At 37.4% G+C, this 72,089-nt stretch overlaps 1 protein-coding gene and 1 long non-coding RNA gene across 2 annotated transcripts; both read left to right on the top strand.

The window, feature by feature from the left end:
* Positions 1 to 23,969: 23,969 nt before the first annotated feature.
* On the top strand, positions 23,970 to 61,303 carry LOC121406291 (P-selectin-like). Its single transcript, XM_041597306.1, has 10 exons — positions 23,970 to 24,300; positions 42,234 to 42,416; positions 43,985 to 44,167; positions 45,735 to 45,917; positions 51,082 to 51,264; positions 52,822 to 53,004; positions 54,677 to 54,757; positions 58,723 to 58,905; positions 60,533 to 60,715; positions 61,236 to 61,303. Exons 1-10 carry the CDS (start codon positions 23,970 to 23,972, stop codon positions 61,301 to 61,303), a joined length of 1,761 nt encoding a protein of 586 aa, XP_041453240.1.
* A 355-nt stretch (positions 61,304 to 61,658) lies between these two features.
* On the top strand, positions 61,659 to 63,607 carry LOC121405723. The gene is made up of 3 exons (XR_005968685.1): positions 61,659 to 61,822; positions 62,321 to 62,503; positions 63,434 to 63,607. It is a non-coding gene; the product is annotated as an uncharacterized LOC121405723 (long non-coding RNA).
* The last annotated feature ends 8,482 nt before the right edge of the window (positions 63,608 to 72,089 follow it).

Raw genomic sequence — 72,089 nt, 5'->3', positions numbered from 1 at the left:
AAATAGGTTCTGCCGCCCCTGTCCCAGGGAGTGAAGAAAAAGAAATGTTGAGAATGCCAGCATCAGATGATCGTGAAAAAAATAATGTATCTAATGTACAAAGGTAACTATATTATTATGTCTAAGTCTATCGTGAAATTATTTTTGATTTACTTGTACAAAGGTAAAAATTATTGCCATTGACATAGCCCACTTGGATATGACAAAATCGAAGATTGTGTTCAAGTTTACCAAATCTTTTCATAAGATAATTTAGACTTAAAACATTCTTGTTAGCCAAAGAAAATAATACAAGGAAAATCCTAACAGAATAGAATTCAACCTTGTTATCATTCTTTAGAGTTAGCTATCTTTTTTAAGTATGAAAATTGTTGTCAAAATCCGCAGTCCGATCTGTCAGAATTAATCCTGTCATCAAAACTATAATATTTATCATAATCCTCATTATGATTATTATTAATATTGCCATTATCATCATGAGTCATGATTACAACACATTGCCAATACATATTGTTATTTTTTATCACTGTTGATGTGATGATAATTCTTGATAATTGTGAAAGTTACAATAGATGGCACTGCTAGTATACTTACTACTGCTACTGCTGACTGGACCATTAGTGTCATTAAATATACAGAAAAATTGAAACATTAAAATTACTGATATAAAAACAAATGAAAGTACAATAAACAAAATGCCTTGAAAATGCCTTGAAATTTCAAGGTTCAAAATCCTTCAAAATCCCTCTCAAGGCCAAGGCTTGAATGTTCAAGGCCAAGGCTTTGAAAACATGGGTTTTCGATCGGTATTCTTAGTTGGGGGAATGATTGACACAAATGTTCTTGTGGATGGGGATCTTTCAACATTACCCCCACTAAAATCACAAGTTAGGACATTTGGGAGTGGTTGATGCATGGTGTTCTTGGAAATTCCTTCATTGTTGTATAGTGTACTGTACTTTTATAATGTTTTAGATATATCCCCCTCCCATCCCCCATGATCGACACCCATTTTGAAAAGGTAGGCCTAAAGGGCAAGGCCGAGCATCAAGGCACTACAACACTGGTACCCGATCAGCTGAATAAACTCCCTGAGCCCCCGGACTAATTTTTATTGGCGACACTACAATCTGACAATAGTGGTACATTCTCTATGTCAGTGCACAGTGCTGAATTTCTATTCATAAAACTGCCCCCCCAAATTCCTGGTTCCAAATCATCGGGCGATCCACTCATTCAGATTATGGGCCCTTGATTCTGAATATGTAAGGTATGTGGTATGAATAATCATCCTATAGCTAGCTCGGAAAAAAATACATTCCTCTCTTTGCCAATTGTATTTGTGTACTCATGAATAGATTGGCGTTAACTTGGTTAAAATTCATAAACATAACTCATAAATGGATACAGGGTCGGTGTACTGACACACCCAAAAGAAGTGAAAACGTGTGTTAAAAATTTGGCGCTGCTGTGAAATAGTGTTTATGTAAACGGCAGAGTGGCTGGACAATTATTGATACCTTTTAATTTCTGTAAAATGAGAAAGAGATGCGTCGTTAATTGGAACAAGCTGTTTCACGGATATTGATGGAAATAATATAGAGGTTATAGTAGCCAACATAAATTTTATAGTAAATAGTAAATCTCCCCATCTCCATCCGTAATGCATCCACTGTCGAATCTTTCAAAACACTCCTCAAATCTTACCCCATTAAGCAGTCCTCTTAATTCCATAACCTATTCTCTATCACTGTATTTGCTACTTTTTTTTCTCTTTCCAATGCGCTTAGAAACTGTTGTATTAAGCGCTATATAAATGTTAATTATTATTATTAATAATAGATAAAAACGAAGAAGAAGACGTGGAACGAAGATTAAGAAGAAGAAGATGAAGGAGAAGAGAAAAATGAGAAAGACTTCTTTGTTTATTTGTTTAACAAATTTTCGGCATTACTCCTATTGTTTAAGATCAGTATGCTCGATCCGTAATGAAAATCATAAGATCAGTATGCTTGATCTGTATGAAATTCATAAATCATAAGTCAGAAAAAATTGGAAGCAGTGGGATTCGAACCTGCCATCTACTGCCCGGAACTCTACTGAGTCGCTGCCCGGAAAGCAGTAGATGGCAGGTTCGAATCCCACTGGTTCCATTTTTTTCTGACTTATGATTTATGATTTTCATACAGATCGAGCATACTGATCTTATGATTTTCATTACAGATCGAGCATACTGATCTTAAACAATAGGAGTAATGCCGAAAATGTGTTAAACAAATTATAATTTCCTCCTATAAAAGCCTCTTAATTTACTAACTTCTTTGTTTGTTGCTGAAATTCTGAACTCAAATGAGAGGATATCTTGTCTTTTCTCAAAAACAAGAGAACAATTAAGATGACTGAAAGTTTTCGAAATAGTTCTTGATCTCTACTACTGTATTTTGAATATACAATGGCGTACAAGTGGGGGGAGGGGGGATGGCAAGCGCCCCTCAGATTTTTCAAGACCAAAAAAAAGGAAAAGGAGAAGGAAAATACAAAAGGAAAGAATAAAGAGAAAGTTGAAACGTGATATAGTTTTCGGTATATTATGTCAAAAGCTTTCACAAAATTAACTAGTTTATTGCAATAGTGGTGCGTCTCTGGCAATCTCGCCTGAATTACGCGATTCAATAGCAGCAGTGCCGACTTTGAAGAATATGAAATAATTATTGACCAAAACACCATTAATATGATAATGAATTACTAAATTCATTGACCCAGAATGACATTTGACCTCGACCATGAGACCTTAGACTTGTGCAAGATGATCAGTGATTACCCCTATGTCCACATTTCATGAACTATATCCATATACTTTCAAATTATGATGGCCAAAGTTCATTGACCTTGAATGACCGTTCAACTTGGTCATGTGACCTGAGGCTCATGCAGGGTACTTACTGATACTTGATTATTCTTATATCCAAGTTTCATGAACTAGATCCATAAACTTTTAAAGTTTTGATGGCAATTCAACAATACCTCTAAGATGGCAAAAGTATATTTACCCTAAATGACCTTTTACCTTGGTCATGTGACCAGAAACTTAGACAAGATGTTTAACAATACTTCATCATATTAAGTTAAGACCTATAATGCATATCACATGGATATAATTGTTTTCGATCTACTTTTGTAATGAGCCAATCAGATACAAGGATTGAAGATTGAAAATAATTCACAAAGGCAATATTAAGAATTATCACCCGTATCAGACATCTGAGCTGGTCATTTACAAAACCGTATTGCCCTACATTTTCTGAATATCGGGAAGGGTAGGTATATTGTTTGTATTTTCCTCGGTCTCAGTGCGCGTATTTACTTTGCATGCAGAGACGAAGCAAAATATACCTTTGTATTTTCCCTGGTCTCACATCCGGGAATTTGTGGATGCGTATAAAGAGATACGCTTCATAAGGATCCGCCCACCAACAATATACGTCATAATAAAGACAACGCTGAATCCGAGCGCTTGCAAGTACGTCATAATGGTAAAGTGCAGAGCCTAGACCGATATTAACATGACACAACAGAACTCTATTTTTTAAAAGAAATATCCCCATTATCATGATTTTTGCTCTAGATATCTGATTTGGATGATAATAAAAATATTGACTGGCTCTTCTTTCGGGGAACATCAAATATATTGCCCTTAAATGACCCATATTGCCCTCGTCTAAAGACTCGGGCCAATATGATTCATTTGCTGGCAATATATTTGATGTTCCCCTCAAGGCCAGTCAATATTATATAAATATTTGCATTAACATGACTAGTGCAGATTTTCGACTGCATTTACAACTCTACTACGACAATAATACTCATAAAGATAGTTATTCGCGTTGTCGTTCCTCTTCCTTTCCTTATCGCGACTCTAAGGGCCGCCCCAGACCATATTGGACAATGCAACTGAACGCCAATGTCATTTTCGGGGGGGGGGGGGGGGGGGGGGGGAGGGTGTTACATTTATCGGCAATGTACCTTTATTTATTCATTTTGATTCCAGTCGAGATGATAACGTAAACAAAAATGAAGCACACGCATGACATGGTTGTTACAAAAATGAATGAAATGATCACTCGTGAATGCAGGTTCTCAGCATCTCCATAATAGAAATGATGTGTTCATATTTCATTACTTCTAATTTTCCCAGATTCAGTTTGATAGCGTATTAACCTTCATGTCATTAGGTATGATGTGGAATCGTTTTTTTTTTCAAAGCAGCCAACAATTTTTCTCCTTTTCTTTTACTTTTTCTGCAATAGATTAAAGAAATGAAGAATCACTGGGCCCTTATTGGTTTTATAACCATGATCACGGCAGTTACCTCTCAGAGCTGTAAGTGACACAATAACATGGGCGGAAATCCCAGGGGGACGCGTCCCCCTACCCAAAATAGGTGGGGGACACATTCATGATAAAATACATCAATTAAAAAAACGTGTATTTTGGACGAGATGACCTTACTTTTGGGGTGATTACCCACTTGTTTTTGCTTGTCAAACTTTCCAGCCCCGGGTCCCCCAAATTTTGGGGACAGATTTCCGCCCTTGAGCAATGATACCCACACCCACAATCTACCCACACACGCATTTAAATATTAAAACAATGGAAAATTTTGACAATATATATGTGCTATATATTATTATTTTGAGAGAGCCTATTTCATTATCTTGTGCTATAAGGTACTAAGTTCCATCTAATAAACTAAGAATTGAATACAATGAAATTGAACTTTCATATATATATATATATATAGGCGAAAAAGTTACAAGACGATTTGACGTTGTTAATAGACCACAATTTTAATCCCCAAACGATGATATATGTGTGTGTTGTGGCCAAAACATTTATTGATTTAAGAATAGGCGCCCGGATCAAACATTTGCTTAATTTCGATTTTATTTGAGCAAATGCTGCCAAAGCAAATGGTTTAAAGTTGCAGCTAGGAGATTAAGTGTTTTGGTCGTTTGCAAGTAACCTCTCACATCAGTAGACTACTTCTTGTCAGCAAATTTGAAAAGAATTTACCAAACAATTTTGAGGGACAAACCCTTAAAAGGGCTCATCGACATCTTTTTGAATGAAATTTTAATAATATTGTATATTATGACTTAATAAGTGACAGCCAGGATCGGACCCATTATCTTTTTGACCTCCTCCTTCTCCTGTCCTCGTATTCAACTTAAACTGATGTTGTTGTACGATGCTGAGATATATAAGCTCAACTAAATTCAGGACATCCATCTTGATCGAAGGTTGGCAATCGACTAAAGAATGTCTCATGTGCCGCGATTAATATGCCGATCGCTTAAAATCGATTCAAGAGCCCATCACGAACGTAACACAATCGCTCCATTCATAGCACCACCGTACCGAGGTCCTAGTTAGCGCATGAGCCTCGTTGTACGGTCGCTTTGATCGCAGAAGCAGCGCATCACATCTGCCTCGAATCGTGGCAAGAGAGTGGCATCGTCGTACTATCAGCGTATTACTATTGCCTTCAGCGCAGGTCAGTCGCAGAGACCCAGTTAATTAAAACTGGTGGAGTTGATGTGTTTGTTACTATATGGGCTAAGAGTAAATTGAGAATCAAGCATAGTCTTTTCTCCAGACCCGGTTACAAAAATTTAAAAACCTTAAAGATCAAGTCCACCTCAGAAAAATGTTGATTTGGATCAATAGAGAAAAATCAGACAAGCACAATGCTGAAGATTTCATCAAAATCGGATGTAAAATAAGAAAGTTAGGACATTTCAAAGTTTCGCTTATTTTTAACAAAATAGTTATATGAACGTGCCAGTTACATCCAAATGAGAGAGTTGATGATGTCACTCACACACTATTTCTTTTGTTTTTTATTGTTTGAATTATTCAATATTTCAATTTTTACGAATTTGATGATTAGGACCTCCTTGCCTGAAGCACAAAATATTAAAATAAGGGAATTCCACGTGTTCACGGAGGAATGAAACTTCATTTCACATGACAATGATGAGAAAATCAAAATATTTCATATTTCAAACAATAAAAAACAAAAGAAATAGTGAGTGAATGACATCATCGACTCTCTGATTTGGATGAAGGTAGGCTCGTTCATATAACTGTTTTTGTGAAATGAAGCGAAATTTTGAAATGTCATAACTTTCTTATTTTACATCCGATTTTGATGAAATTTTCAGTGTTATGCTTGTTGAATTTTTCTCTTTTTATTCAAATCAAGTTTTTGTTGGGGTGGACTTGTCCTTTAAATGCGTTCATACAGCAAAAAAGTGCAAAGTCTTTTTTCCAGACCCGGTTAATTGAAAAATTATGATATAACTCCAAAGTCTTTTTCCAGACCCGGTTATTTCCAAAATTATAATATGAGTCTAAACTACGATACGATAATGATATTCCAGTGGAATAAAAATAAGAATCGAGCTTAATCTCTTCTCCAGACACAGTTAATCAAAACTGGTGGGATAAAATGTCTCTGTTGTTGTTTTGACTTATACGGCGCGTATTGTAAATATATGCATTAAGAGCAAATTGAGAATCAAGCATAGTCTTTTCTCCATACCCGGTTACTTAAAACTAAAAACTAAAACTGATAAAAAATATACATATACATCATCCATGACTAAACTGCAGTTTGGATAAAAATGCAAAAAAACATCCCTGAATATTACAAAATAAAAAGACAGGTTTTAATGCAATACGATCCAATTAAACTGACTCACGGCCCACACCTCTCAATATCTCTGTGTTAATGTTCTCTGGTAATTACAGTGTATGCAAACATCCTCTAGTAAATCATTGCATATAGGTTGAGTTGTACTTCGACTCAGACTAACACCAGGAAGACACCTTCTTCTTCAAAAGCTCAATCTCTTCTGCCCTCTTCCCGCCAAATTCGTGCTCTAGCTGGCTTGAAAAGAAAGCCTCCTATACCTATTGGGGTTACATTATTGCTACCCCCAACTGATTCTTGATTGGTCAAGAGATCGACCCAACCAAGTATATCCAGGGTTGCTCAAATGCATACCTGAATACACTTTGAACAAAAGCCATAGTTCACCAAACTACAGCAAATTTAGATAGCCTGATGCAACCCGATAGGGGTAGCCAATTTCACGTTACAACAATAATAATAATAAAAAACAAACAAAGACCCACAATCTTATTTATGTTGAATAACTGTTGTTGTTGTTGTTGTTATCTTGGGTTTTTTAGCATGTTTAGGCGCGTATCATTCAAATATGAATATTTACGCCTAACATGGAAATATAGCGTAGTCTTTCGTCCAGACTCAGTCATAAAAAATCAATAAAAAACAAACCAGCAACAACAAAACAAAGACCGTGCAAACTTATCAGCATAGAATAGCGTGTGTGTGTATATGTATTTGAGTTTTATGAGACATGTATCAATCAGATATGATTATTTACGTCTGGGACCGAACTTCAACGTCACCATCCGGAAGACGTGAGCAGGGCTCGAACCTCTGCATCAATTTTTAACTTCCCCATATAGCTTGGATTACAGGCGCACGCCGAAACGCCCTGAATAGCATGGAAATATGAGGTAGTCTCTCCTCCATGCCCAGTTAAAAAAATCATTAAAGACAATAAAACAGAGACCTTGCAATCTTATGAACATTGAATAGCATGAAAATATGGTGTAGTGTTTGCTCCAGACACAGTTATTTCAAAATAGGAAATTATAACACACAAAACAAACAAAGGATATTAACCAAGACCCTACAATATCATTGATGTAGAATAGCGTTGTTGTTGTTATCTTGGGTTTTAAGGCGGGTATCATTCAGATATGAATATTTACGCCTATGATTAATTTGTCGTTTTTGTGGTATGCGTTATCACAGGGTTTTTATAGTTTTGAAGATGCTGGGGTCTAAGTTTTAAGATTAATGTTTCGCTTAATTTGTATTTTTAAGAGAACTGGGTGTGGGGGTAAAGACAACACTCTAAACCCAAGCATTTTAACTGGGTTTAATTTTGAAGATTGGTCTTAGCTTTGATTAAAAAAAATAAATATTAACCTGGTCTAGACGAAAGACTAAGCATAATACTCGTGTTATTCCACAGAAATAAGAATATGACAAGTCTTATGTTTTTGAAGGTCAAGTCCACCTCAGAAAAATGTTGATTTGAATCAATAGAGAAAAATCAGACAAGCACAATGCTGAAAATTTCATCAAAATCGGATGTAAAATAAGAAAGTTATGACATTTCAAAGTTTCGCTTATTTTCAACAAAATAGTTATACGAACGAGCCAGTTACATCCAAATGAGAGAGTCGATGATGTCACTCACTCACTATTTCGTTTGTTTTTTAATGTTTGAATTATACAATATTTCAATTTTTACAAATTTGACGATTAGGACCTCCTTGCCTGAAGCACAAAATGTTAAAATAATGGAACTCCACGTGTTCAGGGAGGAATGAAACTTCATTTCACATGAAAATGACGAGAAAATATGAATGTTTCATATTTCATACAATAAAATAAAAAATAAATAGTGAGTGAGTGATGTCATCAACTCTCTCATTTGGATGTAACTGGCTCGTTCATACAACTATTTTGTTTAAAATAAGCAAAACTTTAAAATGCTATAACTTTCTTATTTCACATCCGATTTTGATGAAATTTTCAGTGTTATGCTTGTTGAATTTTTCTCTATTTATTCAAATAAAGTTTTTGTTGGGGTGGACTTGTCCTTTAAGATTGTTTGAATCATTTTTTAAATGACTGGGTCTGGAATAAAGACAACGCTCTAAACCTTTTTAAAATAGGTTCTTAGGTTGAAGGATTGTTAAGTCTTAGATTTTGATTTTTTTTATTATTATAATTACTATTAGCGTTATTTGGAAAACTATAACTGGGTCTGGCTGAAAGACTATGCTATATGTCCATGTTATCTAGCATTAACAAGATTATTGGGCCTTTATACTGTTTTTGTTGTTGTATTGTTATTTATAATTTTGGAATAACAGGGTTTGGAGAAAAGACTAAGCTTGATTTTCATTTTTATTCCACTGGAATATAATTATGGTATCATAGTTTGAACTTATAAATTTTGAAATAACTGGGTCTGGAAAAAATACTTTGGACCTATATTATAATTTTTTAATTAACCGGGTCTGGAAAAAAGACTCTGCACTTTTGTGTTATTTGAACACATTACTACAGGGTTTAAGTTTTTGCTTTAAGTAACCGGGTCTGGAGAAAAGACTACGCTTGATTCTCAATTTACTCTCAGAGCATTCCCAATACACGCCGTATAAATTAAAACAACAACAAAGACATTAATTCCACCAGCTGGGTCTGGAGAAAAAAACTAAGCTCGATTCTCATATTTATTCCACTGAAATATCATTATTGTATCTTAGTTTGGACTAATAATTTTTAAAATAACCGGGTCTGGAATAAAGACTTTGGACTTAGAGGTACAATTTTTGAAACAACCCGGTCTGGAAAAAAGACTTTGGACTTATATTGTATTTTTTGAAACAACTGGGTCTGGAAAAAAGACTTTGGACTTATATTGTATTTTTTTAATTAACCGGGTCTGGAAAAAAGACTTTGCACTTTTATGTTATATGAACACATTACTACAGGGTTTAAGTTTTTCGTTAGAAGTAACCGAGTCTGGAGAAAAGACTACGCTTGATTCTCAATTTACTCTTAGTGCATATATTCCCAATACGCGCCGTATAAGTTAAAACAAGAACAAAGACATTAATTCTACCAGTTTTAATAAGCTGGATCTGGAGAAAAAAAATAAGCTCGATTCTCATTTTTATTCCACTGGAATATCTTCGAAGCCCCAAACCGGACATTTTTGACAACGAAAAAAAAAATTATTACGTACGTACGCAGTATTATTACGTACGTACGTGATAATTATTACGTACGTACGTAATATTTTCATGTTTGTTGCGAGCGCGCGCCAGGCGGCGGGCGGAAGATGGCGCTTTCACGAGCTCGGAGCAGGAGGATTATTTTGTGTGATTTACAAGTTGATTTTTAAAAAGTACTCTGTAAAAATGTCACTTTTATGGTCTGAAAATTAACATTTTCTGCTCGCGCTGCGCGCCGCAAGTTTTGATTTTTCAGGTACCTATTATTTTCGTGCATTCCTAAAAGCTTTGAAAATATCCCTTTTCAGGTCTGATTGTCAATACGTATCAGCTAGCTCTGAACGCTCGCACTTTGATTGGCGAGTTATGTATGTATCAATATTAAAATCCCCTTTTCATGACAGTTTATAGAAAAAGGCTCGGAATTTGCACTCACATTAATGGTTAATAATTTATTTACTGATACATCCTAGTTATAATTACAAAAAGTGATTGAAATGTCCAGTTTTTAGGCCATCACATTATAGACATTAATGAATAAGATATTAATTCATTAATTGAATTGTCACTTTTGTTTCATCTCGAGCTTAAGAGGAATAGGAAGACAGTCTTCATTTTCGTATGATGACATGTCCTATAGGGACATTATCATTATCCAGTTTCAGATCACAATATCAGAAATGTTCTGCTCGCGCTTTGTGCTCTCATAATTAATGTAGAAAGATTCCCTATATTACTCATTCTATTCATGATTTACAAAACATAAATATAGTGTCCCGTATTTAGGTCTAAATACCGATTGTTTTTTCTGCTCGCACTTTTTTTGTTTAGTTAGTTATATAGATCACGATTATAAAAATTTAATTAAAATTTTCCATTATTTAAGTAAAATGTAAAAGAAATTTAGCTCGCACTTCGCGATCGCATGATTTGATTTGATTTTTGAGATAGTACGTAACATCTTTATGGCTATAAGGGGCAATCCTTAAGAGATCAGTTCAAAACGCTGCTTTATGAAAATTTTCTGCTCACGCTTTGCGCTCGCATTATTAATGTAAGGAAGATCCCCAATTACTCATCCTTTTCATGATTATACAAAACATGAATAGAGTAACTCGTTCAGGGGCCCGTTGCAGAAAGAGTTGCAATCAATCGCAACTCTAAAAATCATGCGCAAGTCCCGAATGCGCGTTGTTGATTGGTCGAAAATCAAATTGCGCGTGATTTTCAGAGTTGCGATTGATTGCAACTCTTTCTGCAACGGGCCCCAGTAGGTCTAAATCTTGAAATTTTCCGCTCGCGCTTCGCGCTCGCATTAATTGTTTCATTGTTTAAGCCAAAAGTGCTTAGAATTTCAATTCTTCGAGTAAAAATGTAAAAAGGATGGATCTGCCCCTGCTAGATCATTTCGCTAGATACAAATTAAATGGCGTCACCGGGGGGGGGGGGGGAGATTTGCCTCCCTCAGAAGTTTTGAACTGAACCGGAAAAATGTATAAGTCTATAATATGCTGGAAATAAAGGTAAATAAGCCCGTATATATAAGCCCCATCATATCATACTCAAGATGTGACTTCAAAGCAGTATAGGCCTAGTCACTCTTCAAAATTGTAATCCTGTCACTGTTAACACCAAACAAAAAATCTTCCAAAAGGTCATGAATTCAAATAGTTACTGAAATCTGATCACGCTAGCGCGAAACCCGCAGGCTTTATATTTTTATGTGGGCATGTGGTACATAGGGCTTCTGCTTTGATTGTTCCCGCATAGAATTTCACTTTAAATATCAGCCTCTTCAAATAGTTTCTCTTTTTTAAAACACCTATACATCTTCACTTCAATTAATACCATATTATATTAAAATTTAAGAAGAGAACGAAGTAATTTCAAAAGGGTGGTAAAATAATAGGGGCTCATTCCAGTGTTGCGTGTGGGTACATTTTTGAAAAAAAAACTGCCTGGCCAAAACACTAACATTTATAGGCAATTATGAAAATTGTCCTTTCCCCCATCTGTTTCTAGCAGTTTCTGAATAGAATGGATTAATTGAAAACACAGCCTGATGACGACAAGAAGGAAATGGTTATACGAATATCGTGGGAATATAGGCCCTATAATCGATGAAAAGTCATGATCATCACCAGCATGGCTATGGTTCAACCATGGTCCCAGCTAGCAAGCTGACGTTGATTGGGCCAATGCGGGGTGCCGATGTCGGCGAAAATCGGATTCCATAGACCAATGAAAATTAGAATACTACGTACGTACGTGATAATACTACGTACGTACGTGATAATACTGCGTACGTACGTAATAATTATCACGTACGTACGTAATAATACTGCGTACGTACGTAATAATTATCACGTACGTACGTAATAATACTGAATTAATGCATTAGGGCCAATATCTTATACATCATTAATGCCTATAATGTGATGGCCTGAAAACTGGACATTTCAATAACTTTTTGTAATTATAACTAGGATGCATCAGTAAATATATTATTAACCATTAATGCGAGTGCAAATTCCGAGCCTTTTTCTATAAACTGTCATGAAAAGGGGATTTTAATATTGATACATACATAACTCGCCAATCAAAATGCGAGCGTGCACGCAGAGCTAGCTGATAAGTATTGACAATCAGACCTGACAAGGGATATTTTCAAATCTTTTAGGAATGCACGAAAATAATAGGTACCTGATAAATCAAAACTTGCGGCGCGCAGCGCGAGCAGAAAATGTTAATCTTCAGACCATAAAACTGACATTTTTACAGAGCACTTTTTTAAAATCAACTTGTAAATCACACAAAATAATCCTCCTGCTCTGGGGGGGTATTCTGAAAAGTCTCTTAAGTTTCCACTTAAATTTCCTTTTAAGTTACCCATTTAATGGAGCGCTAATATACCTCCAAATTCGTATTCTGAAAACTCTATTAGCGCTCAATTAAGTCCCTTTAGGACACTCCCCTACTGAGCCGAATTAGCCAATCAAATGCGCTCTTACAACGTAAAATTTTCTCCTAGCGCGCAGTGTCTCTTCACTTTGCTGCCTTGCAGCGCAGCGCCCGGCTTCCGCAGGTGCACTGCACCACGATCTTGATAAAAAGAATTTTTGCTGAAATGCTAAAGCATTTGCATCTGAGATTAGAGATTCGTTATGTTGTTGAAATTAACTGTTGTCTTTTCCCTTTCTCTCTCATTTATTGTACCTTGAGTTCGTGCTTTTCTCTATTTTTCGAACGCTTTCTGATTTTCACATCCCCCTATTTGAATCCATTTGTAGCTTTCTTTCTTTGTTTTTCTTTTTTTACAATATTTTATTTGCCTCTGTCTCGGGGCCATGATTGGGGGGGGGGGGGTTCTTCTTTAACTTAATTCATACTTATTTTAAAAACTACATACTTTTCATTTATATGAGAAATCTTCTCCAACAAAATTTGAATAAACATATTCTAAAAATCAACAAGGATTATTTAATAAGAAAGGCAAAATTTTATTAAAATTTAATGTACAAACATTATGACATTTATAGATTTTTATAGATGGGGAAAACGATGGCATCACTCACTTTATTTTTCTTTTGTATTTTATTCTATATTCGTTTAAATATTAAAGGGGTCTATGCTTTTTTTTCATTATCAGAAATATGGTTTAATTCACCCCTGCACATTGCTGCATCTACTGAGATTTGACAATTTCATTATTGTCAAAACAAGTGTGCAAAAGCAAAATAGTTTATGAAGCTAGAAAATATAGAAAAATAAAAGTCATATTTTCCCTATAAGTACAAAATTTCTGTCTCCCTTTTCCTCTTTTCTCATTTCTTTATTAACAAATATAGTCCCTATTCCTTATTATACTTGTTTCTATATCCCACATTTCCCCCTTTATTCTATTCCCTTTTTAGCTCTCTCCTTTATTCTCTTCCTTCCTCCTTCCTTCCTCCTGGTATTAAACCGATTTGATGATATTTATACGAAATAAATGCCACATTTAGCAAGATATGATGAGACTTAATGGACCTCTTATCACCATTATCTTTCCCTACTGGAAAGTCCGCTAATTGAGCGCTATGAGACTTTTCAGAATACCAAAAGTCTCGTAACTCCTCAATTAAGTCTTCGCGCGGTCATAACGCGTACTATTGCAAGTGCGCGCAACGCGACCCTGCCAAATAAGAAAGGGGCACTTAAGTGACTTTTCAGAATACCAAAATGCTAATTGAGCGCTAATTGACCCCTAATTGAGCTTTCAGAATACCGCCCCTGAGCTCGAGAACGCGCCATCTTCCGCCCGCCACCTGGCGCGCGCGCGCAACAAACATGAAAATATTACGTACGTACGTAATAATTATCACGTACGTACGTAATAACTATCACGTACGTACGTAATAATACTGCGTACGTACGTAATAATACTACGTACGTACGTAATAATTTTTTTTTCCGTTGTGAAAAATATCCGGTTTGGGGCTTTGTAAATATCGCTATTATATCTCAGTTTGGACTTATATTATAATTTTTGAAATAACCGGGTCTGGAAAAAAGACTTTGGACTTATATTTTAACGCAAATGGCGCAAATATTCACTACTGAATGACACGCGCCGTATAAGCTAAAACAACAACTTTCGAATTAAGCGGGTCTGGAAGAAAGACTTTGCACTTTTGTGCTATATGAACGCAAATACTATAGGATTTTAGTTTAGAACGGATTCGCCAAAAATCCCTTCAAAATTATTACATTTGTGGGTAAAGTCATGATGACATTTGTGGACGATCAAACAATTATCAAATTTGTGGGTAAAGTGCATTATTACATTTGTGGGTGAAATTATTACACTTGTGGGCGTTATTACATTTGTGGGTAAAGTGTTATTGGCTGCATTTGTGGGCGTTATTACATTTGTGGCGTCGTGACAGGTTATCATTCGTTGCTCCCGCTTTTCGGCTCTAAATCTCCCTTTTTTTTACAATTTGTGACTTTCAATACTTGGAGATCATAATACTCTTTCTGTGCTGTTTTGTATCATTGTGGATTAATTTGTGAGACTTAACCATACTTTGGATATCATAAATTCGACATTATGTGATCATGAGAACATGTACTGGACCCCGCGTGGCCACTTACATTGACGAGTGGTTACCATACGCGACCAAAATTACACGTAAAAAGGGTGTCCTTTTCAAGATAGGGCACGTTACGTACGTAACGTGATAATGGTGTCAAAAACACACAAATAATTGAAAAGGGTATCTATTTCGCTAGGAAAACTACGTGTTTAGAGTCAAATTTGGGGGGATGATAAAACAGAATTAAAATGTTTTATAAAGAATGTCCTTTTTGCCCCAACACTACGTCCGTGTTTAGAGTCCGATTTGTGCGAGATGTGGAAGGTGGGGCCGTACTAAACCAAATGATTTCTAAAGGTAAAACCGACGACCGACGGACCCGTGACATAACAATAAAATATCGCTGTACTTGCTTAGGGGTTCATTTCAGGGAGTACTTGCCAATATTAAGAGTATCGTTCTGTTTCCAAGACTTGTTAAGGGTAGGGTTTCACACGCCAGTACTTGTTAAGGGATGCATTTTAAGAATATGGAAAATACGTGTTTAGCATGTGTAGGGTGCTTTTCGAGACCCCATGGGCGCGCATGGTATCCACTCGTCAATGGAAGTGTCCCCCCGGGTACTGGACACACCTAGTCCCATACACACTTTTGGATTCGCAAACCGAGCTAATCTTTCGTTGTTAAATTCGTCTACCCTCGTAACAACAGGAAACATATATCATCTAGTGCATGTTTGGCTACATGAATTCAACAATATCCTCTTTTTTAAATGATACTGAAGCTTCATAATGACTAAATAAAAAATTTGCACGAAGATAAAAACTAATTCCTGCCATAGAACCACTGGTTCGGACGACTTTAGATGTAAACTACCAAAGCATATATATAACAATCTCAAGAATTGATGCAGTTCTTTCACATCTACTGATTCATGATTATTACTGATGCTATTTTAGATGATGAAGATGTGGACTATCTTACATCAGAATTGGGGTCTATTTGTCCTAATTTAAACCAGGATATAGCCTGCCATTTTAGTATCATAATTCATAACTGCGCCAGTATATTGTATCGTATAATAATGATGATTCGAGGTTGCAACCGCTAAGTGTAAGCGCGCCACCTTGTGTTGGTCTCTTGGCCATGGTCATTAAAGACAGTCACACGTAACCTCAAAGTTGTCTAGTTCATTTACTTAAGTCTTACTTTATTAAACCTTGGCGTGGTGGCAGCTGTATCCTATCCACCTATCGATTTTGAATAAGCCTTCCCAAGTTAATTTAACCTTGTAAATTGGGGCTAGGCACGCCGTTTTTTTATATTATCGGTGGTAGACGAGAGGTTGGGTTTCTTCCCGCAGTCGGAAGTTAAATTCGTGTAGTCCCACATATACCATGGCCAGGGCCGCGTTGACCGCCGCGGCAGCCGTTCGCGATGCGTTGAGCTGGCGTTCTGCTAGCAGGTCGTCGCAACCATCAGGGTTGCGTCAGTTTTCTGCTACCAGGTAGATATTGCATAAACCTTGTTTTTGTGCCCGTACAATTAATAATTCGCGGATTAATGTGGAACTGAAGAGCGGATCACAGCTCAATTTAATCTCTGAATCTGTAGCAGATGATACTGGTGTCGAGATTCTTGTTGATGATTTTTGTTTTGATGATTACTTTGTTGATGATGTGTCCATTGTTAGTCTCATCGATCAGACCCGCATTGTGGGTGTGACTCAGTTCACATCATTCTATGATGGTTGTGAACTTTGGTTTGATGGTGTGGTAGTCCATGATGACTACTTGCGTGGTTCTCGCAGTATTGTTGCTGGGGCTCCATTTATGGAGCAGAACGATATTTCGGTTCGCCCCTCCAACCAGTTGATCATGTTTGGAGACAGTGCTACTTTCTGCTATGCTTCGTCATCGCAAGTGGCTCCACAATGCTTTTGTGATGTTGATCTCGCTGGCATACATTCAATTACATCGCACACTCTCATTGATCGGGAACGTGAGAAGAATGAGAGTAAAATGGATGATAGTCATGGAATTAATTATCATGTTACATTAGGGACCACGGTCACACCAGTAAACACTAACATACACATAGAATATGTTCGATATGAGACAAGTGATAGTGAGATGAATGAATCTAAAAGTAATAATTGCAAATCTAGGAGTCAAGACCGAAGAGATGAGACGAGTGATGGTGAGGCTCATGAAACTAACAAAGGTGAAATGAAACCATGCATTGTAGATGATGGTTATGAGTGTAGTGATGGTGAAGGTCATGACTCGACAATAGTTGATGTGAAACAGTGTAATGCAGATGATGGATACGTGACTAGTGATGATGAGGTGAAAATAACAAACAGTGCTGACATGAAAGGATGGAATGAAGAGGTTGAGTATGCAGCTTGTGATGGTTTGGTTTATGAAAGTGAGCAAGGTGATGTAAAACAATGTAATGAGGAAAATGGATATGAAGCCTATGTTGGTGTGGTTAATAAAGCTAATGGAAATGATGTGCCTATTGATCACATAACAGGTGCAAATGAAACAAAGAAAAATGGCATAGTGGTGAATATCAGTGAAGTAACTGGTCATGATATCAAGGCCAGTGAGCTTTCATTGTTTCAAGAGTGTAGAGTTGCAGACACTCATGAAAGCAGTTAAAGTAGAAATAATTATATTGAAAATCATAAAAATGGAGAATCATATATCACAATAAAGGAGAAAATAAGGAGAACACGATGGTGTACATCATTTATCATGAAGACCGATGAAACTCAGTTAATTGATAGTTTAAAGTTCTCTCTCTGAATGCTTCAAACACGCAGAATTACGTCCGCGAAATTGGGGATTTTTTTATGACGTCACTGTCTGTACGAGAGGCGTGATTGGCTCTCCCACGTGAAGCTCCACCTGCATGCAAAACCTGTTGCAAGGGTATACATTTTCTCCACATTGTCACTGAACACTTCGATCACGAAATGAAAGAAAACCCAGAATTTTATCTAGATTTGGATTTTCAAATTGATGATTTTGAGATGCAGAGAATGATGATGAAGTGAACAACACAGTGACGTAGTTGGAGGTAAATTGGGGGAATTACGCCGATGATGATGATGAAAATTCAACTTGCCTGAAGATCACAAGTCAGGTACATGCCGATTCGCTACCAATTCATGCTGCTAGAAGTACTAGCTATACCGCGCGGGCCAAATTGAATTCATGCTGAACATGAATAACCACATCCAGACAGAGTCTATCATAAGAAGGAAAATAATGATATAACTGTACTTACAAACAAGTGAATAATCCGAACCTGAAGGCTTATCAACTCAACGAATAGTAGCAGACGATATGGCATATGCACTGACGATAAACTTCATGTGGCTGGGATAGATTGTCACTCGTTCTGTTAGATGTAACTTTTATCTCATTAATTTGACAAAATTACGAAACTCGGGGAATTATTTATCTATATACAGTGCCGGCCGCGGGAAACGTCACAGTGCCCCCTAGGGCGGACGCGGTAGCCCGTAGCGGGCATTTGAGGGGAGCGGACGCGGGAAGACGCCCGCGTCCACTCCCCTAGAAAATTATTGCCCTAGGGAACCGCCCGCGTCTATCCCCGGGGCACTGTGACGTTTCCCGCGGCCGGCACTGTAACACTAAAACTTTTCGAAAACCATCTTTCAAATCGGAAGCAAAAGGTAATAAGAGGCTGATAAAAGAAATAGAAAACTGGGGGCCCGGACTGAGAGAAGGGGAAAGGGGAGAAAGAGAATAGGGGGGGGGGAGAAGAGAAAGAGGGAAAAGGTAAAATGGAGAAGGGATAAGGAAGGGGTAAAATTAAAACAAGAAGAAGAACCTAGAGAGAAAGAAAAAAGAGGTGATGAAAAAGAGCGAAGGTGAGATAGAAAGAAAAGAGGGAAGGTGGAAGGCAAATAAAAGAAAGAAGGATAAAGAGAAGGAATAAGGGGTGAAAAATTAAAAAGGAAGGGAAAATTGAGAAAGATGAAACAGCGGGGATAAAAGTTACTGAAGGCGAGAAAGAGAGAGGGAAAGGGACTAAGAAAAGAAACAAGGAAAGGGAAAGAAAAGGATACGACTATTCTTATCAAAATACTGGAACCCCTCTCTAATTTTCATCATTTTTTATCCCCTTCCTGATTTACCTTTATCTATCTCAACCACTAGCTCTCATCTCTTCCCGATGTTTATCTGTGGACATCATTTTCATATGCACCTCTCATCATCAAATTTATTTTCATTTATCGTTTAATTCTTTCTCAATCCCTCTCTAAAACTACTCTCTCTCTTCCCAACATATAATGCTATGTTAAATTAAGCTACTTATACATTTCTATAGAATACAAGAAACTGTTGTTTCGCAATATAACGGAGGGGGTATTACAAATGAAGGGGAAGGGAAAGCAATAGAAAATAAAGGGGAGAAACAAATCAAGGAGTGAAAGGGTGCACAGAAAAGGAAGGGGGGGAACAGAAGGGATAAAGGAAAGGGAAAAAAGAAGGAAAGGGAAAAAAATATATAGAGGGACAGCAGAAGGAGGGAAAAAGAGAAAAATATAAAGGGGAGCAAGAAGGAAAAGAGTGAATAAATGGGGGGGGGGGGGTAAAAAGGAGGTAAAAGGGAGAGAAAGAGAAAATATAGCGGGGGATATCGAGCGTGATGATTAAAGGGATTTCCGACTATATTGTATCGAGGTGAACCCGGACGGGCTTTTATTCTTCAACTTGGCTCGACTAACTCCTTTGTTCCCCGAAAAGAAGTTAGGTTTGATAGTTAGCGTTTGCGTGAGCACCCGCTAAAATTCTTAATAAAAGAAAAGAAGGGTTTGTATAGCTCCATTCTTGCTTTGTCGGCAAGTGATAATTAACTCGCTAAGTACCCATTCCATACAACACGTCATAGTAGCTTTCAAAAACATACTTTTGCTTGGGTTTAAGCATTTAAGCTAAATGCGTTAGGAAAGTTTTTCATATTTACATATATGCAAATAGTTTTGTTGTTCTGCTCTGGAGCACATTGAGCATCTAATCAAGATGGAAAGTGTGATTTACAAATCTCATGTATTATTATTTTTATCTTCCATATAACACAGAATTATGTATTGTATCAAGCTGTGGTTTGGTTTTGTGATTTCGTTTATCATTTCCAATTCATATAACAAAATATATTCGAAGGAAAATATTGTTTTACTGAAATGAAATAATTGAAACAATGTCTAGACCCTAAATGATATCCAACTAATCTATCAATATAAAACTGCAGTTCGTAAAAATAATAGGTTAATCTTTACTTCGACGATCATCATATAAGTGTATCAAGGATATTAATATTCGTTTTAAACCCATCTATAACTTTTTATAAAATTGCGCGTAATAAATGCGTTGGACAAGTAATCTTTACTTTGATTATGTTAATTATTATTATCTTCCCAATCCGAATATCTACCGATGTAACTAACACCGCAATCGAGAGCAGATAATGTAATCAGATGTTTTAGCAAAAAGACAAACTTGTTAAATCTGCAACATTGGGGTAAATTTATATTTTTTACAGGGTGGGGGTTTTAAAGACCCGATTTGAACCGAATTGAAAAGAATATCCTTATTCATTGTTGTTGATGCATCAGATAATTAATACCCCCCCCCCCATTTCTAAGAACATCCTGTCATAAATTGGGAAGCGGATGTGATCAAAGGAGAGGGGTCGGCGTGGGCGGGGAGCAAGACTCTCCCAGACTGCACAATAACAAAAGAACCAACTAAAAAAATCGATGAGCACAACCAGTTTTGCTGGGGTTCGCTTTTTGCGCGTCTACTTTTTATGATGTGAGAAAGAACAACTTTCCCCGATATGAGAGGGTTTTTTTGCTCCCCCCAGCCCCCTATATACCCCGCTTATTATGATAAAGGTTTATAAAATATCAATACCGAAATGAGATAAAATGACAATAAGTGGGGCTCTTGCCTTCCGTGCATGATGTGATGTCGAAAGAACACACCAACGTCGGATCGTAATCGACAACCCCTTAAAAGAAATCAAAGAAAGATCGTGGCACAAAAAGGAGGCGGTGAAATATCATGAGTCGACCTCGCGCATGACCGATGTCACAAACACGTCATAACGTTGTATCGTAATCAACGATCATTGTATCTATTCCAGCGAAAGGAAATGATAAATGAGCACTGAAAAAATGTCAAGACTCGGGGAAGGCCTTCGTCCGAGAGTATATGCATGTATCTATATGTCGATAAGTTTAGATTCATTGCGATAATAGCTTCGACGTTCCAGCCGGGGTGACCAGATTTCACAAAATTAAATACGGGACAATCGGCAAAGCACTACATAGGATCGACCGAGCCAGGCCCCAAAAACCAACAAAAAAAGGCCACACAATGTTAGACTTGTTAACAAAATATATCAAGAAAGGGAAGGGAGGGCTAGTGGAAGAAAGAAGGAAGCAAGAAATGAATTGAGAGGAAAGAAAGAAAAAATTAAGGAAAATTCAAAGGAAAAAGTATGATTAAAACGTTGAAAGAAAGAATAAAGGACAGATAACGGTTTCTGTCATTACTTGAAATGAATAAAGAAAGAAATAATTAAAATAAAGGAAGGGAAGATGAATGAATGTGTGAAAGAAAAAATATATATTGAGAGAAAAGAGAAAAGTAAGAAAAATGAGAAAGAAAGAAACAAGGGAAGAACGAAAGAAAAATAATTCCTTCATTATTTGAAAGAAACAAAGACAGAAGAAAAACGGAAAGGAAACAGGGAAGGAAAGAAGGGAAAGAAATAATAAGGGAAAAGAATTAAAAGGGAAACAGAAATTAAAGAATAAAAGAAAAGAAAACAAATAACATCTTAAATCAAAAATTCAACCTACAATAGATCCCGATCACGCTAGTTTAAAAACATAATGGTCTATCACAAGATAATCGAAGTACATGTACATGTAAACATAGTGCAATGTACGTACCCTCGGATTTCCGAGGGTAAGTGCGGGCACGGCCAATATTATATAGCACGCGGGAAACCGGGGGCCCGTCTAAACGCCCTAGACTGCTCCCCTTGAATACCCTCGGTTAGACGCGAAAGCCCCCTAGGCTGTTTGCGTGCTCGGGCGTGACGTTTCCCGCGGCCGGCACTGTAAAAATATATTAACATCTCTTATCATTTTTTGAATTACGATAAAACCTGTTTTGAAGGAAAACGTCGAGGTAAATTGAAATTAGATGTAAAAGATCATCCCCATCGATTATGTGATCGTAAACAAACCATCACAATAACACATGCCGTATTGTTTGCTCGCTTTGGCTAAGACTGAGAGAATAGATCTATGCACGTGTTGCACAGCTCTCGATCAGCAAGGCGAGCAAGGAAGGAATACGTGCATGTTTGAGATGGTTTGTTTGCAATGAGGGGGATGATCTTTTACATGTATTTTAGTTTAACTCAACATTTTCCTTCAAAACAGGCCGTAATACAAAAAATAATAAGAGATGTTATATTTTTATATATATAAATAATTCCCCGAGTTTCGTAATTTTGTCAAATTAATGAGTTACAAATTAATACATCTAACAGAACGAGTGACAATCCATCCCAGCCACATGAAGTTTATCGTCGGTGCATATCGCCTGCTGCTATTCGTTGAGTTGATTTGCCTTCAGGTTCGGATTATTCACTTATTTGTAAGTACAGTTATATCATTATTCTCCTTCTTATGATAGACTCGATCTGTCTGGATGTGGTTATTCATTTTCATTTAATTTGGCCCGCGCGGTGTATAGCTAGCACTTGTAGCAGCAGCTGCATGAGTTGGTAGCGAATCGGCGTGTACATGACTTGTGATCGTCATGCAAGTTGAATTTTCATCATCATCATCGGCATAGTTCCCCCAATTTACCTCCAACTACGTCACTGTGTTGTTCACTTCATCATCATTCTCTTCATCTTTAAAATCATCAATTTGAAAATCCAAATCTAGATAAAATTCTGGGTTTTCTTTCATTTCGTGATAGAAGTATTCAGTGACAGTGTGGAGAAAATGTACTCACGCAACAGGTTTTGCATGCAAGTGGAGCTTCACGTGGGAGAGCCAATCACGCCTCTCGTACAGACAGTGATGTCATCAAATTCCAGTCAATTCAGAGACCGATGCGAGGCATATTTCGGAGGGGCATTTTAGCGTTTTTTAATCGGCGATTTTAACCTTTTTGTATTATTTTTGGTATTTTTGAATGACCCACTGATGATCCCCACATCACTACCTTTCCATTGATATATAATAAGACCACATTCATAATCAATATATTTCTCCTTTAATGTTCTCATCCATTTTCGCGTTTGCGTGATTTCAGAACGTCTTCTTCACTTCATTGCATTGATTGTTAGCATGGCAAAGTTGCCTCTCCTACTCCGAGTGGATCGAGTCGCTCTCCACTTTCTGCCGATGATTTTCATTCTTTGTTACTTTGGGATTGTTGCCAATCCAACTTGATTGACAGTTTCACAGAGTCCCTTGATTTGGATCTTAGTCTGAACTGTTGTTCTCACTCTTTGTCTGATGTGACATTTTTGTCTAACTTGACTTTGCCAGATGTGACAATTTCGCCTACCTTGACTTTGTCTGATTTGACAGTTTCCCCTATCATGACTTTGTCTGATGTGACAGTTACGCCTACCTTGACTTTGCCCGATGTGACAACTTTGCCTGACGTGACGGTATTGCCTAACCTGACTTTGCCTAACATGTCGCCTAATATGCTACTGGATCGCTGCATTGGTAGCAACCGTGCGCTTGACCGTGGAGGTACCGTGCTGCCTCTTGATCAAAGGATTGACACTCCCAGTAGTGTTGATACCGTGTCCCTTACACCATCGGCATGATCGGCTAATTCGGTGTTACCCTTCGACGCAGGTAACAGCCACAGAGCAAACACCGGGGTATCCGCTATGCCTCTGTGCCCGGCTAACGTCAGCAGCAGTAGCTCTACTTCGCAAACTATCCATCTTGCATGGGTGCCATGTGTCGTGGATGTGTTGATTTTGCAGAGCTTTCAGTCGTTCACCCTGCAAGCGTCATCTTCAACTGAATGTCCGTACTCGGCTAGCATCTCAATCGCTAATAATCACGTTCATTCCATCTGGACGGATGTCGCTTGCCATACTCGCCCTCCAGATCAGCCCCTTGCTACCTTAGACCTTGGCCCTGCTGAACTGTCCACTCCTGAAGGATGTGATCATGCGCTTCGCGGTTTAGGACTCCATCACCTAACTATCGATGGTACAGAGACATTTGTTACTTGAGCCCAGTTCCGCTCGGCTAGCTTTCCCAAGAATTTACAGGGCCGTACCTCTATGTGTCGGATAGTGACCATTACAGATGTGGACAATATTTTTTTTATTTTGATTGGACTCCCAATTTTACCATGTGATCATGAGGAACGGACTAACAGGAGTTTCATCGCTTGATTCAGTTTTGTCTTTTATTTATCAACCGATGTCTCATTGATTTCATATACCAATTACCATGATGATATAATTTATGTTTATTTGCAGGTATATTTTGCTTCAATTGACATGCTTTAAAATGCCTTGTTTATATTATTGATAGTGATTTTATGTTAGGATGTTTCATTATATTCCTTTGCAGGTATTTTTATGTTACAGGATTGCATTTTGATATGTGATTTTGGTTGATCAGTTGAACGGTTTCTTGATGTTTGTCATTAATTTTTGTGATGTATTTTGGGTGAGTGATTTTGCCAGTTATGAGTGTTGTTGATTTTATGGATGTGGTATGTTTTTACGATGTCATACTGGTGATGTTTATTTAACATATACTCATCCTTCAATATATGCCTACTGTGATGTTTGGGAAATGATTTCTGTTTTGTTTTGATGTTAATTGAAATTCTTGTGTTTTGAATAATGATGTATATGCCCTTTTTTTCAATCATTGTATGTTCATGTATATCATGCATTATGCCTAGTAATGATATTGAGTTCCGTGTGTCAATTTCATGTAGTTAAACAGTTATAAGTTTTGGGTACGTGGCTGTTTTCTATATTTTATCCATTTCCCTTTTTGCAAGTATTTTGTGATTTCATTGGAATGGTATGGAACTGCTCATGATTCAGTACTTTTTGTGCCGTTCTTTTGTATGATACACAGATATTTGCTATTTAGGATGAGGCTGTCAAACTGTGTGTTTAGTCTAGTCGTTATGTGGATACTTTGCACTGAGAGATCATTGTTTTTTTTTTCGTTATTTGTACCATTTGCCCTTATGAACCCTTTTCTTTTTCATGCGGGTTTATGGTTGTTTACTTTGTGTCGGGAATTGGTTTTGAGTGCACAGCATTGATTGAGCCTTGTAATTTGGAGTAGATTGGGTCGAATTTTTGCTTTTGATAATGTGATGCCAGGATAGGGATAATGATTTGTTGTTTACACCTTTTTAAGCCCACAAATGTGGTTTTCCCATTCTTGATGATGGAGGGACATGGAAAGTGATGATTTCATTTGATGTTATTTGAATTGTGACCTTTGATCTATTAAAGGGGAAGTTCACCCTGAAGAAAACTTTGTTGTGAAAATAGCAGAAAAAATAGTAAAAAAAATTGGTGAAGGTTTGAGGAAAATCCGTTAAAGAGTAAGAAAGTTATTAGAGTTCAAAATTTTGGATTTGTGACGTCATAAACGTGTTGTGTTGTGTAATATAAAATGTATGAATTTCAAGTTTTGTATGGTTCCTGATGACTTAATTTTGTTTTCTTTTCATGATCCGGTAAGAAATGATTCGTCTATTGATATACAAAAGTTACAGTGAAGACCATTTTCAATTGTCTGAGAAAATGACATTTCATTGATATTTTACCATTCGCTATGTAGGAATGCTGCTCGCATATGACGTCACAAATCAAATAATTGAAATTCTAATAACTTTTTAATTATTTGATGAATTTTTCTCAAACCTTCGGCAATATTTTTTTAATTATTTTTTCTGCTATTTTTACAATAAACTTTTTTTCAGGGTGAACTTCCCCTTTAATGGGCCTATGTTAGTTTAGTATTCAACTCGTTATGATACATTGGTGTCTCGATCTATCAGAGTCGTACACCAACAGAGATCTAACCCTTTTTATTTAATAGTGAGCTAGTTACGAATCATCATGATTTTGCTATACAGATTATATTGTAAAAGATGAGAGAAAAGTAAAAGGCAGTCACGCCAGTATGTTGTATTTTATAATAATGATGATTCGAGGTTGCAACCGCTAAGTGTAAGCGCGCCACCTTGTGTTGGTCTTTTGGCCATGGTCATTAAAGACAGTCACACGTAACCTCAAAGTTGTCTAGTTTATTTATTTAAGTTTATTGAACATGAAGCTAAAGATCCTGAAAATCATCTCGCCACAGATGGCGTCCACTTGAACGCTGAAGGCGCTAGACTGTTTGGTTGTGCAATTTTAATTGACACTCCAAACACTCAGATTGGATCCCCGGGATAAGCCCGTCAGTCATGAGGACCATAAGTCATAATACTAACTGGTCATGAGGACCGCTAGTCATAACGTGTAAAATCCTATACCCAAAAGCTCGCTAGTCATAATAGGCAAAAGGGGTTACTAGTCATAAGGTCATAAAGACCATGGGTCATGAGGTCCGATTTTCATAATGCAAGATAAGGGTCGCTATTCATAATGGACCATAGGGGTAATTGATCATAAGGATCGCTACTCATAATGAACAATGAGGGTCGGTATTCAAAATACTAGATAAGGGTAGCTAGTCATAAAAAGGAAGAGGCTACATTAATCATAAGGGTCGCCAGTCATAATAGGGGATGAGGGTCGCTATTCATAATAGGAAAAGGGGTTCGCCAGTCATAATGGTCGATGAGGGTCGCTATTCATAATAGTAGAAAGGGTTCGCCAGTCATAATAATGGATGAGGGTCGCCAGTCATAATACTAAAAGGGGTTCGCCAGTCATAATAGTAGAAGGGGGTCGCCAGTCATAATGGTAGATGAGGGTCGCTATTCATAATAGTAGAAGGGGTTCGCGAGTCATAATGGTAGATGAAGGTCGCTATTCATAATAGTAGAAGAGGTTCGCCAGTCATAATGGTAGATGAGGGTCGCTATTCATAATAGTAGAAAGGGTTCGCCAGTCATAATGGTAGATGAGGGTCGCGAGTCATAATAGGAGAAAGGGGTCGCCAGTCATAATAATAGATGAGAGTCGCCAGTCATAATAGTAGAAGGGGTTCGCCAGTCATAATGGTAGATGAGGGTCGCTTTTCATAATAGTAGAAAGGGTTCGCCAGTCATAATGGTAGATGAGGGTCGCCAGTCATAATAATGGATGAGGGTCGCTATTCATAATAGTAGAGAGGTTCACCAGTCATAATAATGGATGAGGGTCGCCATTCATAATAATGGATGAGGGTCGCCAGTCATAATAGTAGAAGGGGTTCGCCAGTCATAATGGTAGATGAGGGTCGCTATTCATAATAGTAGAAAGGGTTCGCCAGTCATAATGGTAGATGAGGGTCGCTATTCATAATAGTAGAAAGGGTTGGCCAGTCATAATAATGGATGAGGGTCGCTAGTCATAATAGTAGAAGGGGCTCGCCAGTCATAATAATGGATGAGGGTCGCCAGTCATAATAGGAGAAAGGGTTTGCCAGGCATAATAATGGATGAGGGTCGCCAGTCACAATACTAAAAGGGGTTCGCCAGTCATAAAAGAAGAAAGGGTTCGCCAGTCATAAAGGTAGATGAGGGTCGCTATTCATAATAGTAGAAGGGGTTCGCCAGTCATAATGGTAGATGAAGTTCGCTATTCATAATAGTAGAAGGGATTCGCCAGTCATAATGGTAGATGAGGGTCGCTATTCATAATAGTAGAAAGGGTTCGCCAGTCATAATGGTAGATGAGGGTCGTCAGTCATAATGGATGAGGGTCGCTATTCATAATAGTAGAAGAGGTTCGCCAGTCATAATGGTCGATGAGGGTCGCTATTCATAATAGTAGAAAGGGTTCGGCAGTCATAATAATGGATGAGGGTCGCTATTCATAATAGTAGAAAGGGTTCGCCAGTCATAATAATGGATGAGGGTCGCCAGTCATAATATGAGAAAGGGGTCGCCAGTCATAATAATGGATGAGGGTCGCCAGTCATAATACTAAAAGGGGTTCGCCAGTCATAAAAGTAGAAAGGGTTCGCCAGTCATAATAATGGATGAGGGTCGCCAGTCATAATAATGGATGAGGGTCGCCAGTCATAATAGTAGAAGGGGTTCGCCAGTCATAATAATGGATGAGGGTCGCCAGTCATAATAGTAGAAGGGGTTCGCAAGTCATAATGGTAGATGAGGGTCGCTATTCAAAATAGTAGAAAGGGTTCGCCAGTCATAATGGTAGATGAGGGTCGCTATTCATAATAGTAGAAAGTGTTGGCCAGTCATAATAATGGATGAGGGTCGCCAGTCATAATACTAACAGGGGTTCGCCAGTCATAATAGTAGAAGGGGTTCGCCAGTCATAATGGTAGATGAGGGTCGCTATTCAAAATAGTAGAAAGGGTTCCCCAGTCATAATGGTAGATGAGGGTCGCTATTCGTAATAGTAGAAAGGGTTCGCCAGTCATAATGGTAGATGAGGGTCGCAAGTCATAATGGATGAGGGTCGCTATTCATAATAGTACAAGGGTTCGTCAGTCATAATAATGGATGAGGGTCGCCAGTCATAATAGGAGAAAGGGTTCGCCAGTCATAATAATAGATGAGGGTCGCCAGTCATAATAGTAGAAAGGGTTCGCCAGTCATAATGGTAGATCAGGGTCGCCAGTCATAATGGTAGATGAGGGTCGCTATTCATAATAGTAGAAAGGGTTCGCAAGTCATAATGGTAGATCAGGGTCGCCAGTCATAATAATGGATGAGGGTCGCTATTCATAATAGTAGAAGGGGTTCGCCAGTCATAATAATGGATGAGGGTCGCCAGTCACAATAGTGGATGAGGGTCGCCAGTCATAATAGAAGAAAGGGTTCGCCAGTCATAATAGTGGATGAGGGTCGCCAGTCATAATATGAGAAAGGGGTCGCCAGTCATAATAATGGATGAGGGTCGCTATTCATATTAGTAGAAGGGGTTCCCCAGACATAATGGTAGATGAGGGTCGCTATTCATAACAGTAGAAAGGGTTCGCCAGTCATTATAATGGATGAGGTTCGCCAGTCATAATATGAGAAAGGGGTCGCCAGTCATAATAATGGATGAGGTTCGCTATTCATAATAGTAGAAGGGGTTCGCCAGTCATAATAGTCGATGAGGGTCGCTATTCATAATAGTAGAAAGGCTTCGCCAGTCATAATAATGGATGAGGGTCGCCAGTCATAGTAGGAGAAAGGGTTCGCCAGTCATAATAATGGATGAGGGTCGCCAGTCATAATAGGAGAAAGGGTTCGCCAGTCATAATAATGGATGAGGGTCGCCAGTCATAATACTAAAAGGGGTTCGCCAGTCATAAAAGTAGAAGGGGTTCGCCAGTCATAATGGTAGATGAGGATCGCTATTCATAATAGTACAAAGGGTTCGCCAGTCATAATAATAGATGAGGGTCGCCAGTCATAATAGTAGAAGGGGTTCGCAAGTCATAATGGTAGATGAGGGTCGCTATTCATAATAGTACAAAGGGTTCGCCAGTCATAATAATGGATGAGGGTCGCCAGTCATAATAGTAGAAGGGGTTCGCCAGTCATAATGGTAGATGAGGGTCGCTATTCATTATAGTAGAAAGGGTTCGCCAGTCATAATGGTAGATCAGGGTCGCCAGTCATAATAATGGATGAGGGTCGCTATTCATAATAGTAGAAGGGGTTCGCCAGTCATAATAATGGATGAGGGTCGCCAGTCATAATAGTAGATGAGGGTCGCTGTTCATAATAGTAGAAAGGGTTCGCCAGTCATAATAGTGGATGAGGGTCGTCAGTCATAATATGAGAAAGGGGTCGCCAGTCATAATAATGGATGAGGGTCGCCAGTCATAATACTAAAAGGGGTTCGCCAGTCATAAAAGTAGAAAGGGTTCGCCAGTCATAAAGTTAGATGAGGGTCGCTATTCATAATAGTAGAAAGTGTTGGCCAGTCATAATAATGGATGAGGGTCGCCAGTCATAATACTAACAGGGGTTCGCCAGTCATAATAGTAGAAGGGGTTCGCCAGTCATAATGGAAGATGAGGGTCGCTATTCAAAATAGTAGAAAGGGTTCCCCAGTCATAATGGTAGATGAGGGTCGCTATTCATAATAGTAGAAGGGGTTCGCCAGTCATAATGGTAGATGAGGGTCGCTATTCGTAATAGTAGAAAGGGTTCGCCAGTCATAATGGTAGATGAGGGTCACAAGTCATAATGGATGAGGGTCGCTATTCATAATAGTACAAGGGTTCGCCAGTCATAATAATGGATGAGGGTCGCCAGTCATAATAGGAGAAAGGGTTCGCCAGTCATAATAATAGATGAGGGTCGCCAGTCATAATAGTAGAAGGGGTTCGCCAGTCATAATGGTAGATGAGTGTCGCTATTCATAATAGTAGAAAGGGTTCGCCAGTCATAATGGTAGATCAGGGTCGCCAGTCATAATGGTAGATGAGGGTCGCTTTTCATAATAGTAGAAAGGGTTCGCCAGTCATAATGGTAGATCAGGGTCGCCAGTCATAATAATGGATGAGGGTCGCTATTCATAATAGTAGAAGGGGTTCGCCAGTCATAATAATGGATAAGGGTCGCCAGTCACAATAATGGATGAGGGTCGCCAGTCATAATAGAAGAAAGGGTTCGCCAGTCATAATAGTGGATGAGGGTCGCCAGTCATAATATGAGAAAGGGGTCGCCAGTCATAATAATGGATGAGGGTCGCTATTCATAATAGTAGAAGGGGTTCCCCAGACATGGTAAATGAGGGTCGCTATTCATAACAGTAGAAAGGGTTCGCCAGTCATTATAATGGATGAGGTTCGCCAGTCATTATATGAGAAAGGGGTCGCCAGTCATAATAATGGATGAGGTTCGCTATTCATAATAGTAGAAAGGGTTCGCCAGTCATGATAATGGATGAGGGTCTGTTGCACCCACAAATGTAATAATCGCCCACAAATGTAATAACGCCCACAAATGTAATAACACTTTACCCACAAATGTAATAACGCCCACACATGTAATAACAATTTAACCACAAATGTAATAATTTCACCCACAAATGTAATAATGCACTTTACCCACGAATGTAATAATTTTTGATCGCCCACAAATGTAATAATGACTTTGCCCACAAATGTAATAGATTTGAAGAGATTTTTGGCGAATCCGTTCTAAACAAATATCCTATAGTAGTACGTTCATATAGCACAAAAGTGCAAAGACTTTATTTCCAGACCCGGATAAGAACAAAATTATAATATAAGTCCAAAGTCTTTTTTCCAGACCCGGTTGCTTCAAAAATATATTATAAGTTGAAAGTCTTTTTCCAGACCCGGTTGTTTGAATAATTATAATATAAATTGAAAGTCTTTTTTCAGACCCGGTTATTTCAAAAATTATAATATAAGTCCAGTCTTTTTTCCAGACCTGGTTGTTTCCAAAATTATAATATAAGTTAAAAGTCTTTTTTCCAGACCCGGTTGTTTAAAAAATTATATTTAAGTTTAAAGTCTTTTTTCCAGACCTGGTTATTTATAAAATTATGATATAAGTCCAAAGTCTTTTTCCAGACCCGGTTGTTAAAAAAAATACAATATAAGTTGAAAGTCTTTCTTCCAGACCTGGTTGTTTCAAAACTTATAATCTAAGTTCAAAGTCTTTTTGCCAGACCTGGTTGTTTCATAAATTATAATATAAAGTTTTTTTTCCAGACCCGGTTGTTTAAGAAATTATAATATTAGTTGAAAGTCTTTTTTCCAGACCCGGTTGTTTAAAGAATTATAATATAAGTTGAAAGTCTTTTTTCCAGACCTGGTTATTTATGAAATTATAATATAAGTCCAAAGTCTTTTTCCAGACCCGGTTGTTAAAAAAAGTTATCATATAAGTCCAAAGTCTTCTTCCAGACACGGTTGTTTCCAAAACTATGATATAAGTTAAAAGTCTTTTTTTCCAGACCCGGTTGTTTAAAAAATTATAATATAGAAAGTTGAAAGTCTTTTTGCAGACCCGGTTGTTTCCAAAATTATAATTTAAATTAAAAGCCTTTTTGCCAGACACGGTTGTTTCAAATATTATAATATTAGTTGAAAGTCTCTTTTCCAGACCCAGTAGTTTCAAAAAGTCTTTCTTCAAGACTCAGTTATTTTAAAATAACAAATCATAAAAAAGATATATTAAAATAATACAACAAAGGCCCCGCAATCTTATTGATGTTGAATAATATGGAAATATAGTGTAGTCTTACCTCCAGAACCACTTATTTCAAAATTACAAATCATTTCTTAAAGAGTCAAAAAGTAGCAAAGATCCCCACTCTCTTATTAATGTTAAATAACATGGGAATATAACGTAGTCTTTCACCCAGTCCCAGATTTTTCAAATAAAATGAATAATAATAATAATGATAAATTAGTAATAATGATAAAAAAGACCATGAACCTATTTATGTCGAATAACATGGACATATAGCGTAGTCTCTCCTCCAGACCCAGTTATAAAAATCGTTAAAAACACATCAACAACAAAACAAAGACCTTGCAATCTTATCAACATTGAATAGCATGGAAATGAGGTGTAGTCTTTGCTCCAGACCCAGTTATTTCAAAATAGGAAATAATGAGAAACATTAAAAACAAACAATATTAGCAAAGACCCAAAAATACAATAGATGTAGAATTAGGTTGTTGTTTTTATTTTCATCAAGGGTTTTAATGCGCATATCATTCAGATATGAACATTTACGCCTATATTAATTTGTCGTTTTCGTAGTATGCGTTATCACATGGTTTTTATAGTTTGGAAGGTGCTGGGGATTAAGTTTTAAGATTAAAGTTTCGCTTATTTTGTATTTTTAAAAAAACTGGGTGTGGGATGAATAGAACACTCAAAACCCAAGCATTTTAACTGGGTTAATTTGAAGATTGGTCTTAGCTTTGATTTTTGTTTCAATATTTGTTTATCTTTTAAATAACCGAGTCTAGACGAAATACTAAGCATAATACTAAGATTGTTTAAATTATTATTTATTAAAGGGATTGGGTGTGGAATAAAGACAACGATCTACACACTTGCTTTTCTACATGGTCTTAATTTGGGGGATTGTTGATTCTTAGATTCGTTGTTTGGTGTTGGGTTTTATTGTTTTTTTTATTCTTGAAATAACTGTGTCTGGAGGAAAGTCTGCAATCGATCTTCATATTATTCGACAGTAATTAGATTATTGGGTATTCGTTTTAGAATATTTAAAAAAAATATTTTGTTTGTGTTTTTTTCAAATAATAACAAAGTCTGGAATAAGGATGTTTGCTTTACCCATGCATTATTACAATGTTTTGTAGGGGTCTTAGTATTATTTATAAAAAAAAATGGGTGTGGGGTAAATACATATTTATACACCCAGTTACACCCATTAAGGGTGTAACTTTGATTTTTTTTTTAATTCATTTTTTTTAAATAACCGGGTTTGGAGGAAAGAGTACGTTTTAAAACTCGTGTTATGCCACAAGAATAAGAATACGATAGGGTTTTACATAATTTTTTTCAAAAATTAGGCATAGAATAAAGACAACGCTCTTAACCTCTTTTAAAACCGGTTCATAGGTTTACGGATTAATTGGTCTTTCATTTGGAGTTTTTCTTAATATTACTTTTAGCGTTATTTAAAAAAATAACTGGGTCTAGCTGAAAGACTATGCTATATGTACAGGTTATCCAGCATTAATAATATTATGGGTTCTTTATACTGTTTTTGTTGTTGTATTGTTATTTATAAGTTTGGAATAACAGGGTTTGGAGACAAGACTAAGCTCGATTTTCATTTTTATTCCACTGGAATATCATTATCGTATCTTAGTTTGGACTTATATTATACTTTTTGAAACAACTGGGTCTGGAAAAAAGACTTTCAACTTACACCATAATTTTTTAAACAACTGGGTCAGGAAAAAGACTTTGAACTTATATTATAATTTTGGAAGCAACAGGGTCCTGAAAAAAGAGACTTTGGACTTATGTTATGAATATTTAATTAATCGGGTCTGAAAAAAAGACTTTAAACTCTTGTTATAATTTTTGAAAGAACCGGGTCTGGAAAAAAGACTTTCAACTTATATTACAATTTTTTAATCAACCGGGTCTGGAAAAAAAACTTTGCACATTTGTGCTAAACGAACACATTACTAGTTTTTAACTTACCGGGTCTGGAGAAGACTATGCTTGATTCTCTATTTACTCTTAGCGCGTATATTCACAATACGCGCCATATAAGTGAAAACAACAACAAAAACGTTTATTCCACCAGATCTAATCAACTGGGTCTGGAGAAAAGACTAAGCTCGATTCTCACTTTTATTCCACTGGAATATCATTATCGTATCTTATTTTGGACTTATATTACGATTTTTTATTTAACTGGGTCTGGAAAAAGACTTTGGACTTATATTATAATTTTTGAAACAACCGGGTCTGGAAAAAAGACTTTGAACTTATGTTAATTTTTTTTTAAAGAACCGGGTCTGGAAAAGACTTTGGACTTATATCATAATTTTTTAAAAAACCGGGTCTGGAATAAAGACTTTGAACTTATATTATCATTTTTGAAAACATCCGGGTCTGGAAAAGACTTTGGACTTATATTATAATTTTTTAAACGTCTGGGTCTGGAAAAAAGACTTTCAACTTATATCATAATTTCTTAATCAACCAGGTCTGGAAAAATACTTTGCACATTTGTGCTATATGAACACATTACCGTAGGGTTTTAATTTTTACTTACCGGGTCTGGAGAAAAGACTATGCTTGATTCTCAATTTACTCTTAGCGCATATATTCACAATACGCGCCATATAAGTGAAAACAACAACAAAGACATTTATTCCACCAGTTTTAATCAACTGGATCTGGAGAAAAGACTAAGCTCGATTCTCATTTTTATTCCACTGAAATATCATTATTGTAACTTAGTTTGGACTTATAATGTATTTTTTTCAAGAACCGGGTCTGGAAAAAAGACTGGACTTATAATATTTGAAACAACCGGGTCAGGAAAAAGACTTTCAACCTATATTATAATTTTTGAAACAACCGGGTCTGGAAAAAAGACTTTGAACACATATTATAATTTTCTTATTATCCGGGGCTGGAAATAAAGATTTTGGACTTTTGTGCTATATGAACGTATAACTACAGGATTTTTAGTTGAGAACGGATTCGCCAAAAATCCCTTCAAATTTATTACATTTGTGGGTAAAGTCATTATTACATTTGTGGGCGATCAAAAATTATTACATTTGTGGGTAAAGTGCATTATTACATTTGTGGGTAAAATTATTACATTTGTGGGTAAAGTGTTATTACATTTGTGGGTAAAGTGTTATTACATTTGTGGGCGTTATTACATTTGTGGGTGCAACAGGGGGCAAAATCGTCCGCCCAAAAATTTGACAAGGAAAAAAAACGTCTTCAACCACAAATAAAGAATTTTGTACCTGAACAAAAATTGACAAGCACAAAAAAGGTCCTCAACAGGATCTAAAGGATGTTTCGCACCCCCCCCCCAAAAAAAAACCAAGCAAAAAAAAGAAAAAAAAGGAGGGGGCCACCGGTGGCTCGTCTGGGATCAACTGTGGCTTGTCAAGGGGAAAGGGATACGTCTCTTGCATGGGTTGTGACTCGTCAGGGGAGGGCAGTCTGCTTCCCCCCTGCTCCAACCCCCCATAGGTACGCTAGTGACCGGCAAGCAAAACGAAATTTGTATCCCTTCTGCTTTCAACAACTGATTTTCCAAACTTTAGTATTACATCTCAACCCTCGTACTTGCATTGATTGCTTAGTTAGATACGCATCGTGGGATTACTACTCCTGGAAATGTCCCGATTTGAGGTGTAACTTTTTAGCTCGCGCTTCCCCTTTCCTTGTTTAGTTAGATACTAATGTTGTAATATGATAAAAAAAGAATAAACTTAAAATATTCCATCTTAACGTCTTGATATTGAAAAAAATATTCGCACTCGCATTGATGGTATGCCTTGACTTGTCATGTCTTTTCTAAGTGTAGAATATACAGTGCGTATCAAAAAAGTTTACACTTAGAAAAAATCATGTAAAATCATACATTTGTAATATCCTGAACATTTTCTCACATTTTAACATTGGTACAGATTCATTTAAGCAAATGACGATATAACTGTCGTGCAAAAATATTTCCGCTTGAGTGGGCACCACTTACTTTTGAAAAGTTAGTGAAAAATGATTTGCGCAGAACTTGGAAATAGTTATGCAAATAAAAGTAGACCTTAATCATGAAGAACACGTTAAACTTAGCTAGTACAATTGATTTCAAGATATCTTTTACCCTTTTTTCACCTGTTTCCTTGTCCCAAAGACTTCGAAGAGTGCATTGCGCCCCACCCCACTCCCCCATACACCGAGGCCATCGTTACGATATTTGCTTACACTGAGCTGTGATTTACATGAAATGGCTTAGGCTTGACTTCCATTTTGTTAATTATTGTCAAGCTTGAGAAAAGTGTGGAGAAACAAGTATTAATGAAAAATGATATGTTAACCCATTTTAAATGATAAAAACTTAATGAAAAAAATGTTGGAGATGTGTGATATAAAATTTTGTTCAGATTCATTTATGTCCTCAGATCCAGCTGGCACAAAAAGGTAACTGTTGTGCTTACTAAGTGTTGAAATTTCAATTTGGGTGGCAAAATTTTTACAAAAGGCTTGAATGTATCTGTTTTATTTCAATTGACCAAAAGTGCAAAGGAAATGTCTGAGAAATGTTTCACAGGGTAAGTTTGATTTCGCCATTTCCCCTTGACACAGCGTGAAAACGAGCATTTCTGCGCAGATTTCTGCGAGCTTTACAAAAATGGACAGTGCTCAATCAAGTGTAACATTCTGTCAAAACTTTTACTTTCAATGGATAGATGAGACCCAAACCCAAGATTATATGTGAAGAAATTACCCACATACTGTATATTTTTTTAATTCCCAGGGCTTTTTCAAAGTGTAAACTTTTTTTTGAAACGCACTGTATAAGGGGCGCGATTATAGTACTTGCCCTGGACGCCATTTGCCCTAGATACGCCACTGGTGCACCCCATGCCGCTTTAGTCATGTTATTTCCACTTCCCCATACTCAAGCAACCCCTCGCCCGTGAAAGCATTACATTTGTATTATGAGTATCAGCAGCATACCTGGCATATTTCGTCAGCGGGGGGTGGGGGGGGGGGGGAGGGGAAGGAAAAGCAAGGAGGATGAGCAAGAAAGGGGGGGGGGGGGGGGTAGTAGGCATGGACGTATAGGCACATTTTTTTCAAGGGGGGGGGGCGGGCTGATAATCATTGCCCAAATATCAACTTCATAGTTTTAGGTGTGTTTACACTAAGATAATATTTCCCTTTTACATGCAAATTTAAGAAGTTTCAATAGAAACTTCGAATATTTTGAAAATCTCTTACACACATTAAACAATTTCAAATTTTCTGTTATAGGTATTAGCGAGACATGGTTGCATGATAATTCCCCAAATTTGTTTAATTTACCAAATTATAAGTTGATAAGGGCAGACCGCAAAGGAAAAAGAGGCGGAGGCGTGGCCTTCTATATTATTGATAAACTAAAATTTAAGATCCGTTCCGATGTGAAACTCTTGCATGCGGAGTCTTTGTTTATTGAAATTGAAAACACAGGATTTAAAAATATCATCATAGGTTTGATTTATAGACCACCAGGCTCCAATCTTGATTTGTTTTGTGAGGAGCTAGAGCAATATTTATATGCAATAGGTAATGAAAATAAACATACCCTTATTTTTGGTGATTTTAATATCAATTTCCTACCCTCGGTCGACAGTAATCACTCAATCAATTTTATGAAACTAATGTACTCATTCGGCTTCCATTCATTCATCAATAAATCCACTAGAATCAACTCAAATTTATCTACTCAAATTGACAATATTTTTTCCAACGTACATAGCAACATGAATAATAAAATGATAGGAGGAATTCTATGCTCTGAAGTTTCAGACCACCTACCAATATTTCTAACTTGTGAAATGAAGTTACCGTGCCCCAAATCAATTAACCAACGCTCATATCGAAAAGAATCTAAACGTAATATTGAATTAATGAAGCAAGACTTATTACTTGAGGGGTGGGAGGATGTCTATAATGAAACTGACGCAAACACATCGTATGATCTCTTGAATAATAAATTACAACATAATTATGAAAAGAATATTCCCATAGGAAAAGTAAAAAATAATCGAAAAACACCCAAACAACCATGGATAACAAAAGGTTTATTAAAATCAATACAGACACGTAATTGCCTTTACAAGTCACATTTACGCAATCCTACTGAAGCCAATTTTAAAAAAATACAAATTATATCGCAACAAGTTAACAAAATTAATTCGTTTATCACGTAAAATGTATTATACTAATAGAATAAAAGATGCCAGTTCAAAGACTTATACTACCTGGAAAATCATCAAAGAACTAATGGGAACAAGTGCAGATCCCCCACCTACTGATGACATGACTTTAAATGGTTCCAAAGTTGACTCTTCCCTCCATGCAAACTCATTCAATTCATTTTTTTCACAAATATCGGACCCGAACTTGCAAGCAAGATCAATAGCCAAAATGCGCATTTCACAAATTACCTCCCCGAACCTAATCCACATTCATTTTTCCTGAACCCGACGAACCCCACAGAAATTCTCAACATTACACGGTCTCTTAATAGCTCCAAATCTCATGGGCATGATAAATTAGTATGTCTCTTTTAAAAGAAATAATTCACCCGCTTGCAAACCCTCTTAGTCATGTTTTTAATAACTCTCTATCACAAGGTATATTTCGTGACTTATTCAAAATCGCCAAAGTCAATCCAATTTTCAAAAAAGACAATCCTCATGAAATAAGCAATTATCGACCTGTATCTCTTCTCCCAGGTATATCCAAAATCCTCGAGAAAATAGTTTATAATAGACTTTATGAATTTATCAACAAACACAATTTATTTATTTCTTATCAATATGGCTTTAGAAAAAATTACTCAACAAACTTGGCTTTAATCCAAATTTACGATAAAATAACAAACGCCATAGCCAACAAAGAGCATGTCATTGGTATATTTTGTGACCTCAGTAAGGCGTTCGATACACTTAATCATAATATTTTACTTTCAAAACTTAATTATTATGGTATTTGCGGTCAATTACTCCTTTGGTTTAAAAATTATTTAATAAACCGAAAACAATATGTCACATTTAATGGCAACGATTCTAGTTTACTTCCAGTTCAATGTGGTGTCCCTCAATGTTCCATTCTAGGCCCGCTTTTATTTTTATTATATGTCAATGATATTATTAATACATCTTCCATTTTATCATTTGTATTATTTGCTGACGACACAAATATATTTTTTTCTCATAAAAATATAACTTCCTTAAACAACATCTTAAATATTGAATTAATTAAAGTCTCACAGTGGTTTAAAGCTAATGAACTATCTTTGAACTCAAAAAAGACCCACTTCATCCATTTTAAACATTCTCATATTACAGATTCTCCAATTCACTTACAGATTGACGGCACACCATTAGAGCGGAAGACTCAATCTAGATTCTTAGGCGTCATCATAGATCAAGCTTTGTCTTGGAATGAACATCTGCACCATATCATTATATGTATCTCGAGAAATATTGGAATAATTTCCAAGTTGAAATTTATTTTACCACACAAAACTTTACTTCTATTGTATAATTCGTTAATACTCCCGTATATAACATATTGTAACGTTGTTTGGGCCAATTGTGGTTCTACAAAACTTACTTCTATTTCTAAATTACAAAAAAGAGCAATTCGCATTTGTACAGGATCACATTATTTGGCTCACACTGATCCCTTATTTTTTAAACTGAAAACATTAAAAATTGCCGACTTATATACTATTCAAATAACTATAATTATGTTTAAATATATTAACAAACTGCTCCCTTCGTCCTTTGATAACATGTTCAAATTTAATAGTTCTGTCCATACTTACCCAACGCGCATATCCGGAAACTTTCATCTCTCTAACCCCAGACTGTTAATTGCCTCTAAATCAATACGACACCATGGTCCTGACATTTGGAATGGTCTTCCAAACAATATTAAAACGTGTTCAACCATATACTCATTAAAAGCCACTCTTAAGAAAACTATCATTCAATCTTATCAAGCCCACCCTCCAAATTAAAACATTCACTCAAATATTCACATTCGCTATTTAATATTCTGATTTTACTCAACTGCTATACACAGCACCAGCACCTGCACTTGCAATGCACCCACTTGGTCAGTAAATATCAATCTTAGTCACGAATCTTTTATGAGGCCGCCATCAATTCAAGCCTAACCGCTCACGATGGCGGTCTCCTGCGTCCATTTAATACATTATATGCATATGTTTACATTTATAAAAGATTTATTTATACTCACATCCTTATTTGTATTTATTATGTAATATGACCACATTGCTTATATTATGAATTATTTTGTATTTTGTAATTATATATAATTTTGTATTGTGTTTTTGAACGCAGAAATAAATGCAAACAAACAAACAAACAAACAATAATATAAAAATAATAATTGCGAGCGCGAAGATGGTTTCACAATAATTGTAGGGATAATGAGTTGTGACACTTACGTGGTAGTTGTGGTGTTGGAGCTATTGAAGTGATAGGGAAGGAGTGACTGGGACCAGATCTTCTTACTCTGGCTTTTTAAACAGAGGGGATTAGTTCAATTGCGAACCACGGCGTATTTACCTTCGGCAGGATTTAAATCCTTGTTGTATTGCGATCAATTAAGGTGAGGTTAATGGGTGCCAGGCTGGATAAATTCCTTGAATGCCGTAAGGGGTTTTAAGCAGTTGGAGCTTAAGTCTGGGTAAGAATTCACCATTTAAAAGGGAACTCGATTGACACCTCAAAATTGCCTTATATGAGTGTTCATTCTTTTAACTTGATGGTGGTTCTCCAACTGGTGTTTATACCTTCTTTTCACTGTCATGATTCGCGTCGCGATCATTTCAGCCGTGGAAATCGTTTTGATTGTATGAAACATTTGGAATGTTCTTCAAAATTTTCGCGATTAATTTCGAAAGTCAAATGGTGGTGTTGCTAAGGACTCGCACTACAGTGGGAAGGAGGTTCTAGTAATCAGAATTGAAGTCCGTTAAAATAAACGACTATTTCTTAAAAATCTCGATTTCTCTCACATTAGCATTTTTTCGACATGTTTTCTTTAACAACATTTCAGCAACTTGCACCGTACCTGACTTGGGAATACAAGTAAATTCTTCATGTACTCCTGGTGAAGTAGTAAGCTTGAACCAAGAATGTACGTTCTCTTGTCCGCCTGGTTACGATCTGACTGGACCATCTTTTGTCACATGCGAAAGCTCTGAACAGTTCTCGGATCTATTTCCCCAATGTCCGAGTAAGTAAATGAAGTAAATGAACCATTATCCATTTATTCAAAGCTCTAGAATCTCGGAAAGAATGTTTATGAATACAATGCCGGAAAGATGAAATGCTTTGCACTTCTGTGCCGATAACCTGTGCTTGGGGTACGATCTCATGTAACTGACTTCCGTTACATGGTTAGTAAAACGCATGATTCTTTTGGAAGATCTTTTAAAAGTTTGATGACAGTAAAGAGCTGTGCTCTATTGGCCAAAAAAATTGTATCCCTAAGAAAACTTGTGGAAGTATCGTGATTGGAAAACGGTCCTCTATATATATACTAAAAACGGAACGACCAACACTTCTTGACACAGATGCGTCCACATACGCACATAATATAAAGAAAGAAATTTTTGCGCGATGATATCTGGATACACTCGAAGATGATTCGTTATTACTTGTGTATGAACATACTTAAAATATCGGGAGCTTACTCCGCACCTCATTTATTTCTTTTAAATTAGTCGTGAAGTGCATTGTAACTTTATTTGGAGACGAAGTAAGTTCATCGTGTACACCTGTCACTCAAGTAGACTACCAAGAAGAATGTACCTTTTCTTGTCCAGCTGGTTACGACCTGATCGGACCTTCATCCGTTACCTGCACGAGCTCTGGAGATTTCTCAGATGTATTTCCCGAATGTGAGGGTAAGTCTGACATAAGAGCTCTGTACAATACCTAGTAAGTGTCAATCGCTGTATTATGTTAGAAGGAAGTTTCGAAACCATGGCTGAGAGATTGAAATATTTGGGAAAATTTTATCACGTAAGAGCGGTAATGACTACATCTATGTTTTTATCAAGATTTTGGACTCGATCTAATGGTCATGATAACGATAACGATGATGACAATAAAGATGGTGATTATCACAATAATCGTAGGGGTAAAAGAAGGACTTGTGACACTCATGTGGTAATTGTGGTGTAAGGGTTACTGTAGTGATAGGGAAGAAGTGACTGGGTCCAGATCTTACTCTGACTCTATAAACAGAGGTGATAAGTTCAATTGCGAACCACAGCGTGATTACCTTCTGCAAGATTTAAATCCTTGTTGCATTGCAATCAACCCAGGTGAGGTAAATGGGTGCCCGGCTGGATAAATTCCTTAAATGCTGTAAGGACTTTTAAGCAGTTGAAGCTTAAGCCCGTGTAAGAATTCACCATTTAAAAGGCAACTGGATAATTGCCACCTTGAAATTGCCTTATATGAGTGTTCATTCTCTTAAATTGACGGTGGTTCTCCAACTGTTGTTTGTACATGTACCTCATTTTCACTGTCACGATTCGCGTCGCGATCACAACTCGTCAGCCGTGGTAATCGTAATGTTAATATTAAACATTTGGAATGTTCTTCAAGTTTTCGCGATCAATTTCGAAAGTCCAATTGTGGCGTTCGTAATGACTTGCACTACAGTGGGAAGGAGGTTCTATTAATCGAAATCGAAGTCCGTTAAAATAAAGGACTATTTCTAAAAATCTTGATTTCTCATATCAGCTTTTTTTTTAAAATGATTTCTTTAACAACATTTCAGCAACTTGCACCGTTCCTGACTTTGGAATAGAAGTAACTTCTTCATGTACTCCTGGTGAAGTAGTAAGCTTGAACCAAGAATGTACGTTCTCTTGTCCGCCTGGTTACGATCTGACTGGGCCATCTTTTGTCACATGCGAAAGCTCTGGACAGTTCTCGGATCTATTTCCCCAATGTCAGAGTAAGTAAATTAAGTAAATGAACCATTATCCATTTATTCAAAGCTCTAGAATTTTGGAAAGAATGTTTATGAATACAATGCTGGAAAGATGAAATGCTTTGCATTTCTGTGGCGATAACCTGCGCTTGGGGTAAGATCTCATGTATCTGTCCTCCGTTACATGGTTAGTAAAACGCATTATTCTTTTGGAAGATCTTTTAAGAGGATGATGACAGTAAAGAGCCGTGCTCTATTGGCCAAATAAATTTTATCTCAATGAGAACTTGTGAAAGTTTCGTGATTGGAAAACAGTCCTCTATAGACACGATAGATATACCGAAAACGGAACGACCAATACGTCTTGACACAGATGCGTCCACATACGTCTATAATATAAAGAAAGTTTTTCTGCGATGATATCTGGATACACTCGAAGATGATTCGTTATTACTTGTGTATGAGAAGGAACATGCTTAAAATGTCGGGAGCTTACTCTGCGCCTCATTTATTTTTTTTTCAAATTAGTCGTGACGTGCATTGTAACTTTATTTGGAGACAAAGTAAGTTCATCGTGTACACCTGTCACTCAAGTAGACTACCAAGAAGAATGTACCTTTTCTTGTCCAGCTGGTTACGACCTGATCGGACCGTCATCTGTTATCTGCACGAGCTCTGGAGATTTCTCAGACGTATTTCCCGAATGTGAGGGTAAGTCTGACATAAGAGCTCTGTACATTACTTAATAGGTGTCATCGCTGTATTATGTTAGAAGAAAGTTTCGAAACCATGGCTAAGAGAAATGAAATATTTGGGAAAGTTTTATCAAGTAAGAGCAGTAATGACTACATCTATGTTTTTATCAAGATTTTGGACTCGATCTAATGGGCATGATAACGATAGCGATGATGACATTAAAGATGGTGATTATCACAATAATTGTAGGGGTAATAGAATGAGTTGTGACACTTATGTGGTAGTTGTGGTGTAAGGGTTTATTGGAGTGATAGGGAAGAAATGACTTGGTCAAGATCTTCTTACTCTGGCTCTTTAAACAGAGGTGATTAGTTTAATTGCGAACCACAGCTTGATTACATTCTGCAAGATTTAAATTCTTGTTGTATTGCAATCAACCCGCGTGAGGTAAATGGGTGCCCGGTCGGATAAATTCCTTGAATGTCGTAAGGACTTTTAAGCAGTTTGAGCTAAAGCCCGGGTTAGAATTCACCATTTAAAAGGCAACTAGATAATTGCCACCTCGAAATTGCCTTATATGAGTGTTCATTCTCTTAAATTGACAGTGGTTCTTCAACTGTTGTTTATACATGTACCTCATTTTCACTGTCACGATTCGCGTTGAGATCACAACTCGTCAGCCGTGGTTTATCGTATCGATCGTATGAAACATTTGGAATGTTCCTCAAATTTCGCAATCAATTTCGAAAGTCCAATGGTGGCGTTCGTAACGACTTGCACTACAGTGGGAAGGAGGTTCTAGTAATAAAAATTGGATTACGTTAAAATAAACGACTATTTCTTAAAGATCTTGATTTTTTACATGAGCATTTTCTTAAACGATTTCTTTAACCACATTTCAGCAACTTGCACCGTACCTGACTTTGAAATAGAAGTAACTTCTTCATGTACTCCTGGTGAAGTAGTAAGCTTGAACCAAGAATGTACGTTCTCTTGTCCGCCTGGTTACGATCTGACCGGGCCATCTTTTGTCACATGCCAAAGCTCTGGACAGTTCTCGGATCTATTTCCCCAATGTCAGAGTAAGTAAATAAAGTAAATGTACCATTATCTATTTATTCAAAGCTCTAGAATTTTGGAAAGAATGTTTATGAATACAATGCCAGAAAGATGAAATGTTCCGCATTTCTGTGCCGATAACCTGAGCTTGGGGTAAGATCTCATGTATCTGTCTTCCGTTACATGGTTAGTAAAACGCATTATTCTTTTAGAAGCTCGTTTAAGTTTGATGACAGTAAAGAGCTGTGCTCTATTGGCCAAAGAAATTGTATCTCGATGAGAACTTGTGGAAGTTTCGTGATTGGAAAACAGACCTCTGTAGACATGATAGATATACCAAAACGGAACAACCAATACGTCTTGACACAGATGCGTCCATATACGTATACTATATAAAGAAAGTTTTTGTGCGATGATATCCGGACACACTCGAAGATGATTCGTTATTACTTGTGTATAATAAGGAACATACTTAAAATGTCGGGAGCTTACTCTGCGCCTCATTTTTTTTCTTTCAAATTAGTTGTGACGTGCATTGTAGCTTTATTTGGAGACAAAGTAAGTTCTTCGTGCACACCTGTCACTCAAGTAGACTACCAAGAAGAATGTACCTTTTCTTGTCCAGCTGGATATGAGCTGATCGGACCGTCATCCGTTACCTGCACGAGCTCTGGAGATTTCTCAGACGTATTTCCCGAATGTGAGGGTAAGTCTGACATAAAAGCTCTGTACAATACCTAGTAAGTGTCAATCGCTGTATTATGTTAGAAAGAAGTTTCGAAATCATGGCTGAGAGAATGTAATATTTGGGAAAGTTTTATCACGTAAGAGCGGTTATGACTACATCTTTGTTTTTATCGAGATTTTGGACTCGATCTAATGGTCATGATAACGATAGCGATGATGACAATAAAGATGGTGATTATCACAATAATTGTAGGGGTAATAGAATGCGTTGTGACACTTATGTGGTAGTTGTGGTGTAAGGGTTTATTGGAGAGATAGGGAAGAAGTGACTGGGTCCAGATCTTCTTACTCTGGCTCTTTAAACAGAGGTGATTAGTTCAATTGCGAACCACAGCGTGATTAAGTTCTGCAAGATTTAAATTCTTGTTGTATTGCAATCAACCCAGGTGAAGTTAATGGGTGCCAGGCTGGATAAATTCTTTGAATGCCGTAAGGAGTTTTAAGCAGTTGGATCTTAAGTCCGGTTAAGAATTCACCATTTAAAAGGCAACTAGATAATGGTCACCTCGAAATTGCCTTATATGAGTGTTCATTCTCTTAAATTGATGGTGGTTCTCAAACTGTTGTTTATACCTTCCTTTCATTGTCGTGATTTGCACCGTGATCGAATCCGTTGTTTGAATCGTGGAGTAATAGTGACCTCGGTAGTCATCGCATCAGATCCTAAAAGATCATATCTCATCAGCCGTGGTAATCGTATCGATTGGATTGATTGTGTGAAGCATTTGGAATGTTCTTAAAATTTTCGCGATCAATTTCGAAAGTCCGATGGTGCCGTTCGTAACGACTCACACTACAGTGAGAAGTGGGTTCTAGTAATCGAAATCGAAGTCCGTTAAACTAAACGACTATTTCTTAAAGATCTTGATTTCTCACATCAACATTTTTTTCGACATGTTTTCTTTAACAACATTTCAGCAACTTGCACTGTACCTGACTTGGGAATACAAGTAAATTCTTCATGTACTCCTGGTGAAGTAGTAAGCTTGAACCAAGAATGTACGTTCTCTTGTCCGCCTGGTTACGATCTGACTGGACCATCTTTTGTCACATGCGAAAGCTCTGAACAGTTCTCCGATCTATTTCCCCAATGTCAGAGTAAGTAAATGAAGTAAATGAACCATTATCCATTTATTCAAAGCTCTAGAATCTCGGAAAGAATGTTTATGAATACAATGCCGGAAAGATGAAATGCTTTGCATTTCTGTGAATGAATCATTGGGAAAGTTTTATCAAGTAAGAGCGGTTATGACTACATCTATGTTTTTATCAAGATTTTGGACTCAATCTAATGGTCATGATAACGATAACGATGATGACAATAGAGATGGTGATTATCACCATAATTGTAGGGGTAAAAGAAGGACTTGTGACACTCATGTGGTAATTATGGTGTAAGGGTTACTGTAGTGATAGGGAAGAAGTGACTGGGTCCAGATCTTACTCTGACTCTATAAACAGAGGTGATAAGCTCAATTGCGAACCACAGCGTGATTACCTTCTGCAAAGTGTAAATCCTGGTTGTGTTGCAATCATCCCTGGGGGGTGTTTCACAAAGATTTAAGTATGACTTAAGTCGCACTTAAATGCCGACGCGTACAAGATATGCAACGCGCGATCTTATTGATAGATACGCAGTAGTGCGCGTCCTCTTGAGACGATCTGACCAATGCGGTCAAGCCTTTTATACTGCGCGCAACAAGACATTTAAGTGCGACTCTAAGTCATACTTAAATCTTTGTGAAACACCGCCTGGTGAAGTAAATGGGTGCCCGGCTGGATAAATTCCTTGAATGCCGTTAGGGCTTTTAAGCATTTGGAGCTTAAAGGGGAATGAAAACTTTGGATCAAGTAGGCTTGTGTTGGAACAGAAAAATCAAAGAATAAGAACAAATAAAGTTTTAGAAAAATCGGACAAATAATGAGAAATTTATGAGCATTTGAATATTGCAGACAGTAATGCTATGGGGATAATCCTATTGGCAATGCGACAAGGATGTGTGATGTCACATGTGAACAACTTTCCCTTTAAATGACTATGAAATACTCCCAAAATGTCTGTTTTTGATTTTTTTATGGTAATACAAACTCTTTATCCATGATGTATTCTTTATAAATCTGTATTACATGCCCTCCTGTAGAAATAACACATGGTCTACTGATAGATGTGATACAAGAGGCAGTTTAAGTGAAATACACTGTTGGTCATAAAGGTGGAATGAAATATTTTTGAATAAAAATCGACAGTTTTGTTGGTATTTGAAAGGCTACGCGTAGACAAAATGGTAATTGAGTGATTACATAATGTTTCCCCATTACACAGGTGACAATATAGCATGAGAAATTTGGATTACGTAATAAATTATTTTGTTGTAGACTATAAAAGCCTATGCATAGGATATTGTGTTCCTTTCCCTGATTCACCACTGTGTATAAGAAGGTTTCATTGTGTGAGTTCCTTGTACCGTTTGAAATAAAATCGGTAGAGACGTTCCCTGAACTATGCCTGGTTCAACGGCAACAGCAACAAGCGAGAGAGTAGTAGCACTGCGACAGGAGGGCTACAAGCATGCTGATATCGCAGAAGTCCTAGGGATATCACAGAGTGCAGTCTCTAAGATCCCGAAACGTCAACGTGAGGCGGGGAATGCGCGGCCACGGAAATCCCCAAGATGTCCCAGATTGACCACAAGAATAGATGATCGCTAACTGTTAAATTTCAGCCGCAGAAACTGGAAATTGCCCATGAGCCGTCTTCGTTGCTTGTGGAGGAGATATCATGGGATCAACGTTTCCCGGTCAACCGTTAATCGCAGATTGCTCCAACATGGTTACCGAGCACGACGGTTGACCAAATGACCAAGCCTGTCTGTTCGCCACAGAGTAGCTCGTCTTCTTTGGGCTAGGGAGCACAGAAGGCCTCATCCAGGATATTGACAACATCTGGTCTTCACGGACGAGAGCTGGTTCATCCTTGACCGAAAGGATGGAGACATCGAGTTCGTCGATTAGCCGGGGAAAACCTTCGCGATGAATGTATCCACGAGACGACTCAAGGCGGAGGCGGCTCAGTGATGATATGGGTCGGCATCCATTATGGAGGGAAAACGCCAATGGTGGTTCCGGACGGAAACGTCGACGCCGCCTACAGGGATATATTGGAGTTCCACTGTCTTCCATATGCAAGACGAGTGTATGGGCACAATATCCGACTGCAGGGTGACAACGTTAGACCACACAGGGCCGCTGCAGTAAGGGAATTACAGGAGGCAGAGGGCGTCGTACAGTTGCCTTGGCCAGCTTGTTCGCCGGATATAAACCCCATAGAATATGCATAGGATGCCCTAGTCCGAGCCATCAACGACAGAGAGGTCATTCCTCAAAATCTGCAGGAGTTGGCAGATGCTCTGAGGGAAGAATGGGACGCTATGCCTGTTGACGTCATCAACAAGCTAGTGGACAGCATGCCACGACGTCTGCATGCGCTGGTCGTGCCAGGGGTGGACATACCCGATACTAGTGACTGAGTAAGAACAATGACTAAAGTTTGATGCAAATTTGTCCATAAAATCACAAAAATAAGTCATCTGGAAAATTGAGAGAGATTGAAAATAAATATCTCATGATCCTTTAAGTTACTGTATATTGTCGTCATTGTTGTTCTATGCTCACGACATCCGCTTAGGACATAAACTTGTAAATATCACTGTCAAACGTGTGAAAAAAAACAGAATAATAAAGTAAAGTGGTTATCATGCGCCATGAATGCCATATTCAAATCAAATAATTACGCTGTGAAAATTTGGTGAAAAAAAATTCCAACTTTATTACCAACAGTGTATACACTAAAGTAATGGGGAGAATTGTTCGCAAGTGACATCCCACATCTTTGTCGCATTGCCAGTGTGAGGATCTACATAGCATTAGTGATCGCAATATTCAAATGCTCATAACTTGCTCATTATTTGTCCGATTTTTCTCAAACTTTGCTGATCTCTTTCTTTGATTTTTCTGTTTTCACACATACCATCTGGTTTCAAAGGTTTCATTCTCCTTTAAGTCGAAGTAATAATTCACCATTTATAGGGCAACTAGATAATTGACACCTCGAAATTGCTTTATATGAGTGTTCATTCTTTAAAATTGATGGTGATTCTCCAACTGGTGTTTATACCTTCTTTTCACTGTCATGATTCGCAGCGCGATCATTTCAGCCGTGGAAATCGTTTTGATCGTATGAAACATTTGGAATGTTCTTCAAAATTTTTGCGATTAATTTCGAAAGTCAAATGGTAGCGTTCGTAACGACTTGCAATACAGTGGGAAGGAGGTTCTAGTAATCGAAATCGAAGTCCGTTGAAATAAACGACTATTTCATAAAGATTTTGATTTCTCGCATCAACATTTTTTTTTACTTGTTTTCTGTAACAACATTTCAGCAACTTGCACCGTACCTGAATTTGGAATACCAGTAACTTCTTCATGTACTCCTGGTGAAGAAGTAAGCTTGAACCAAGAATGTACGTTCTCTTGTCCGCCTGGTTACGATCTGACTGGGCCATCTTTTGTCACATGCGAAAGCTCTGGACAGTTCTCGGATCTATTTCCCCAATGTCAGAGTAAGTAAATAAAGTAAAGGAACCATTATCCATTTATTCAAAGCTATATAATTTTGGAAAGAATGTTTATGAATACAATGCCGGAAAGATGAAATGCTCTGCATTTCTGTGACGATAACCTGAGCTTGGGGTAAGATCTCATGTATCTGTCTTCTGTTACATGGTTAGTAAAACGCATTATTCTTTTGGAAGATCTTTTAAGTTTGATGACAGTAAGGAGCTGTGCTCTATTGGCCAAAGAAATTGTATCTCGATGAGAACTTGTGGAAGTTTCGTGATTGGAAAACAGTCCTCTATAGACATAATAGATATACCAAAAACAGAACGCCCAACACGTCTTGACACAGATGCGTCCACATATGATATATATATAATATAAGAACGTTTTTGTACGATGATATCTGGATACACTCGAAGATGCTTCGTTATTACTTGTGTATAATAAGGAACATACCTAAAATGTCGAGAGCTTACTCTGCGCCTCATTTATTTCTTTCAAATTAGTCGTGACGTGCATTGTAACTTTATTTGGAGACAAAGTAAGTTCATCGTGTACACCTGTCACTCAAGTAGACTACCAAGAAGAATGTACGTTTTCTTGTCCAGCTGGTTATGAGCTGATCGGACCGTCATCCGTTACCTGCACGAGCTCTGGAGATTTCTCAGACGAATTTCCCGTATGTGAGGGTAAGTCTGACATAAGAGCTCTGTACAATACTTAGTAAGTGTCAATCGCTGTATTATGTTAAAATGAAGTTTCGAAACCATGGCTGAGAGAATGAAATATTTGGGAAAGTGTTATCAACTAAGAGGTGGTAATGACTACATCTATGTTTTTATCAAGATTTTGGACTCAATCTAATGGTCATGATAACGATAACGATGATGACATAAAGATGGTGATTATCACAATAATTGTAGGGGTAATAGAATGAGTTGTGACACTTATGTGGTAGTTGTGGTGTAAGGGCTATTGGAATGATAGTGAAGAAGTGACTGGGTCAAGATCTTCTTTCTCTGGCTCTTTAAACAGAGGTGATTAGTTCAATTGCGAACCACAGCGTTATTACCTTCTGCAAGATTTAGATCTTATTTCATTGCAATCAACCCAGGTGATGTAAATGGGTGCCCGGCTGAATAAATTCCTTGAATGACGTAAGGACTTTTAAGCAGTTGGAGCTTAAGCCCGGGTAAGAATTCACCATTTAAAAGGCAACTAGATATTTGCCACCTCGAAATTGCCTTATATGAGTCTCATTCTTTTAAATTGATGGTGGTTCTCCAACTGGTGTTTATACCTCATTTTCACTGTCACGATTCGCGTCGCGATCCCAACTCGTCAGCCGTAGTAATCGTATTGATCGTATGATACATTTGGAATGTTCTTCAAATTTTCGCCATCAATTTCGAAAGTCCAATGGTGGCGTTTGTAACGACTTGCACTACAGTGGGAAGGAGGTTCTAGTAATCAAAATCGAAGTCCGTTAAATTAAACGCCTATTTCTTAAAGATCTTAATTTCTCACATCAGCATTTTTTTACATGATTTCTTCATCAACATTTCAGCAATTTGCACCGTACCTGACTTTGGAATACCAGTAACTTCTTCATGTACTCCTGGTGAAGAAATAAGCTTGAACCAAGAATGTACATTCTCTTGTCCGCCTGGTTACGATCTGACTGGGCCATCTTTTGTGACATGCCGAAGCTCTGGACAGTTCTCGGATCTATTTCCCCAATGTCAGAGTAAGTAAATAAAGTAAATGAACCACGTTCCATTTATTCAAAGCTCTAGATTTTGGAAAGAATGTTTATGAATACAATGCCAGAAAGATGAAATGCTCTGCATTTCTGTGCCGATAACCTGAGCTCGGGATAAGATATCATGTATCTGTCTTCCGTTTCATGGTTAGTAAAACGCATTATTCTTTTGGAAGATCTTTTTAGTTTGATGACAGTAAAGAGCTGTGCTCCATTGGCCAAAGAAATTGTATCTCGATGAGAACTTGTGGAAGTTTCGTGATTGGAAATCAGACCTCTATAGACATGATAGATATACCGAAAACGGAACGACCAATACGTCTTGACACAAATGCGTCCACATACGTCTATAATATAAAGAAAGTTTTTGTACGATGATATCTGGATACACTCGAAGATGCTTCGTTATTACTTGTGTATAATAAGGAACATACCTAAAATGTCGGGAGCTTACTCTGCGCCTCATTTATTTCTTTCAAATTAGTCGTGACGTGCATTGTAACTTTATTTGGAGACAAAGTAAGTTCATCGTGTACACCTGTCACTCAAGTAGACTACCAAGAAGAATGTACCTTTTCTTGTCCAGCTGGTTATGAGCTGATCGGATCGTCATCCGTTACCTGCACGAGCTCTGGAGATTTCTCAGACGTATTTCCCGAATGTGAGGGTAAGTCTGACATAAAAGCTCTGTACAATTCTTAGTAAGTGTCAATCGCTGTATTATGTTAGAAAGAAGTTTCGAAACCATGGCTGAGAGAATGAAATATTTGGGAAAGTTTTATCAAATAAGAGCGGTTCTGAGTACATCTTATGTTTTCATCAGGATTATGGACTTGATTAATCGTTATGATAACCTTAACGAGGATGAATATGAAGATGGTGATTATCACAATAATTGTATTGATAATAGAATGAGTTGTGACACTGATGTAGTAGTTGTGATGGTGTAAGGGCTATCGAAGTGACAGTAAAGAAGTGACTGGGTCCAGATCCTCTTACTCTGGCTCTTTAAACAGAGGTGATTAGTTCAATTGCGAACCACAGCGTGATTACCTTTTGCAAGATTTAGATCTTATTTCATTGCAATCAACCCAGGTGATGTAAATGGGTGCCCGGCTGAATAAATTCATTGAATGACGTAAGGACTTTTAAGCAGTTGGAGCTTAAGCCCGGGTAAGAATTCACCATTTAAAAGGCAACTAGATATTTGCCACCTCGAAATTGCCTTATATGAGTGTTCATTCTCTTAAATTGACGGTGGTTCTCCAACTGTTGTTTGTACATGTACCTCATTTTCACTGTCACGATTCGCGTCGCGATCACAACTCGTCAGCCGAAGTAATCATATTGATCGTATGAGACATTTGGAATGTTCTTCAAATTTTTGCCATCAATTTCGAAATTCCAATGGTGGCGTTTGTAACAACTTGCACAACAGTGGGAAGGAGGTTCTAGTAATAGAAATCGAAGTCCGTTAAAATAAATGATTATTTCTTAAAGATCTTGATTTCTAACAACAGTATTTTTAAAATATATAATTTCTTGAACAACATTTCAGCAACTTGCACCGTACCTGACTTTGGAATACAAGTAACTTCTACATGTACTCCTGGTGAAGAAGTAAGCTTGAACCAAGAATGTACGTTCTCTTGTCCGCCTGGTTACGATCTGACCGGGCCATCTTTTGTCACATGCCGAAGCTCTGGACATTTCTCGGATCTACTTCCCCAATGTCAGAGTAAGTAAATAAAGTAAAGGAACCATTATCCATTTATTCAAAGCTCTAGAATTTTGGAAAGAATGTTTATGAATACAATGCCAGAAAGATGAAATGTTCTGCATTTCTGTGCCGACAACCTGAGCTTGGGATAAGATATCATATATTTTTCTTCCGTTTCATGGTTAGTAAAACGCATTATTCTTTTGGAAGATCTTTTAAGTTTGATGACAGTAAAGAGCTGTGCTCTATTGGCCAAATAAATTGTATCTCGATGAGAACTTTTGGAAGTTTCGTGATTGGACAACAGTATTCTATAGACATGATAGATATACCAAAAACGGAACGACCAATACGTCTTGACACAGATGCGTCCACATACGTATATAATATAAGAAAGTTTTTGTACGATGATATCTGGATACACTCGAAGATGCTTTGTTATTACTTGTGTATAATGAGGAACATACATAAAATGTCGGGAGCTTGATCTGCGCCACATTTATTTCTTTCTAATTAGTTGTGACGTGCATTGTAACTTTATTTGGAGACAAAGTAAGTTCATCGTGTACACCTGTCACTCAAGTAGACTACTTAGTCGAATGTACGTTTTCTTGTCCAGCTGGTTATGAGCTGGTTGGACCGTCATCCGTTACCTGCACGAGCTCTGGAGATTTCTCAGACGTATTTCCCGAATGTGAGGGTAAGTGTGACATAAAAGCTCTCTACAATAATTAGGAAGTGTCAATCGGTGTATTATGTTAGAAAGAAGTTTCGAAACCATGGCTGAGAGAATGAAATATTTGGGAAAGTTTTATCAAGTAAGAGCGGTTAGGACTACATCTATGTTTTTATCAAGATCGTGGACTCGATTTAACTCTACTGTGCCAGTACAAATACCCCTTGACTTCCAGGGGTATTCGAGGGAATCCTAAATTGACTGAAACGTAAACAGAGACTGATTTTAAAACGGTCATAACTCTTTACCCGTACTTTGCATTATGAAACCTTCTACACATGAAATGATGCATGGTTCATGGACTTTATGATCGCTTTTCGTGTTATTGTCTTTCTTATTCGCGTTTGAAAAAATGAGAAAAAATGAAATATTTTACATTGTTTTTTTCAATAAGTAAAACATAGAAATTATAATTTCATGAACATTTCAAAGAGGAAATAACCTTAGGAATTGTAGAGATACCAAGAAATCAAGAAGATAAAATGAAAGTTCAATGTTTACCCTTTTAAATGTTGTAGATATTGATGAAATTGAACGAACAGAAATAACAAAAAATAATGCTCTTTTGAATGAAATGCTATTTTGCTATTTAAGTTGCTTCTGAAGAATACACACACAATTGAAAGTGACCTTTTCCAAAAAAGGGCATTGTCTTCGATCAAGTGACCAATCACAGAACAGCTGCAATCCCCTCGCGAACACACAAAATAATATATCAGAACCCTGTATCTTCAAAGTTTGGCCATCCGTACCCTTTCATTTGTGTAGTCTTCAAAATAAGACCCTGTGTTTTTTATTCGTAGTGTAACAAACAAAGTTATTGCCAGTCAGAAGGAGACAGAAATAAAAAATTAAAGATGATATATTAAAATATAGATAAAGAGGGATTGGACAGATTCAATACTAACAAGTTTGTGGTATAAAATCCCACAAAATAATATGGGTGTTCTTGGCAAAGTACAAAAAAGTAAGAAAAATTTTGATTTTTTGTGAATCAGAGAAGAGGAAATGCAGATCAGTTACAAACAAAAAATCACTACAAATGTTCAAAAAGAAAATAGGCCTATTTGTTTTGTATTACTGGTCTGACCAAAGCAGCCACCTGTTAACATTCTACGCGACTATATTCTTTTGTTCATGCTACCAAGTCATGAGCATTTAAAAGGCAACTAGATAATTGACACCTCGAAATTGCCTTATATGAGTGTTCATTCTTTTAAATTGATGGTGGTTCTCCAACTGTTGTTTATACCTTCTTTTCACTGTCATGATTCGCGCCGCGATCGAATCTGTTGTTTGAATCGTGGTGTAATCGTGTCGTCGGTAGTCATCGCATCAGATCCTAAAAGATCATATCTCATCAACCTTGGTTATCGTACTGATCGTATGAAACATTTGGAATGTTCTTAAAATTTTCGCGATCAATTTCGAAAGTCCGATGGTGCCGTTCGTAACGACTTGCACTACTGTGGGAAGGAGGTTCTAGTAATCGAAAGCGAAGTCCGTTGAAATATACGACTATTTCTTAAAGATCTTGATTTCTCACATCAGCATTTTTTTTTCGACGTTTTCTTTAACAACATTTCAGCAACTTGCACCGTACCTGACTTGGGAACCCAAGTAACTTCTTCATGTACTCCTGGTGAAGAAGTAAGCTTGAACCAAGAATGTACGTTCTCTTGTCCGCCTGGTTACGATCTGACTGGGCCATCTTTTGTCACATGCGAAAGCTCTGAACAGTTCTCGGATCTATTTCCCCAATGTCAGAGTAAGTAAATAAAGTAAAGGAACCATTATCCATTTATTCATAGCTCTAGAATCTCGTAAAGATTATTTATAAATACAATGCCGGAAAGATGAAAGGCTCTGCATTTCTATGAATGAATATTTGGGATAGTTTTATCAAGTAAGATTGGTTATGACTACATCTATGTTTTTATCAAGATTTTGGACTCAATCTAACGGTCATGATAACGATAACGATGATGAAAATAAAGATGGTGATTATCACCATAATTGGAGGGGTAATAGAATGAGTGTTGACACATGTGCGGTAGTTGTGGTGTTGGAGCTATTGGGATAATAGGGAAGAAGTGACCGGATCCAGATCTTCGTTCTCTGGCTTTTTAAACAGAGGTGATTAGTTCAATCGCGAACCACAGCGTGATTTCCTTTTGCAGAGTTTAAATCTTCGTTGTGTTGCAATCATCCCTGGTGAAGTAAATGGTGCCTGGCTGGAAAAATTCCTTGAATGCCGTTAGGACTTTTAAGCAGTTGGAGCTTAAAGGGGAATGAAACCTTTTGAACAAGTAGGCTTGTGTTGAAACAGAAAAATCAAAGAATAAGAACAAAGAAAGTTTTAGAAAAATCGGACAAAAATAATGAGGAAATTATGAGCATTTGAATATTGCAATCAGTAATGGTATGGAGATCATCCTATTGTCAATGCGACAATGATGTGTGATGTCACATGTGAACAACTTTCCCTTAAAATGACTATAAAATACTCCCAAAATGTCTCTTTGTCCCTTTTCTTATGGTGATACAAACTCTTTATCCATGATGTATTCTTTATAAATCTGTATTACATGCCCTCGTATAGAAATAACACATAGTCTACTGTTAGATGCGATAAAAGAGATAGTTTAAGTGAAATATATACTAAAGTAATGGTGAGAATTGTTCGCAAGTGACATCACTCATCTTTGTCGCATTGCCAGTATGAGGATCTACATAGCATTAGTGATCACAATATTCAAATGCTCATAACTTGCTAATTATTTGTCCGATTTTTCTCAAACTTTTGTTGATCTGTTTATTTGATTTTTCTGTTTTCACACAAGCCATCTGGTTTCAAAGGTTTCATTCTCCTTTAAGTCGAAGTAAGAATTCACCATTTAAAAGGCAACTAGATAATTGACACCTCGAAATTGCCTTATATGAGTGTTCATTCTTTTAAATTGATGGTGGTTCTCCAACTGTTGTTTATACCTTCTTTTCACTGTCATGATTCGCGTCGCGATCATTTCAGCGGTGGTAATCGTTTTGATATTAAGAAACATGGAATGTTCTTCAAAATTTTCGCGATTAATTTCGAAAGTCCAATGGTAGCGTTCGTAACGACTTGCACTACAGTGGGAAGGAGGTTCTAGTAATCGAAAGCGAAGTCCGTTAAAATAAACGACTATTTCTTAAAGATCTTGATTTCTCACATCAGCATTTTCTGTGACATGTTTTCTTTAACAACATTTCAGAAAATTGCACCGTACCTGACTTTGGATTACAAGTAACTTCTTCATGTACTCCTGGTGAAGAAGTAAGCTTGAACCAAGAATGTACGTTCTCTTGTCCGCCTGGTTACAATCTGACTGGGCCATCTTTTGTCACATGCAAAAGCTCTGGACAGTTCTCGGATCAATTTCCCCAATGTCAGAGTAAGTAATAAAGTAAAGGAACTATTATTCATTTATTCAAAGCTCTAGAATTTTGGAAAGAATGTTTATGAATACAATACCGGAAAGATGAAATGCTCTGCATTTCTGTGCCGATAACCTGAGCTTGGGGTAAGATCTCATGTATCTGACTTCCGTTTCATGGTTAGTAAAACGCATTATTTTTTTGGAAGACCTTTTAAGAGTTTGATGACAGTAAAGAGCTTTGCTCTATGGCCAAAGAAATTGTATCTCTAAGAAAACTTGTGGAAGTATCGTCATTGGAAAACAGTCCTCTATAGATATACCAAAAACGGAACGACCAACACGTCTTGACACAGATGCGTCCACATAGGCACATAATATAAAGAAAGAAAGTTTATGTGCGATGACATCTGGATACTCTCGAGGATGATCCGTTATTATCTGTGTATAAGAGGGAACGTCCTTATAATGTCGGGAGCTTAACCTGCGCCTCATTTATTTCTTTCAAATTAGTCGTGACGTGCACTGTAACTTTATTTGGAGACAATGTAAGTTCATCGTGTACACCTGCCACTCAAGTAGACTACCAAGAAGAATGTACCTTTTCTTGTCCAGCTGGTTATGAGCTGATCGGACCGTCATCCGTTACCTGCACGAGCTTTGGAGGTTTCTCAGACGTATTTCCCGAATGTGAAGGTAAGTCTGACATAAAAGCTCTGTACAATACTTAGTAAGTGTCAATCGCTGTATTATTTTAGAAAGAAGTTTCGGAACCATGGCTGAGAGAATGAAATATTTGGGAAAGTTTTATCAAGTAAGAGCGGTTACGACTACATCTTATGTTTTTATCAAGATTCTGGACTCGATTTGATGGTTATGATAACGATGATGAAAATAAAGATGGTGATTATCACAAAAATTGTAGGGATAATAGAATGAGTGTTGACACTTATGTGGTAGTTTTGGTGTTAAGGCTATTGCTCGAACATCACGACCGTGAAATTGCGTTATATGAGTGTTCATTCTTTTAAATTGATGGTGGTTCTCCAAGTGTTGTTTATACCTTCTTTCCATTGTCATGATTCGCACCGGGATCGAATCCGTTGTTTGAATCGTGGAGTAATCGTGTCGTCGGTAGTCATTGCATCAGATCCTAAAAGTTCATATCTCATCAGCCTTGGTAATCGTATGAAACATTTGGACTGTTCTTAAAATTTTCGCGATCAATTTCGAAAGTCCGATGGTGCCGTTCGTAACGACTTCCACTACAGTGGGAAGGAGGTTCTAGTAATCGAAACCTCGAACTTGCCTTATGTGAGTGCTTATTCTCTTAAATTGACGGTGGTTCTTTAACTGTTGTTCATACCTCAATTTCGCTGTCACGATTAGCGTCGCGATCACAACTCGTCAGCCGTGGTAATCATATTGTTCATATGAAACATTTGGAATGTTCTTCAAGTTTTTGCGATCAATTTCGAAAGTCCAATGGTGGCGTTCGTAACGACTTGCACTACTGTCGGAAGGAGGTACTAGTATTCAAAATTGAAGTCTGTTAAAATAAACGACTAGTTCTTAAAGATCTTGATTTCTCACATCAGCGTTTTTTTACATGATTACTTTAACATTACAGCAACTTGTACCGTACCTGACTTTAAAATGGAAGTAACTTCTTCATGTACTCCTGGTGAAGAAGTAAGCTTGAACCAAGAATGTACGTTCTCTTGTCCGCCTGGTTACGATCTGACTGGGCAATCTTTTGTCACATGCGAAAGCTCTGAACAGTTCTCGGATCTATTTCCCCAATGTCAGAGTAAGTAAATAAAGTAAAGGAACCATTATCCATTTATTCAAAGCTCTACAATTTTGGAAAGAATGTTTATGAATATAATGCTGGAAAGATGAAATGCGCTGCATTTCTGTGCCGATAACCTAAGCTTGGGGCAAGATCTCATGTATCTGTCTCCCGTTACATGATAAGTAAAACGCATTATTCTTTTGGAAGATCTTTTAAGAGTTTGATGACAGTAAAGAGCTGTGCTCTATTGGCCAAATACATTTTATCTTGATGAGAACTTGTGGAAGTTTCGTGATTGGAAAACAGTACTCTATAGATATACCAAAAACGGAACGACCAACACGTCTTGACTTAGATGTGTCCACATACAAACATAATATAAAGAAAGAAATTTTTGCGCGATGACATCTGGATACACTCGAAGATGATTCGTTATTACTTGTGTAATTCTTGAACCAAGAATGTACGTTCTCTTTACTTAAAATGTCTGGAGCTTACCCCCCGCCTCATTTATTTCTTTCAAAATAGTCGTGACGTGCACTGTAACTTTATTTGGAGACAAAGTAAGTTCATCGTGTACACCTGCCACTCAAGTAGACTACCAAGAAGAATGTACCTTTTCTTGTCCAGCTGGTTATGAGCTGATCGGACCGTCATCCGTTACCTGCACGAGCTTTGGAGGTTTCTCAGACGTATTTCCCGAATGTGAGGGTAAGTCTGACATAAAAGCTCTGTACAATACTTAGTAAGTGTCAATCGCTGTATTATATTAGAAAGAAGTTTCGAAACCATGGCTGAGAGAATGAAATATTTGGGAAAGTTTTATCAAGTAAGAGCGTTAATGACTACATTTTATGTTTTTATCAAGATTTTGGACTCGATTTGATGGTTATGATAACGATAACGATGATGAAAATAAAGATGCTGATTATCACAAAAATTGTGGGGATAATAGAATGAGCTGTGACACTTATGTGGTAGTTGTGGTGTATTGCCCCAACATCACAACCGTGATATTGCCTTATAAGTGTTCATTCTTTTAAATTGATGGTGGCCTCCAACTGTTGTTTATACCTTCTTTTCATTGTCATGATTCGCGCCGCGATCGAATCCGTTGTTTGAATCGTGGAGTAATCGTGTCGTCGGTAGTCATCGCATCAGATCCTAAAAGATCACATCTCATCAGCCCTGGTAATCGTATGAAACATTTGGATTGTTCTTAAAATTTTAGCGATCAATTTCGAAAGTCCAATGGTGCCGTTCGTAACGACTTGCACTACAGTGGGAAGGAGGTTCTAGTAATCGAAACCTCGAACTTGCCTTATATGAGAGTTTATTCTCTTAAATTGGCGGTGGTTCTCTAACTGTTGTTCATACCTCATTTTCACTGTCACGATTCGCATCGCGATCACAACTCGTCAGCCGTGGTAATCGTATTGTTCATATGAAACATTTGGAATGTTCTTCAAATATTTGCGATCAATTTCGAAAGTCCAATGGTGGCATTCGTAACGACTTGCACTACAGTGGGAAGGAGGTTCTAGTAATCGAAGTCCGTTAAAATAAACGACTATTTCTTAAAGATCTTGATTTCTCACATCAGCGTTTTTTTACATGATTTCTTTAACAACATTTCAGCAACTTGTACCGTACCTGACTTTGAAATAGAAGTAACTTCTTCATGTACTCCTGGTGAAGAAGTAAGCTTGAACCAAGAATGTACGTTCTCTTGTCCGCCTGGTTACGATCTGACTGGGCCATCTTTTGTCACATGCGAAAGCTCTGAACAGTTCTCGGATCTATTTCCCGAATGTCAGAGTAAGTAAATAAAGTAAAGGAACCTATATCCATTTATTCAAAGCTATATAATTTTGGAAAGAATGTTTATGAATACAATGCTGGAAAGTTGAAATGCTCTGCATTTCTGTGACGATAACCTGAGCTTGGGGTAAGATCTCATGTATCTGTCTTGTGTTACATGGCTAGTAAAACGCATTATTCTTTTGGAAGATCTTTTAAGAGTTTGATGACAGTAAAGAGCTGTGCTCTATTGGTCAAATTTTTTTTTATCTCGATGAGAACTTGTGGAAGTTTCGTGATTGGAAAACAGTCCTCTATAGATATACCAAAAACGGAACGACCAACACGTCTTGACTTAGATGCGTCCACATACAAACATAATATAAAGAAAGAAAGTTTATGTGCGATGACATCTGGATACACTCGAAGATGATTCGTTATTACCTGTGTATAATAAGGAACATACTTAAAGTGTCGGGAGCTTACCTTGTGCCTCATTTATTTCTTTCAAATTAGTCGTGACGTGCACTGTAACTTTATTTGGAGACAAAGTAAGTTCATCGTGTACACCTGCCACTCAAGTAGACTACCAAGAAGAATGTACCTTTTCTTGTCCAGCTGGTTATGAGCTGATCGGACCGTCATCCGTTACCTGCACGAGCTTTGGAGGTTTCTCAGACGTATTTCCCGAATGTGAGGGTAAGTCTGACATAAAAGCTCTGTACAATACTTAGTAAGTGTCAATCGCTGTATTATGTTAGAAAGAAGTTTCGAAACCATGGCTGAGAGAATGAAATATTTGGGAAAGTTTTATCAAGTAAGAGCGTTTATGACTAAATTTTATGTTTTCATCAAGATTTTGGACTCGATTTGATGGTTATGATAACGATAACGATGATGAAAATAAAGATGCTGATTATCAGAAAAATTGTGGGGATAATAGAATGAGCTGTGACACTTATGTGGTAGTTGTGGTGTATTGCCCCAACATCACAACCGTGATATTGCCTTATATGAGTGTTAATTCTTTTAAATTGATAGTGGTTCTCCAACTGTTGTTGATACCTTCTTTTAATTGTCATGATTCGTTCCGCGATCGAGTCCTTTATTTGAATCGTGGAGTAATCGTGTCGTCGGGAGTCATCGCATAAAATCCTAAAAGTCATATCTCATCAGCCCTGGAAATCGTATGAAACATTTGGACTGTTCTTAAAATTTTCGCGATCAATTTCGAAAGTCCAATGGTGCCATTCGTAACGACTTGCACTACAGTGGGAAGGAGGTTCTAGTAATCGAAACCTCGAACTTGCCTTTTTATGAGTGTTTATTCTCTTAAATTGACAGTGGATCTCTAACTGTTGTTCATACCTCATTTTCACTGTCACGATTTGCGTAGCGATCACAACTCGTCAGCCGTGGTAATCGTAATGTTAATATGAAACATTTGGAATGTTTTTAAAGTTTTCGCGATCAATCTCGAAAGTCCAATGGTGGCATTCGTAACGACTTGCACTACGGTGGGAACGAGGTTCTAGTAATCGAAGTCCGTTAAAATAAACGACTATTTCTTAAAGTTCTGGATTTCTCACATCAGGATTTTTTTACATGATTTCTTTAACAACATTTCAGCAACTTGCACCGTACCTGACTTTGAAATAGAAGTAACTTCTTCATGTACTCCTGGTGAAGAAGTAAGCTTGAACCAAGAATGTACGTTCTCTTGTCCGCCTGGTTACGATCTGACTGGGCAATCTTTTGTCACTTGCGAAAGCTCTGAACAGTTCTCGGATCTATTTCCCCAATGTCAGAGTACGTAAATAAAGTAAAGGAACCATTATCCATTTATTCAAAGCTCTAGAATTTGGAAATAATGTTTATGAATACAATGCTGGAAAGATGAAATGCTCCGAATTTCTGTGCCGATAACATGTGCTTGTGGTAAGATCTCATGTATCTGTCTCCCGTTACATGATTAGTAAAACGCATTATTCATTTGGAAGATCTTTTAAGAGTTTGATGACAGTAAAGAGCTGTGCTCCATTTGCCAAAGAAATTTTTATCTCGATGAGAACTTGTGGAAGTTTCGTGATTGGAAAACAGTCCTCTATAGATATACCAAAAACGGAATGACCAACACGTCTTGACACAGATGCGTCCACATACACACATAATATAAAGAAAGAAAGTTTATGTGTGATGACATCTGGATACACTCGAAGATGATTCGTTATTACAAGTGTATAATAAGGAACATACTTAAAATGTCGGGAGCTTAGCCTGTGCCTCATTTACTTCTTTCAAAACAGTCGTGACGTGCACTGTAACTTTATTTGGAGACAAAGTAAGTTCATCGTGTACACCTGCCACTCAAGTAGACTACCAAGAAGAATGTACCTTTTCTTGTCCAGCTGGTTATGAGCTGATCGGACCGTCATCCGTTACCTGCACGAGCTTTGGAGGTTTCTCAGACGTATTTCCCGTATGTGAGGGTAAGTCTGACATAAAAGCTCTGTACAATACTTAGTAAGTGTCAATCGCTGTATTATGTTAGAAAGAAGTTTCGAAACCATGGCTGAGAGAATGAAATATTTGGGAAAGTTTTATCAAGTAAGAGCGTTTATGACTACATTTTATGTTTTCATCAAGATTCTGGACTCGATTTGATGGTTATGATAACGATAACGATGATTAAAATAAAGATGCTGATTATCACAAAAATTGCAGGGATAATAGAATGAGCTGTGACACTTATGTGGTAGTTGTGGTGTATTGCCCCAACATCACATCAGCCTTATGAGTGTTCATTCTTTTAAACTGAAGGTGGTTCTCGAACTATTGTTTATACCTTCTTTTAATTGTCATGATTCGCACCACGATCGAATCCGTTGTTTGAATCTTGGAGTAATCGTGTCGTCGGTAGTCATCGCATCAGATCCTAAAAGTCATATCTCATCAGCCCTGGTAATCGTATGAAACATTTGGATTGTTCTTAAAATTTTCGCGATCAATTTCAAAAGTCCAATGGTGCCGTTCGTAACGACTTGCACTACAGTGGGAAGGAGGTTCTAGTAATCGAAACCTCGAACTTGCCTTTTTATGAGTGTTTATTCTCTTAAATTGACAGTGGATCTCTAACTGTTGTTCATACCTCATTTTCACTGTCACGATTTGCGTAGCGATCACAACTCGTCAGCCGTGGTAATCGTAATGTTAATATGAAACATTTGGAATGTTTTTAAAGTTTTCGCGATCAATCTCGAAAGTCCAATGGTGGCATTCGTAACGACTTGCACTACGGTGGGAACGAGGTTCTAGTAATCGAAGTCCGTTAAAATAAACGACTATTTCTTAAAGTTCTGGATTTCTCACATCAGGATTTTTTTACATGATTTCTTTAACAACATTTCAGCAACTTGCACCGTACCTGACTTTGAAATAGAAGTAACTTCTTCATGTACTCCTGGTGAAGAAGTAAGCTTGAACCAAGAATGTACGTTCTCTTGTCCGCCTGGTTACGATCTGACTGGGCAATCTTTTGTCACTTGCGAAAGCTCTGAACAGTTCTCGGATCTATTTCCCCAATGTCAGAGTACGTAAATAAAGTAAAGGAACCATTATCCATTTATTCAAAGCTCTAGAATTTGGAAATAATGTTTATGAATACAATGCTGGAAAGATGAAATGCTCCGAATTTCTGTGACGATAACCTGAGCTTGGGGTGAGATTTCATGTATCTGTCTCCCGTTACATGATTAGTAAAACGCATTATTCATTTGGAAGATCTTTTAAGAGTTTGATGACAGTAAAGAGCTGTGCTCCATTTGCCAAAGAAATTTTTATCTCGATGAGAACTTGTGGAAGTTTCGTGATTGGAAAACAGTCCTCTATAGATATACCAAAAACGGAATGACCAACACGTCTTGACACAGATGCGTCCACATACACACATAATATAAAGAAAGAAAGTTTATGTGTGATGACATCTGGATACACTCGAAGATGATTCGTTATTACAAGTGTATAATAAGGAACATACTTAAAATGTCGGGAGCTTAGCCTGTGCCTCATTTACTTCTTTCAAAACAGTCGTGACGTGCACTGTAACTTTATTTGGAGACAAAGTAAGTTCATCGTGTACACCTGCCACTCAGGTAGACTACCAAGAAGAATGTACATTTTCTTGTCCAGCTGGTTATGAGCTGATCGGACCGTCATCCGTTACCTGCACGAGCTTTGGAGGTTTCTCAGACGTATTTCCCGTATGTGAGGGTAAGTCTGACATAAAAGCTCTGTACAATACTTAGTAAGTGTCAATCGCTGTATTATGTTAGAAAGAAGTTTCGAAACCATGGCTGAGAGAATGAAATGTTTGGGAAAGTTTTATCAAGTAAGAGCGTTTATGACTACATTTTATGTTTTCATCAAGATTTTGGACGCGATTTGATGGTTATGATAACGATAACGATGATTAAAATAAAGATGCTGATTATCACAAAAATTGCAGGGATAATAGAATGAGCTGTGACACTTATGTGGTAGTTGTGGTGTATTGCCCCAACATCACATCAGCCTTATGAGTGTTCATTCTTTTAAACTGAAGGTGGTTCTCGAACTGTTGTTTATACCTTCTTTTAATTGTCATGATTCGCACCACGATCGAATCCGTTGTTTGAATCTTGGAGTAATCATGTCGTCGGTAGTCATCGCATCAGATCCTAAAAGATCATATCTTATCAGCCCTGGTAATCGTATGAAACATTTGGACTGTTCTTAAAATTTTCGCGATCAATTTCGAAAGTCCAATGGTGCCATTCGTAACGACTTGCACTACAGTGGGAAGGAGGTTCTAGTAATCGAAACCTCGAACTTGCCTTTTTATGAGTGTTTATTCTCTTAAATTGACAGTGGATCTCTAACTGTTGTTCATACCTCATTTTCACTGTCACGATTTGCGTAGCGATCACAACTCGTCAGCCGTGGTAATCGTAATGTTAATATGAAACATTTGGAATGTTTTTAAAGTTTTCGCGATCAATCTCGAAAGTCCAATGGTGGCATTCGTAACGACTTGCACTACGGTGGGAACGAGGTTCTAGTAATCGAAGTCCGTTAAAATAAACGACTATTTCTTAAAGTTCTGGATTTCTCACATCAGGATTTTTTTACATGATTTCTTTAACAACATTTCAGCAACTTGCACCGTACCTGACTTTGAAATAGAAGTAACTTCTTCATGTACTCCTGGTGAAGAAGTAAGCTTGAACCAAGAATGTACGTTCTCTTGTCCGCCTGGTTACGATCTGACTGGGCAATCTTTTGTCACTTGCGAAAGCTCTGAACAGTTCTCGGATCTATTTCCCCAATGTCAGAGTACGTAAATAAAGTAAAGGAACCATTATCCATTTATTCAAAGCTCTAGAATTTGGAAATAATGTTTATGAATACAATGCTGGAAAGATGAAATGCTCCGAATTTCTGTGCCGATAACATGTGCTTGGGGTAAGATCTCATGTATCTGTCTCCCGTTACATGATTAGTAAAACGCATTATTCATTTGGAAGATCTTTTAAGAGTTTGATGACAGTAAAGAGCTGTGCTCCATTTGCCAAAGAAATTTTTATCTCGATGAGAACTTGTGGAAGTTTCGTGATTGGAAAACAGTCCTCTATAGATATACCAAAAACGGAATGACCAACACGTCTTGACACAGATGCGTCCACATACACACATAATATAAAGAAAGAAAGTTTATGTGCGATGACATCTGGATACACTCGAAGATGATTCGTTATTACCAGTGTATAATAAGGAACATACTTAAAATGTCGGGAGCTTAGCCTGTGCCTCATTTACTTCTTTCAAAACAGTCGTGACGTGCACTGTAACTTTATTTGGAGACAAAGTAAGTTCATCGTGTACACCTGCCACTCAGGTAGACTACCAAGAAGAATGTACATTTTCTTGTCCAGCTGGTTATGAGCTGATCGGACCGTCATCCGTTACCTGCACGAGCTTTGGAGGTTTCTCAGACGTATTTCCCGTATGTGAGGGTAAGTCTGACATAAAAGCTCTGTACAATACTTAGTAAGTGTCAATCGCTGTATTATGTTAGAAAGAAGTTTCGAAACCATGGCTGAGAGAATGAAATGTTTGGGAAAGTTTTATCAAGTAAGAGCGTTTATGACTACATTTTATGTTTTCATCAAGATTTTGGACGCGATTTGATGGTTATGATAACGATAACGATGATTAAAATAAAGATGCTGATTATCACAAAAATTGCAGGGATAATAGAATGAGCTGTGACACTTATGTGGTAGTTGTGGTGTATTGCCCCAACATCACATCAGCCTTATGAGTGTTCATTCTTTTAAACTGAAGGTGGTTCTCGAACTGTTGTTTATACCTTCTTTTCATTGTCACGATTCGCACCACGATCGAATCCGTTGTTTGAATCTTGGAGTAATCTTGTCGTCGGTAGTCATCGCATCAGATCCTAAAAGATCATATCTCATCAGCCCTGGTAATCGTATGAAACATTTGGATTGTTCTTAAAATTTTCGCGATCAATTTCAAAAGTCCAATGGTGCCGTTCGTAACGACTTGCACTACAGTGGGAAGGAGTTTCTAGTAATCGCAACCTCGAAATTGCCTTTTATGAGTGTTTATTCTCTTAAATTGACGGTGGATCTTTAACTGTTGTTAATACCTCATTTTCACTGTCACGATTTGCGTCGCGATCACAACTCGTCAGCCGTGGTAATCGTAATGTTAATATGAAACATTTGGAATGTTCTTCAAGTTTTCGCCATCAATTTCGAAAGTCCAATGGTGGCATTCGTAACGACTTGCACTACAGTGAGGAGGTTCTAGTAATCGAAATCGAAGTCCGTTAAAATAAACGGCCATTTCTTAAAGTTCTTGATTTCTCACATCAGGATTTTCTTTTACATGATTTCTTTAACAACATTTCAGCAACTTGCACCGTACCTGACTTTGAAATAGAAGTAACTTCTTCATGTACTCCTGGTGAAGAAGTAAGCTTGAACCACGAATGTACGTTCTCTTGTCCCCCTGGTTACGATCTGACTGGGCCATCTTTTGTCACATGCGAAAGCTCTGAACAGTTCTCGGATCTATTTCCCCAATGTCAGAGTAAGTAAATAAAGTAAAGGAACCATTATCCATTTATTCATAGCTCTAGAATCTCGTAAAGATTATTTATAAATACAATGCCGGAAAGATGAAAGGCTCTGCATTTCTGTGAATGAATATTTGGGAATGTTTTATCAAGTAAGATTGGTTATGACTACATCTATGTTCTTATCAAGATTTTGGACTCGATCTAATGGTCATGACGATAACGATGATGAAAATAAAGATGGTGATTATCACCATAATTGGAGGGGTAATAGAATGAGTGTTGACACTTATGTGGTAGTTGTGGTGTTGGAGCTATTGGGATAATAGGGAAGAAGTGACCGGATCCAGATCCTTGTACTCTGGCTTTTTAAACAGAGGTGATTAGTTCAATCCCGAACCACAACGTAATTTCCTTTTGCAGAGTTTAAATCTTCGTTGTGTTGCAATCATCCCTGGTGAAGTAAATGGTGCCTGGCTGGAAAAAATCCTTGAATGCCGTTAGGACTTTTAAGCAGTTGGAGCTTAAAGGGGAATGAAACCTTTTGAACAAGTAGGCTTGTGTTGAAACAGAAAAATGAAAGAATAAGAACAAAGAAAGTTTTAGAAAAATCGGACAAAAATAATGAGAAATTTATGAGCATTTGAATATTGTAATCAGTAATGGTATGGAGATCATCCTATTGGCAATGCGACAAGGATGTGTGATGTCTAATGTGAACAACTTTCCCTTAAAATGACAATAAAATACTCCCAAAATGTCTCTTTTTCCTTTTTCTTATGGTGATACAAACTCTTTATCCATGATGTATTCTTTATAAACCTGTATTACATGCCCTCGTATAGAAATAACACATAGTCTACTGATAGATGCGATAATAGAGGTAGTTTAAGTGAAATATATACTAAAGTAATGGTGAGAATTGTTCGCAAGTGACATCACTCATTTTTGTTGCATTGCCAGTATGAGGATCTACATAGCATTAGTGATCGCAATATTCAAATGCTCATAACTTGCTCATTATTTGTCCAATTTTTCTCAAACTTTTGTTGATCTGTTTCTTTGATTTTTTCTGTTTTCAAACAAGTCATCTTGTTCTAAAGGTTTCATTCTCCTTTAAGTCCGGGTAACAATTCACCATTTAAAAGGTAACTAGATAATTGACACCTCGAAATTGCCTTATATGAGTGTTCATTCTTTAAATTGATGGTGGTTCTCCAACTGTTGTTTATACATGTACCTCATTTTCACTGTCACGATTCGCGTCGCGATCACAACTCGTCAGCCGTACTAATCGCATTGATCGTATGAAACATTTGGAATGTTCTTCAACTATTTGCGATCAATTTCGAAAGTCCATTGGTGGCGTTCGTAACGACTAGCACTACAGTTGGAAGGAGGTTCTAGTAATCGAAATCGAAGTTCGTTAAAATAAACGACTATTTCTTAAAGATCTTGATTTCTCACATCAGGATTTTTTTATATGATTTCTTTAACAACATTTCAGCAACTTGCACCGTACCTGACTTTCAATTAGGAGTAACTTCTTCATGTACTCCTGGTGAAGAAGTAAGCTTGAACCAAGAATGTACGTTCTCTTGTCCGCCTGGTTACGATTTGACTGGGCAATCTTTTGTCACATGCGAAAGCTCTGAACAGTTCTCGGATCTATTTCCCCAATGTCAGAGTAAGTAAATAAAGTAAAGGAACCATTATCCATTTATTCAAAGCTGTAGAATTTAGGAAAGAATGTTTATGACTACAATGCTGGAAAGATGAAATGCGCTGCATTTTTGTGCCGATAACCTTAGCTTGGGGCAAGATCTTATGTATCTGTCTCCCGTTAAATGGTTAGTAAAACGCATTATTCTTTTGGAAAATCTTTTAAGAGTTTGATGACAGTAAAGAGCTGTGCTCTATTGGCCAAAGAAATTTTATCTCGATGAGAACTTGTGGAAGTTTCGTGATTGGAAAGCAGTCCTCTATAGATATACCAAAAACGGAAAGACCAAAACGTCTTTACACATATGAGTCCACATGCGCACATAATATAAAGAAAGAAAGTTTATGTGCGATAACATCTGGATACACTCGAAGATGATTCGTTATTACCTGTGTATAATAAGGAACATATTTAAAATGTCGGGAGCTTAGCCTGTGCCTCATTTACTTCTTTCAAAACAGTCGTGACGTGCACTGTAACTTTATTAGGAGACAAAGTAAGTTCATCGTGTACACCTGCCACTCAAGTAGACTACCAAGAAGAATGTACCTTTTCTTGTCCAGCTGGTTATGAGCTGATCGGACCGTCATCCGTTACCTGCACGAGCTTTGGAGGTTTCTCAGACGTATTTCCCGTATGTGAGGGTAAGTCTGACATAAAAGCTCTGTACAATACCTAGTAAGTGTCAATCGCTGTATTTCAATGAATGTTAGAAAAAAGGTTTCGAAATCATGGCCGTGAGAATGAAATATTTGGAAGGTTTTATCAATAAGAGCGGTTATGACTACATGTTATGTTTTTATCAGGATTTTGGACTTGATTTATGAAATTAAGATATCGTTAACGAGGATGAAAATAAAGATGGTGATTATCACAATAATTGTATTGATAATAGAATGTGTTGTGACACTTAAGTGGTAGTTGTGGTGTATTGCCCCACAATCACAACCGTGAAATTGCCTTATGAGTGTTCATTCTTTTAAATTGATGGTGGTTCTCCAACTGTTGTTTATAACTTGTTTTTATTGTCATGATTCGCGCTGCGATCAAATCCGTTGTTTGAATCGTGGAGTAATCGTGTCGTCGGTAGTCATCGCATCAGATCCTAAAAGATCATATCTCATCAGCCCTGGTAATCGTATGAAACATTTGGATTGTTCTTAAAACTTTCGCGATCAATTTCGAAAGTCCGATTGTGCCGATCATAACGACTTGCACTACAGTGGGAAGGAGGTTCTAGTTATCGAAACCTCGAATTTGCCTTATATGAGTGTTTATTCTCTTAAACTGACGATGGTTCTCTTAACTGTTGTTCATACCTCATTTTCACTGTCACAATTTGCGTCGCGATCACAACTTGTCAGCCGTGGTAATCGTATTGTTCGTATGAAACATTTAGAATGTTCTTCAAATATTTGCGA

The sequence above is a fragment of the Lytechinus variegatus genome, chromosome 19 (assembly GCF_018143015.1).
Source record: "Lytechinus variegatus isolate NC3 chromosome 19, Lvar_3.0, whole genome shotgun sequence".
NCBI classification, from domain to species: Eukaryota; Metazoa; Echinodermata; class Echinoidea; order Temnopleuroida; family Toxopneustidae; genus Lytechinus; species Lytechinus variegatus.
The sequence above is the reverse complement of the archived record's forward strand: the minus strand, read 5'-3'. Positions and strand labels throughout refer to the sequence as shown.

Bases quoted from the DNA above. Each gene is read 5' to 3' on its own strand.
- LOC121406291 (XM_041597306.1), top strand. From the start codon at position 23,970: ATGCCTCTGTGCCCGGCTAACGTCAGCAGCAGTAGCTCTACTTCGCAA. The intron at 45,918-51,081 runs GTAAGTCTGACA...CTTTCAAATTAG, and splicing joins CGTATTTCCCGAATGTGAGG to TCGTGACGTGCATTGTAACT. The intron at 58,906-60,532 runs GTAAGTCTGACA...CTTTCAAAATAG, and splicing joins CGTATTTCCCGAATGTGAAG to TCGTGACGTGCACTGTAACT.